General features: G+C 43.0%; 3 protein-coding genes and 1 long non-coding RNA gene across 4 annotated transcripts; all 4 read right to left on the bottom strand.

Annotated features, from left to right (window-relative positions):
- Positions 1 to 15,426: 15,426 nt before the first annotated feature.
- LOC139832301 (uncharacterized) lies at positions 15,427 to 17,778 on the bottom strand. Its single transcript, XM_071822030.1, has 3 exons — positions 16,747 to 17,778; positions 16,290 to 16,457; positions 15,427 to 15,459 (listed from the first exon to the last, which is right to left on the bottom strand). The coding sequence occupies exons 1-3, from the start codon at positions 17,776 to 17,778 to the stop codon at positions 15,427 to 15,429; spliced, it is 1,233 nt and encodes a 410-aa protein (XP_071678131.1).
- Positions 17,779 to 20,280: 2,502 nt separating this feature from the next.
- Positions 20,281 to 22,541, bottom strand: LOC127308785 (uncharacterized). Its single transcript, XR_011747604.1, has 4 exons — positions 22,106 to 22,541; positions 21,167 to 21,971; positions 20,639 to 20,748; positions 20,281 to 20,420 (listed from the first exon to the last, which is right to left on the bottom strand). It is a non-coding gene; the product is annotated as an uncharacterized lncRNA (long non-coding RNA).
- A 1,210-nt stretch (positions 22,542 to 23,751) lies between these two features.
- On the bottom strand, positions 23,752 to 36,837 carry LOC139832300 (uncharacterized). The gene is made up of 2 exons (XM_071822029.1): positions 36,494 to 36,837; positions 23,752 to 23,761 (listed from the first exon to the last, which is right to left on the bottom strand). Exons 1-2 carry the CDS (start codon positions 36,835 to 36,837, stop codon positions 23,752 to 23,754), a joined length of 354 nt encoding a protein of 117 aa, XP_071678130.1.
- A 902-nt stretch (positions 36,838 to 37,739) lies between these two features.
- On the bottom strand, positions 37,740 to 39,743 carry LOC127310744 (uncharacterized). The gene is made up of 2 exons (XM_051341388.1): positions 38,931 to 39,743; positions 37,740 to 38,669 (listed from the first exon to the last, which is right to left on the bottom strand). Exons 1-2 carry the CDS (start codon positions 39,741 to 39,743, stop codon positions 37,740 to 37,742), a joined length of 1,743 nt encoding a protein of 580 aa, XP_051197348.1.
- Between the last annotated feature and the right edge of the window lie 18,991 nt (positions 39,744 to 58,734).

Here is a 58,734-nt window from a genome sequence, read left to right as displayed (position 1 = left end):
GCATAAAAGGATTAACATCACATGCAATTCATATGTGATATGATATGGCCCTTTTGTCTTTGCGCCTTTGATCTTCATCTCCAAAGCACGGACATGATCTCCATCATCAACGGGCATGATCTCCATCATCGTCGGCGTAGCGTCAAGGTCAATGGCACCGTCTTCATTGTTGTGCTCCCATGTAGTAACTATTACAACTACTTTGAAATAATACTTCAACATGAAATTTTAAAGACAACCATAAGGCTCCTGCCGGTTGCCACAATACAATAATGATCATCTCATACATATTCATCATCATATCATGGCCATATCACATCACCAAACCCTGCAAAAACAAGTTAGATGCCTCTAAGTTGGTTTGCATATTTTACGTGGTTTAGGGTTTTCGAGTAAGATCCAATCTACCTACGAACATGAACCACAACGGTGATACTAGTGTTGTCAATAGAAAGAGTAGATTGAATCTTCACTATGGTGGGAGAGACAGACACCCGCAAAGCCACTTATGCAATCCAAGTTGCATGTCAAGCGTGGAGCAAATCTCATGAACGCGGTCATGTAAAGTTAGCCCGAGCCGCTTCAACCCACCATCCCGCAAGATGCAAAGTACATGAACTAAAGACAACAAAAGCATCAACGCCCACAAAACCATTGTGTTCTACTCGTGCAACCAATCTATGCATAGACACGGCTCTGATACCACTGTTGGGATTCGTAGCATAGAAAACAAAAAATTTCCTATCGCAAGAACGAAGAACAAGCCAAGATCCAATCAAGAAGATGGTAGCAACGAGGTGAAGATCAACATACCCTTGAAGATCACAAAGCGTTAACGAGATCAGATCTCGTGGTGGATGTAGACGATCACTTGCCGCTTGCAAAAGCGCGTAGAAGATCTTCGACGGTGCCACGAACGGGCAGCACCTCCGTACTCGGTCACACGTTCGGTGTTGATGACGACGTCCTTCTCCCCGTTCCAGCGGGCAGCGGAAGTAGTAGATCCTCCTCGGAATCCCGGCAGCACGACGGCGTGGTGGCGGTGGTGGTGGAGATCTCCGACAGAGCTTCGCCTAAGCTATGTGGGAGAGAGAGGGAGGAGGGAACCGCTAGGGTTTTCTGGGAGAGGGGGCACTTGGGGCTGCGGCCAAGGTTGTGGTGGTGTGGCCGGCCAGCCCCTCCCCTCCCCTCATTATATAGGTGGAAACCCCCAAGAGTTGTAGTCAAAGTCTTCGAATAAGACCCCAACAACAAAACCTACTATAGGTGGGAAACCTACTCAAGGAGGGAGTCCTACTCAAGGTGGGACTCCCACCTTTCCTTGATGGGGGGGTGGCCGGCCACCACAAGTGGAGTCCACCTGGGACTCCACCCCCTAGGGTTGGCCGGCCATGCAAGGTGGAGTCCCTCCGGGACTCCACTTTCCATGGTGATTTCTTCCGGACTTTTCTAGAATCTTCTAGAACCTTCCATAAATGCACCGGATCATTTCCAAACTTGGAAAGTGACTTTCTATATATGAATCTTATTCTTCGGACCATTCCGGAACTCCTCGTGATGTCCTGGATCCCATCCGAGACTCCGAACAAAACTTCGGAACTCCATTCCATATTCTATATCTACTTAAACGACATCAAACCTTAAGTGTGTCACCCTACGGTTCGCGAACTATGCAGACATGGTTGAGACCTCTCTCCGACCAATAACCAATAGCGGGATCTGGAGATCCATAATGGCTCCCACATATTCAACGATAACTTAGAGATCGATTGAACCATTTACATACGATACCGATTCCCTTTGTCTCGCGATATTTTACTTGTCCGAGGTTTGATCATCGGTATCTCCATACCTTGTTCAACCTCGTCTCCGATAAGTACTCTTTACTCGTACCGTGGCATGTCATCTCTTATGAACCATTCATATGCTTGCAAGCTAATTAGACGACATTCCACCGAGAGGGCCCAGAGTATATCTATCCGTCATCGGGATGGACAAATCCCACTCTTGATCCATATGCCTCAACTCATACTTTCCGAATACTTAATCCCATCTTTATAACCACCCATTTACGCAGTGGTGTTTGATGTAATCAAAGTTCCCTTCCGGTATAAGTGATTTACATGATCTCATGGTCGAAGGACTAGGTAACTATGTATCGAAAGCTTATAGCAATTTGAACTTAATGACGTGATCTTTATGCTACGCTTAATTGGGTGTGTCCATTATATCATTCATCTAATGACATAACCTTGTTATTAATAACATCCAATGTTCATGATCATGAAACTATGATCATCTATTAATCAACAAGCTAGTTATACAAGAGGCTTACTAGGGACTCCTTGTTGTTTACATAACACACATGTATCAATGTTTCGGTTAATACAATTATAGCATGGTATGCAAACATTTATCATAAACATAAAGATATATAATAACCACTTTATTATTGCCTCTTGGGCATATCTCCAACAGTTCGGTGTTGATGACGACATCCTTCTCCCCGTTCCAGCGTGCAGCGGAAGTAGTAGATCCTCCTCGGAATCCCGACAGCACGACGGCGTGGTGGCGGTGGTGGTGGAGATCTCCGGTAGGGCTTCGCCTAAGCCGTGCGGGAGAGAGGTGGAGGAGGGGGTGGTGCTAGGGTTTGGGAGAGAGGGAGGGGTGCGGCCAAGGACAGGCTTGAAGTGGCCAGCCAGCCCCCCTCTCCTCCTCTTTATATAGGTGGAATCCCTAGGGTTTGCCCAAAAGATCTGAATAAGACCCCAATTCAAAAACTGCCATATGGACGAAACCTAGAGGGACAGGGACTCTCCCTTTCCCCCGTTGCTTGGCCGGCCAAGGTGGTGGAGTCCACCATGGACTCCACCCTCCCACTTGGTTCGCTGGTTAGGGTTTGTGGAATCCTTCCGGGACTCCACCTTCCATGGTGATTTCTTCCGGAAAGTTCTAGAACATTCTAGCGCCTTCCATAAATGCACCGGATCATTTTCAAACTTGGAAAGTGACTTCCTATATATGAATCTTATTCTCCGGACCATTCCGGACCTCCTCGTGATGTCCTGGATCCTATCCGAGACTTCGAATAACATTCGAACTCCATTCCATATTCCATATCTACTTAAAACGACATCAAACCTTAAGTGTGTCACCCTACGGTTCGTGAACTATGCAGACATGGTTGAGACTCCTCTCCGACCAATAACCAATAGCGGGATCTGGAGATCCAAAATGGCTCCCACACATTCAACAATAACTTAGTGAGCGATTGAACCAATTACATAAAATACCGATTCCCTTTGTCACGCGATACTTTACTTGCCCGAGGTTCGATCATCGGTATCTCCATACCTTGTTCAACCTCGTTACTGACAAGTACTCTTTACTCGTACCGTGGTATGTCATCTCTTGTGATCTTAATCACATGCTTGCAAGCTAATCAGACGACATTCCACCGAGAGGGCCCAGAGTATATCTATCCGTCATCGGGATGGACAAATCCCACTTTTGATCCATATGCTTCAACTCACACTTTCCGAATACTTAATCCCATCTTTATAACCACCCATTTACGCAGTGGCGTTTGATGTAATCAAAGCATCCTTTCGGTGTAAGTGATTTACATGATCTCATGGTCGAAGGACTTAGGTAACTATGTATCGAAAGCTTATAGCAAGTTGAACTTAATGACTTGATCTTATGATATGCTTACTATGGGTGTGTGTCCATCACATCATTCACCTAATGATATGATCTTGTTATTAATAACATCCAATGTTCATGATCAGGAAACCATGATCATCTATTAATCAACAAGCTAGTTAAACGAGAGGCTTACTAGGGACTCTGGTTGTTTACACAACACACATGTATTAATGTTTCCGGTTAATACAATTATAGCATGGGGTGTAAACATTTATCATGAACACTAAGATATAACAATAACTACTTTATTATTGCCTCTCGGGCATATCTCCAATAGTCTCCCACTTGCACTAGAGTCAATAATCTAGTTTACATTTGTAAAGATATAACACCTTGGCCTTTTGGTGCTTATCATGTTTTGCTTACGGGAGAGGTTTCAGTCAACGAATCTGACACGCTCAGAAACATATGTATTTTGCAATTCATTTGCGTCTTCACACATCACTCATTTTCCAAATGAGTCGGCATTAATCGTATATGTTCGGTCTTCTGGTGGAACCTTAATTCCGTGGTCTGAAATATGTCACTAATATTGTCACACATAATATAGCTTCAAAGTTCTGACACTATCGGAACTACACCAAGTTCTCAAAGAACTTCTCGACTTTAACGTCCTCAGTCATTGTCAAAACAATGACATACTCTGCCTTCGTTTGTAGAATCCGTCACAATATTTAGAACTCATCTAAATCTAGCATTGTGCTACCTTTTAATGAACACTTAGCCTAATTGAGATTTGAAATTCATTTTTATATGTGACCAAACTAATATCGGTGCAACACCTTACAACGATTTGTTTGTCATTTCCCCATACAAAACTAATATCCTTGGTTCTTCTAAAGCACTCAGGGATATTCTTACTGTTGTTCAATGATCATCACATGAATCATTCTGGTATATGCTCCTAACTCTTTAGAGCATAGAACATCTGATTGTGTACATATTATTCGTGATCTAAAATCACTCATGTGTTTTTACTCTTTGAGTGTCAGATACACCCAAGTCTTGTTAAACCTTCACATGAAAAGAACACCTTCTTAATATTTTTATATTGAACTACTTCAATCTTCATTCTATGTACTTTAATTTAAACTTATTATGTGTTTCAATCTATCTTCATAGATCTTGACACTAAATATGTTTCAGTCCAAATCCTTTCATTGAAGTTAATTCTCAATGAAACCTTTTTAATCAAGTATATAATTACATCATTTATAATCAATGATATGTCATCCACATATAATATTATAACTATGTCTCAGCGCTCCCACTTAATTTCTTGCAAATGCAAGCTTCTCCATCGTTTCTGATGAAACCATAACTCTTTGATTATTTCATCCGGTGAAGATTCCAACTCCGTGATACTCACTTCATCCAGTGAAGTTTGTATACCTTTTTAGTATTCTACGGACTAGCAAAACTCTCAGTTGTATCTTGTATACACCTTTAATACACACTTCTGTTAAGTAATGTATTTTGCCATCCTACTAGCATATCTCATAAAAGAAATATGTAGCGATTACTAAAACAATCCGCATAGACTATAAGCATCGCTGCTGAAGATCTAATCTTATCGCAGTCAACTCTTTGAACTTTGTCATAAACAACTTTTCGACAAGTCGAGCTTCTTCAAGGATATTCCATCCAAGTCCATCAAATTTATAGATACATTTACTTTCAAAAAGTATTCACCCATCTTGGATTTTATGGCTCTTAGCAATTTAACAGAGTCAGGGCCCATCATAGCTTCTTTGTATGTAGATGGTTTATCATTGTTCAAAATCAATCCTTTGTCCACAAATCATTTATTTGATCACAAAGTAAACCATACCTACAAGGTTCAATAGGTACTTTGATCTCCATGACTATAACTCTTTGTAGACATGGGAGCTATGATCTTCGTGGCCGCTTCCGGAACCATTTTCGATGCTGCGCTACTCTGATCATCATGCTCAGGTTCATAAACCTTATCAAGTTCCATTGTCCTCCTACTCAAAATACTTCGCTAGAAACAATTTCTTGGAAATAAGTAAGAAACATCGACAAACACTTTTGTCTTTGTCTCCATAGTGGAAGGAATTCCCAATCAATTCTCTGGGATAACCAACAAAGACATTCATCCGATTTTGGTTGTAAACTTATTTACTTATGCTATGCATACCAAAATTTAAGAAAGGACTATTAGGGTTTATACCCATGCCATAACTCGTATGGTGTCATTTCAACGGATTTATGATGACGCTCTATTTAGTGTAAAAGCGGTAGTCTCTAAAGCATAATCCACAAAATATAATGGCATCAAATATATCATCATTAATCCAACAAAGTTTGGATACGTCTCTCGAACACTCCATCATAACTATGGTGTTCCGAGAAACGTGAGTTGTAGAATAATTTCATAACTCTCTTAGATGTTCGCTAAATATCGTAATTCAAATATTTCCACCATGATCAATCATAGATATTTGACTTTTCTATTACGATGATTTCCACTTCATGCTGAAATTTATTTGAATCTATTTAAATGTTTCAAACTTCTTCCTTATTGAATAAATATATCCTTATATATACACTCAATTCATTGTTGGAAGTTTTCATGAAGTAGAAGAATCTCCCGCACACAACTATGCCCAGCGAACCACATACATCATCATGTATGTTTCCACTAAGTTAGTTGCCCGTTCAACTCTTGGCCTATGAACGGTATTTCAGTCATTCTCTTTAGAAGAGATTTGCAAGCGCCAAACGATTCAAAAATCAAATGACTCCAAAAATCCATTTGCATGGAGTTTCTTCATGCGTTCCTTTCTAATATGACCTAAATGGCGGTTCCACAAATGAGTGGAATTCACATCATTTGCCTTATGGCATATTAGCGTCAGTGTTATTCATGTGTGCTTCACCATAAAGATTTATAATAACTTATCCATCGTACATGGAATACTGTCATAATTTGAACAACTCATTGTTTTCATTTGACTAGAACAAAACAACAATTATAAAGTTCTTTATTATAAATCTGAAGGGCTAGGTAGAATGCCAACGACGAACACAATAACACCTTATTTTGTTCCAGACGTGCATTCCTACCATAATCCTTGTCAATCACTTAGGCCATTGCATTCTTGTATTGCGTTATTTTGTATGACACCTCATACCAACCAATATGGTATAAATATCCAAGAATTTCATTGTGTGACCAAACAAGGAATACATTCATAACATGTGTATCATCTGTATACATCTGAGCTAGACTTTCTAGTCTTTTCTTTCTTTCTGCCAAAATCTTTTGTAGTTTCTCTTTTAGCTTTCCTCATTTTCAGAAAACACTTCACCTTCAATAACTTCTAGGTCCATTGGTCAAATACTAATAACCTTGAGGTTCTTACTTTGAAGTTGATCATCACATGACAAGTGTTCCAGATTTCACTATTAGTAACCTTTTAATGTGATGAACAATTTCACTCATAATTTTTATCCCTCAAATCATGATGACTTTCCGAGATCATGTCTGTACATGCTAGGCTCGTAAAGTTAACCTTAGTACTCGTATGTGCAAATCTGGCTTGCACCCGTTGTATACACACGTAGAATCTATAACACCCGATCATCACGTGATGCTTCGAAACGACGAGTCTTAGCAACGGTGCATACTAAGGACGATCACTTTATGGATATGTGAATATCGTTAGTGCCCAACTAGTTGGAGGATTGGGACGCCTAGCGTCTTCAACCTTCGTACATTCCCATAAAACTTATGAGTTTATGTAGTCTCACCAGATTATATTCTATCACCTTGCAATAAGGTCTTAGATATCACATATATCTCATACCTCGCTTATTTCTGAAAACAAAATTTTCAGCTCCTTACTTTTCAAACGGATTTGAACTTCAAGTTTCACGGAGACAAGATGATTTTAGGTACTAATTGAAACCATTGCTCTAATGTGAGTTTTACCAAAAGTTTGCAATAGGACTTAATCATTACTTGATTCTTTAACAATACGGCACCAGTCCGTAAAGTTACATGTCAGATTTAACAGTGTTTCTATCTCAATTACAAGACTAGTGCCTGGTAGATAACGGATGCTAATTCTACAAATTTAATTCAAAATACTATTCAGATTATGTTCATGATAATTAGTTCATGTTTTAATCTAATTACTAATGAACTCCCACTTAATACAACATCCATCATAGTTGTTTAGTGGCACACGATCCATATCCACTACACCAAAACCGATCATCACGTGAGATGATGTAGCTTCAATGGTGAACATCAACATGTTGATCATATCATCCATATGACTCGTGTTCAACCTTTCGGTTTCCTGTGTTCCGAGGCCATGTCTGTACATGCTAGGCTCATCAAGCAAACCCAAGTATTTCCGCGTGTGCAACATGGCTTACACCCGTTGTATGTGAACGTAGAATCTATCATATCCGATCATCACGAGATGCTTCAAAACGATGAACTGTAGCAACGGTGCATACGAGGGGAGAACACTTTATTATCTTGATATTAATGTGAGGGATCATCTTATAATGCTACCGTCGCGATCTAAGCAAGATAAGATGCATAAAGGATTAACATCACATGCAATCCATATGTGATATGATATGGCCCTTTAGTCTTTGCGCCTTTGATCTTCATCTCCAAAGCACGGACATGATCTCCATCATCAACGGGCATGATCTCCATCATCGTCGGCGTAGCGTCAAGGTCCATGGCGCCGTCTTCATGGTTGTCCACCACGTGTAGCAACTATTACAACTACTTTGAAAAAATACTACTACATGAAATATAAAGACAACCATAAGGCTCCTGCCGGTTGCCACAATACAATAATGATCATCTCATACATATACATCATCATATCATGGCCATATCACATCACCAAACCCTGCAAAAACAAGTTAGACGCCTCTAATTTGGTTTGCATATTTTACGTGGTTTAGGGTTTTCGAGTGAGATCCAATCTACCTACGAACATGAACCACAACGGTGATACTAGCGTTGTCAATAGAAAGAGTAAATTGAATCTTCACTATGGTGAGAGAGACAGACACCCGCAAAGCCACTTATGCAATACAAGTTGCATGTCGAGCGTGGAGCAAATCTCATGAACGCGGTCATGTAAACTTAGCCCGGGCCGCTTCATCCCACCATCCCGCAAGATGCAAAGTACACTAACTAAAGACAACAAAATCATCAACGCCCACAAAAACATTGTGTTCTACTCGTGCAACCAATCTATGCATAGACACGGCTCTGATACCACTGATGGGATTCGTAGCATAGAAAACAAAAAAATTCCTACCGCAAGAACGAATAACAAGCCAAGATCCAATCTAGTAGATGGTAGCAACGAGAAGATCATGGGACTAACCCTCGAAGATTTCCAAAGCCTACGAGATTAGATCTCGTTGTTGATGTAGTCGATCACTTGCCGCTTGCAAAAGCGCGTAGAAGATCTTGACGGTGCCACAGTCGGGCAGCACCTCCGTACTCGGTCACACGTTCGGTGTTGATGACGACGTCCTTCTCCCCGTTCCAGCGGGCAGCGAAAGTAGTAGATCCTTCTCGGAATCCCGACAGCATGACGGCGTGGTGGCGGTGGTGGTGGAGATCTCCGGCAGGGCTTCGCCTAAGCCGTGCGGGAGAGAGGTGGAGGAGGGGATGGTGCTAGGGTTTGGGAGAGAGGGAGGGGTGCGGCCAAGGACAGGCTTGAAGTGGCCGGCCAGCCTCCCTCTCCTCCTCTTTATATAGGTGGAATCCCTAGGGTTTGCCCAAAAGATCTGAATAAGACCACAATTCAAAAACTGCCATATGGACGAAACCTAGAGGGTCAGGGACTCTCCCTTTCCCCCTTTGCTTGGCCGGGCAAGGTGGTGGAGTCCACCATGGACTCCACCCTCCCACTTGGTTGGCTGGTTAGGGTTTGTGGAATCCTTCCGGGACTCCACCTTCCATGGTGATTTCTTCTGGAAAGTTCTAGAACATTCTAGCGCCTTCCATAAATGCACCAGATCATTTCCAAACTTGGAAAGTGACTTCCTATATATTAATCTTATTTTCCGGACTATTCCGGACCTCCTCGTGATGTCCTGGATCCCATCCGAGACTCCGAACAACATTCGAACTCCATTCCATATTCCATATCTACTTAAAACGACATCAAACCTTAAGTGTGTCACCCTACGGTTCGTGAACTATGCAGACATGGTTGAGACTCCTCTCCGACCAATAACCAATAGCGGGATCTGGAGATCCATAATGGCTCCCACACATTCAACGATAACTTAGTGATCGATTGAACCAATTACATAAAATACAGATTCCCTTTGTCACGCGATACTTTACTTGCCCGACGTTCGATCATCGGTATCTCCATACCTTGTTCAACCTCGTTACTGACAAGTACTCTTTACTCGTACCGTGGTATGTCATCTCTTGTGATCTTAATCACATGCTTGCAAGCTAATCAGACGACATTCCACCGAGAGGGCCCAGAGTATATCTATCCGTCATCGGGATGGACAAATCCCACTTTTGATCCATATGCTTCAACTCACACTTTCCGAATACTTAATCCCATCTTTATAACCACCCATTTACGCAGTGGCGTTTGATGTAATCAAAGCATCCTTTCGGTGTAAGTGATTTACATGATCTCATGGTCGAAGGACTTAGGTAACTATGTATCGAAAGCTTATAGCAAGTTGAACTTAATGACTTGATCTTATGCTATGCTTACTATGGGTGTGTGTCCACCACATCATTCACCTAATGATATGATCTTGTTATTAATAACATCCAATGTTCATGATCAGGAAACCATGATCATCTATTAATCAACAAGCTAGTTAAACGAGAGGCTTACTAGGGACTCTGGTTGTTTACACAACACACACGTATTAATGTTTCCGGTTAATACAATTATAGCATGGGGTGTAAACATTTATCATGAACACTAAGATATAACAATAACTACTTTATTATTGCCTCTCGGGCATATCTCCAACAGTATAAAACCCTTATTAGAGTGGGCGTTGTATGGTCGCTATGGCTATGTAGAAATGACAAGGTTTTTAATGATAAAAATTCATCTCTCATGCAGGTCATTTACCGGTCTACGACATTGCTCTGTTCATGGTCGCCACTTCAACGCTTGGAGGACCGCGACCTCTTTACGGAGGTGTCTTCACGGTTGGAGAATATGACTAAGGAGTTTATTTTCCCAACATGGGTGGCTGCATAGTCGTCGGATTGAAGCCAATGTAGTGTAGACTAATTGGCTTTTATTTTTACTGGACAACTATTTTTTTCTTTCACTTGATACTCCAACGGCTGTGTGCGTCTTAGTTATGCAGAGGCTAGGTGTAATGCTTGAAACTTTTTGAGTAGTGAAGTGCTCTTTATCGAAGAAAAAAAATGACACAATACATAAAACCATATATAATTTAGTATCCATTATGGAGATAGTAACATAAACTCTAAAGAAGAACATGCTCGACCTACTCCCCTGTTGCTCCCCACTATGATTAGCTTTATGCACTACTCTCATTGGCTGAATACAAGAGTTCTACAGGACAAATTCTAAAGTGTCAAAAGACATGATCGATGGGAATAGATGGTGGAAAACTGAATTCTCTTTTAAGATCTTAACCAGGGAACCATGACTTATTTCCTCGAACTCTCAAAGCACTTGGACCCTATACATATAAATCATCAAGTTTTTGTCTTTTTTCGAGGAGGAAAAACCCTAGCCTCTTCAACGAATTGATCCACGCAGCCACATCATGAAGCTCTACCGCCCGATGATTCAATTAAACACACACGCTTTCGTCAACTAGCTAGCTCCTCCACCTTGTGACTTTTCAGGCATCGTCATGTTGAATATAAGGGTGGTAAAAGACAACTCGTTTGAAAAACAGAGTAGTACAAGACAACCACTAGTGCTAGGATATGAATGCGTGCTACAAAGTCCAAGCTATCCTTCGTTGAAAAACTATTTAAAACTATATTTTTTCAACTAATTTATTTGATCATGGTCAATGATGTAGTCCATATATATGTGGCATATGTGCGGCATATGTACGTCCCAATTCTTTATTGAAAAAACTGTTCGTCCCAATTATTGTTGGCTGCAGCACAAAATAGCAACCTTTTCTTGATGCCTTTTGAACAAATTCAATGAGATGCCGAGATAGATTATAACGAAAGCAGCCATTGTTAGTTATCATGAAGTTCAATGGTCTGGTCAATGGACTTTGACCAACCGGGTACAGGTGCACGGCTGACGTTCAAAAACCTGTTGGCAGTGACGTATCCAGTGGCCCCCCCCCCCCCCCCCACACACACGCACACACACACACACACACACACACACACACACAAATGTTGTTGGAAATAATTGGGGAGTACATCGATCATACATATCTTTGTTCCTAGGATGATATGACAAGACCATATGAAAAATCTAAAAAGTGGGCATTTGATCTGTAAAGTGCCATCTATTGGTCTTACTGACTATGATTTGATATGATATGAACCACTAGCAAGCAAAGTGGCACAATCATGCACTACATTATTGAACACATGTTAAGTACGTAGTAAGGAAATATGATGGCCTAACCAAAGGCATGCTATGCTAGCTATCATACTCTACCTCCGTTCCAATGAATAAGCTTTATATTATTTTTGAAAATTTAAACCATATAAAGTTTGACCAAGTTTCTATAAAAATATTAACATGCAAAATCCAAAATTAATATCATTAGAAACACCACGAAACATATTTTCCTATGATATATGCATCTAAAAGTTTGGTGAAATTTTACTTAACTTGACTTTGGAAATAAATCATTGGAATGGAGGGAGCACGTGTTATATCGACGTATGAGTTGACTAATCCTGAAAACAATGAGCCACATGTGCTGGCAGCTTTTCGCAACTACAATCTGCTGGCACAGAATGCATTACAGATAAATATATGCATGCTAGTGGTACTAAGAAGATGCCAACTTCTAACTTTTTCTCTAGCTCCCCTTTTGTTCTTTTGCACTTTAGTCATTTCGATTTACCAGGAAATTGATGAAATCATGCATTGGAAGATATACATACCAAGAAATCGGAAATACCCACACCCATGCTTAGGTGTACAAAATCCACTCTCCCAAGAAATGATAGTTTTTGATGGAAGTTAAGAAAAGCTTGGCATGCTAAAAAAAGTTTTGTTTTTTTAGCTTGGTTACTCCATCTCGGAAATCAGTTTCTTTTTCTCTCTCTATAGACAGTTTGTATGTGAAGATAAACAATCATTAATACATGTTAATTGAGTTCTACTTTAAGAGATATAGATCTAAAAAATAAAATTCAATCATTGAGAAATCTTAGTACTGCATCAAAATCCAGTTACAAAATAGACCACGCAAAAGTCTAGAAGTGGGCTTGTGAAGTGCTTCATTGTTCTACATGACTAACCGACTATGATATATGATATGAGACGACAACTAGCTTTCAAGCAAAGTAGCAAGTATGCATTACACTATTCAGCAGATGTTAAGTGGGGTAATGTGATGGCCTACCACACGTGGTAGCTAGTTAATTATTGCTACTACCGTCATTCAGAAATAAATACCTTTAGTTTTATCTAAGTAGAAATATATCTAAATATATCTTAGCTGTAGATACATTTGTATCTAAAAAAGTTGAGATATTTATTTTTAAACGGAGGGAGTAGTGTCTGAGTTAACAAAAACTGAAGACGACGAGCCATATACACGCATCTACTGTCAGGTCCAGCTACACAGTCTGCTGATGCGTAACGCATTAGATAGAGATTTAAATACAGCGGTAGACTAAAGGGAAAATGCCAACGTTTGCCTTTTTCCCTCTTAGCTGACTTTTTTGGTTCTGCTTTTGCACTTTCTTGCTATTTGTATTGACCAAGAAATCATGCGTTGGAAGATACGACGTGTGGCAAGAAATGATGGTTACTGAATTAAGAAAGTCAAAAAAGCGACCATATGCATGCTAAGGAAAAATAAGGTTGTGCCTTTCATCTGAATTTCGTAGCTGCTTCGCCACCCACTGAAATCATAGTCTCTCTCGCGCGCGGTAAATCACTCGATCGATCGAATTTTTTTTGTTTCCGTGTGGAAAGGGAACATTAGAAAAAAAGAGGTGCTAGGAAATTTGCAGGGTCGAAAATTAAGCTAAGCTGCCGGCCGGCGCACTGGTCCATCAACCCATCGACGTCATGAAATCGGCTGAGAGAGATGCTGCAAAGCGTCGACCTGCTGCATAATATTATTAGTCAACACGAGACCAAATTACGTGAGTACCAAATATAAAATTACTACTTCCATGGGGCTTGCCTGCGCCCGTCTCCTGTGCCCATCGGTGCGCCCGCACCATCCGATGGCCCTTCTCTTATATGCCCCCACCTCCCTTTCCGTTGGACAAAAAAAAAATCAATAAAACATGGCCAGACGACTTGGAAACGAAGCGGTTGTAGTTGCACAATCTGCAGGCGTACGAGCTCCAGTAATTCACTGCCCTCGCCCCTACGGCCAGTCGAATCCTGTAGCCTCGCGGACTCGCGGCCATCAACGTGCAGCGCGGCTCCGCCCCGTCCGCCTAAAGTTCAACGATCTTATCGCATAGTTCACCGCTAAGTATCAGGAGACAGGCAGAAATTGTCAAGCATTTTGTCAAGGGTGTGCCTATGTCTTAATTGACTGAGATTTTCTTAAGTCTCAGTCAACTCAGAAAAGTGCAACTACAGTTTAAAGAAAAGTGTAACTCAGTTCAGTTGCACATTTCTGTCAGAAAAGTGCAATTGCACCTTTTTAACAGAAAAGTGCAACTCAAAGCACATTTTTGTAAGTGATTTAGACTTAAGAAAATCTCAGTTGACTGAGACATAGCGACACCGTTTTGTCAATCGTACCATCAGGGACTCCAAATCCATGACATAGCTACGGTACAAGACATTCAGACCAGCCGTTGAGGATTCAGTTATCCCTAGCAGGTAGTGCGTCTACCCGGACTACGCGCACAATCTCGACGGAAGCTCGCCATTCATCACATGCACGTCATGCAGCGGCGTCGCCGGCGAGGCGCAGCTCTCCAACCCTGCCAATTCCTTCCCTCTACTATTCTTCCTGATGCGGAAAGTGCGACTCGATTTGTTGAGTTTCAGTAGTGATTTAGCTTTTTCGTCCGAAGAAGGAGGGGGTAAGGAAGAAAAGAGGAGGGCCGTTGGATGGTGCGGGCGCACCGATGGGCACAAGAGACGGGCGCAGGCAAGCCCCATCCCTCGGTTTAACAGGCACGCACACAGTTTAACATAAACTTTAATCATTGACTTGGTTAGCAAAATATAAATTTTATGTGTACAAAATCTATACTATTAGATTCGTATGCAAAAAAAAAAGCTTTCCAATGATATAATTTTTGTGACATATATTTTATATTTTATTGACCAAAATAATGGTCAAAGCAATTTTTAAAACTACGTGCACGCCTGTTAAACTCAGACGGGGGAGTACTGTAAGTGAAATTTGCAGGGCTGGAAATCAAATCGAGCTGAGCTGACGGCCGGCACACTGGTTCGTCGACCGACCGACGTCATGCAGCACGCGGCGAGCCGGCGACCTGCTACTTCAGTCAAGCTACCCCAAATTGATTAACATGTAGATTAGTAGTAATTAGGAGAGCGGCAAACTTGCAAAACTGGCTACCTGAAGAATGAATGCATACAGGAAGCTAGCACATGTAACTTTCAGAGAACAAAGACGAAATTGAAGGAAACTAGGCAAGAAGGAGAGCGACGTACGAACAAACAATTCATAATTCAGTGTGCTTCGTTGACCACCATATTTGTCCAAGGCCGGTCCGAGTTGGACAATATTAACCAAATTCAGTTATGTATGTAAACATCAATTTTTTTTGGTTTTATCTACGTCCTATACTTCCCAAGCTCTAGTGTCGGATCCCTTCCTTTTGGTGCTGACAATAAATAGATTTCTGTAGCTATTTCGTACAACAAATATATTGAAAAAACAATGAGTCAAGTCGTGTTAAAATTAATCATTTATCAGTATCTAAAAAGCAGGCATCGATCGGTATCAATCTGATTACGTAGATGACGCGTGCAAACAAGATAGCTAGATGGAGTTGAGTTGTTCGTACGGGTAAGAGCATCTCTAGTGGTTCCTCTGAAGGGCCATCCAAACACATTTAGATGGTCGTGAGGCCAAAAAAGGCTTCCAGTGGTCTCTCTATCGCATCCTCTAAATTTAGAAGAGCTCCAATATCTTCGCTCCATCCTCCAAATGTAGAGGACGAAGCCACGACCATTGAAGCGAAATTGCTGCCCCGCCCTCTCCTTCCCGCGCGCATCTGGAGACCAGAAAAGGAGGTGGGAGCGTCTCCCGCGAGGTCGCCGTCGCCGTCGCTCCACTCGCCGGCCAGGTACGATTTTTTTTCCCGTGGAATTAGTGAGATTGAGCGGCGGCGCTGGGCGGGGGCTCTGGGCGGCGGCGCTGGGCGGCGGTCGAAATCGAGGTACCGCGGCGGCCGAAATCGAGGGAGGGCGGCGGCGCTGGGCAGGGCCGGCGGCGCTGCGGACGCGGTCTGCCTCCTCCATTCGCGCGTCCTTGGACGCGGACGGGGCCAGCGTCTCTGCTAGTCTCTGTACCAAACTATGTTCTGCTAGTTTTGTAGTTTGTGCTAGTTTCTGTACCAAAAAATTTAGATAAACACAGATGATTGAATTGTCTATACTGAAATATGTTCTGCTTGTTTCGTCTGTGCTATTTTCTTTAGAAATTGTTGTTTGCATAAATATTGTTGCCTTTGGAGGCTGTTGTTTGTAGACTAAATTGTTGAATGAATTTTGACATATTGTTTTGCTAGATAAATGGACAACTCACAGATGGATGACATTGGGTTTTTAGACATGTTGAATGGGGGATCAGGTGAAGTGAATTGGAGTGCCACAGAATATTCTAGCCCAATCAGTGAACGAGAGAAGATGTCAACTCCGGATGCATCTGAACTATATCATCTTGAAGCTGAAAATGATCATGTTGGTTTCTAATCTGTTGATGCATCTGAATGAAAGCACTCAGCTCTTCTGCATGAGTACGAGATACTCTGACTCTTTCTCCCATTGCCTCATAAGTGTAATTTTGGCGACCAGTGTGCCGCTCCTCTTCAACTATCATATTGTGCATTATGACACAAACTTTCATGACATCACCGATTTCTTTACGCTTCCATCCTTTCGCAGGTCCTCGAACAATGGCAAAACAGGCTTGGAGAACTCCAAAGGCTCGTTCCACATCCTTTCTAGCCGCCTCTTGCCTTTGAGCAAACAATTTCTTCTTTCTGGTTGATGGAGCTGGTATGGTCTTCACAAGTGTTGCCCACTTTGGATATATACCATCTGCAAGGTAATACCCCATTGTGTATTGATGACCATTGATGGTATAATTCACTTCTGGAGCTTTACCCTCTGCTAGCTTTGCAAACAGATGAGAACGGTCAAGAACATTTATATCATTGTTTGACCCTGGTAAACCGAAGAATGCATGCCAAATCCAAAGATCCTTTGAAGCAACTGCCTCCAAGATCATTGTGGGCTCTTTCACATGGCCTTTAAACATGCCATGCCATTTTTTTGGGCAATTTTTCCATCCCCAGTGCATGCAATCTATATTCCCTAACATACCAGGAAATCCTCTTTCCTCCCCTACTGCAAGTAATCTTGCAATATCATCTTCATTTGGAGACCTCAGGTATTCATCCCCAAAGATTTCACAAATTTTGATCACAAACTTCTTGCAAGCCTCTAGATTAGTAGCTTCTGCGGACCGGATGTACTCATCGGCACCATCAGCTGCTATTCCATAACTTAGCATCCGCATTACTGCAGTCATCTTTTGCAATGGATGCAACCCAAGAAGTCCACAAGCACTCCTTTTTTGCGTAAAATAACCATAATAATCATGTTCAAGTATAGTATCGGCTATGCGCTTAAACAAAGTACTGGACATCCTAAACCTGTGCGTAAAGAAGTAAATGAGATAGGGAGGTGAAAATGGGAAAAAACAGAGAGTAATGGAGTAATTGCAAACCTTCGCCGAAAAAAGTGTTCGGGATAGTGAGGATTTTCTCTGAAGTAGTCATTCCAGAGGAGAACAAATCCGGCATCTCTTGCTCGGTCAATTGTCTGACGCCCATGCTTGGAACCGCCATGGCGTCGAGCGTTCCTCTTCTCTTCCTCCTCACGCTCTCCAAATGCCGCAAGAATGAGTTCGTCGCCATCAGATGAAGACGACGACGAATTCATGAGCATATCCAACGAGGAAAATTCTCCATTCATCATTTTTCTGTGTGATAGAGGACAGAGGAATTCAAGAGAGAGATGAGAGAAGGCAAAGCGAGGAGTGCTGGATGAGAGGTGGGAGGGGTGGTATATATGGACCTGGGAATATAGCCGTTGGAAATATAGCCATTGAAAATATAGCCGTTTGAAATATTACTAAACTATATGAGAGAGAATTTAGACGTCCTAGATATAGACGTTCCACTGAAAAACTGAGATCATCTAAAAAGAAATCTTTATAGATGGTCATCTATATGGAGATATAGAGGACCTCATTTAGAGGAACCACTAGAGATGCTCTAAGGTAAGCGCAGCGGCGGTGGGTAGTGAACTGATTTTGATGGGCGTACTAGAACGACCAGCAGCTACAACAAGACAAACACCACTGAGCTAGGCTAACTAATTTGGACTTCGCGTTGCTGCTTAAATATGTAGTACTTGGTCAAATGTACCACACGTACTAATACAGCTGCTCAATCCACAAAAACTCTCTTTGGCCCCGAGTTCAAGGGATAGTTTCACTTAAAGAAAAGAAAAATAACATTTTTTTTATGTAGCTATAATGATGTACTATCCACTAACATAAACAGCCTCATTGTCGATTGTTCAGAAAAAAAAACACTCGGCATACACATGTGCTCGACATATGCGTTGTATGCCAAGGAAGCAAAAAAATCACAACAGCTAAATTCTTTGAATTCTGAGTTATAATTGTTTTAAAATGTATGCACGTTGACTATACTTGGATCCAAACATTTTTCATTTTTGTGTAGTGCAAGATACAAAGTATTTTAAATTGACATTTGAACGTTAGTAGGATACATCTTTGAGTATATCCAGATTTTTTTCTTTCATTTTGTTAAAACTTGTAAAAGTGATTTTTGATTTTTTTATACATAAAGGGATCAACTAGGGAAGCCAGAAATCCCCGCTCTTAGCGTGTATGACAGGTGAGTAGAGCGGTGGTGCAGTTAGTTTAGCTGATACCACGTGGTTACAATTCGAATGAAATTTCTTGTATCGTGTCAAATTCTATGAAGTTCTTCTAATTAAAAGTCAAAAAAAATATATGTTATGACGCTTATTAGCTATAAAAATGGAATTAGGCAAAATGTGTGGGACAACCGATGGAATTTTACAGAATCTAGCATAAGCATAAATGATAACCCCAACAATTATTCGTCCGAGTTGCCGTCCGAGTTGCCATTGTGACACTTCCGTACGGCTTATCAGTTCCTGCAAAAAAAACATCCATAACAGCGATCACATCAAAAGTGTATATCACATCATGGAATGTGCTCTTACAAGTTTTTAAGGCTTGTCAGTTGCGAAAGGAAAACAATAAAATAAGTTAAAAATTATCACAAATAATCAAAAATTACTAGGAAAACAGCTACGAGTGGTGCACTGCATTTTGGTGTCTGTGGCACACTGCTAGCGGGCCACTAATAGCAATTACCAGTGACACACCAGGTGGTGCGGCACTGGTAAGGCACATACCAGGTATATTTTCAAAGTGCGCTATAGGTATATTTTAGAAAAATCATTTGCGAAACTTTATTTGCTCATTTTTTTCTTTTTTTTTGCTCGTTTTTGTTTCGGATTATTTGTCCCGTTCATGCTCCTAACCCTAGCCGGCGGACGAAGAGGAGAGAAGGGTCGGCGACCGGGAACTTAGGAGAGAGGAGAAGAGAGGAAGGAGCAGAGGAAGGAGCAGAGGAGGGAGGAGAGGAGGCGCCGGAGAGGACACTACAACAGGAACCCCCCTTCAGCAACACATCGATGCGTTGCCTAATGTCTATATAAGCGTTGGTAGTGCCTACACCAACGGATTTGCTATGTGTTGCCGTTGGTGGCGTTGCAAGGGTCTACAACAACACATACACATGCGTTGGTAAACGACATGAAGATACGTTGTAAGATAGCAACGTATATAGATAGAGCCGAACAACACTTCATATGCGTTGGTGGCTACCCTGTATGAAAGGATTTTGAAATGACAGAACAAATCATAGCAAAATCTTAGAAGAGTTACTAGATAGCTCAAACAATTAATGGTAGATTATATGTTGCCAACAATGATTATTTGCTCAACGGAAGGAGTGCACAAGATCCGCAACATTGTAAGCAGAACGGCCTCATATATTAAATTTACTTTGTAGCTTTACAAAGAACACGATCCAATAGATACAACATGTGTACATGTGAAAATATAATGCTAAACAATAATTTCTAACTATCTGGTAGTAGCACTATTCTCGAACTTGCTACTAGCACCTCAGCCATGCATCATCCATTTATATTGGGAATCTACAACAACAAAACAAACTGAGGTAAGTAACGCGCCATTAGCAAGACGAACCATAAGTTAAGAAAATAGTTTGTAATAGCTGCAAATACAAAGGACAAATGCCATGAGGTAATTGATATTCCAACATTAGAAGGAATCTATAACGCTTGTCATCTGTTTTGAAGAAAAAGGTCAAACGTAACAAGAAGAAAATGATAATTTTTCCTATCATACGCACATTATTATCTCTTGGTTGCAGCAGATTCTTGCATGTCCTCTTTTTCCAGGTCCTATTAATCTTCGCAGGCTACCGCAGTCGTCGAGGAGAGCTTTACTCGGGAGTGCAATCTGATTTACACGAAGTACTTAGAGCCTTCAATCTTTCTACAAATCCTTTTGTAGTTCATAGAGTAAAAGATTAAATGAATATAGCAGACAGAATAAAAGATGTAGCATTCTAATTGGATAAGAATTTTCTTTTGACTAAACCAGTTCACAGAGTAAAAGATTTTTAAAAATATAGTAGGCAGAATAAAAGATGTAGCATCCTAATTCGATAAGCATTTATGTACTTTGCTGACTCAACGTGCATCTTGCTGGAAGTAAACCTGATAGTAAATATCCAGAGAATATATCATTATTCATAAGTAGCTAAATTCGGACATGTCTTCATACTTAAGTATTATGCTAGTATTTGATATGCCTAGACAGATTATATCTACCTCAAGACGAAAGACGGCACCAGGATGTACCATACTGTGATTACCTTATGAACCTTTCTTCTGTACAATTGGCTTTTTGTTTCTCATATTTGCAGTGCACAAATACTGAAGATATGACATTTGTCTGAAACTGCAAAAGCACAAAGCACGCTATCGTAAGAAACCAACATAAGTTTGAACACTATTGTGTATAGCTCCATCTAATGATTACCTGAAAACCAAAACTGCATAAGACATAGTCTAGGAAGTCAAAGAATTTTAGATCTCAGCGGTCTCCCTCCTCCTTGAGTACTAGTAAGGTTTATTTAAATATATGATTAGAAGAAGCGGAATCCTGAAAATTGCATATGATGAATGTAAGAAGAATTTGAGCTAATAAATTACTTTGTCTCCACATCACCACATGTATATCCAACAGACTCGAACTGGTCTGTAAGATAATTTTTCAAGTGTATATACAGGAAAGAGCGGATATGTGTTCTGTACATAGAAAATCACAAGATTAATGGGCATGGTATGTCTAATATTTATGGACCAGCAAACCAAAACGATATAGACTTAGTAATCAACCATACGAGTCTCAAATTAAACAAACCAGAAACACAAGGTGATGTTTAGACACAACACAACTTACATATCGCAGTAACTCCGTCAGGAACGCAGAACCTACCATAATATAAAATTTTAGGGAAACAAATCATGTACTGAAATTTGTAGAAGGGAGCGATGACCTGTAGGACCTAGCTAGTCACCTGATGAAGGGAGGCGAAGCTGGGTGAGGGCAGGGCAGTTGATACTCGTGGTACGGGAACTGCGGACGGGCGAACATCTGTGAATCAAGGGCAGGAACTGCAGGCGGAGCATCACAGATCCACTAAGCACACGACATAGATAATGACGGAAAGATCAATCCAATCAAAGACCGCAACAATTGGATGGGGAGAGAAATAAATTGAATGATCTCCAGTTTAGAATAGGATTACCGGATCTCCAGAGGTGCCGCTGCACCTAGCCGTGCTCGTCATGGTTGGTGATGCAGTGATGTTCCTCTCGCCGCCGCAAATTATATCCTAGTCCTCTGCATCTCAATACGAGAACGAATCACGAGGGGCAGAAACCATGGACGGGGATGCTCACACGGGATTGCGGGGTGGGTGCCAGCAGAGGCCGGTGCATAATACTAGTTGGATGAGAGGATCGGGATTACGGGCAGTTATAGATCACGTCTTATCTATTCGCTCGCTCGCGAAGTGGGGAAGTTTTTCCCTAGCAGCGCATATCTAATTCGTTGGAGTATATACGTAGCCATATGTAGGGTCCCGTTGTAGTGGGAGGGAGCAGAGGGGGGAGGGACGAGGGATGAGAGGCGGCCAAAAAGGAGGGAGGAACAGGAGAGTAGCTCGAAGGAGTTGCGGATGGGCTGAGGGTCATGTGAGAGAGAGAGAGAGAGAGAGAGAGGGTCGAGAGAGAGAGAGAGAGAGAGAGAGAGATAAGGGAGGTGTGGATGAAATGATGGTTGGATAATGGTTGGATATATGGTGAAGGTAGTGGGGATAGGTGGCCGTTTTAAAATTACCAGTGACGCACCACATCTTTGTGCCACATGTAAGTTCTTCCCTTCTAAATTGTGTTTTGAGCGGAATCTAAAAACCGTAGAAAGCTCTATTTTACCTTTTGAATTTCAGTATTCTAAAAAAATTGGTAAATGGCCATAGGCCGTTGAAATCGGATGTAACTTTTTCTATAGATATTTTTTATATAAAAACTTTTTCATCTGATGTCGTATGCAAAATTCAGAGCTGTTTTACTGAAATATGACATGTTTTTGCAAACTATGTCGAAATTCATGTTTGCTAGTTTTTCTAACATAACTACATCTCAAAGAATTTTAAAATATGAAATTTCTATCATTTTTTTCAAAGCCGAAAAGACGATCCATGGGGGGTTGAGGATTTTGGTCCCCACTTACCAGTGGCGCGCCACATCCTGGTGTGCCATCAACCCCCACAGATCGTCTTTTCAGTTTTTTAAAAAATAAAATAAAATGATAGAAATTTCACAACGCCATTGGTAAGTGTGGCACCCCAACTAACCTGGTCCAGACATACCATTGGCACATTGTTTGAAGTGGTCCGCCGGTGGTAAGTTCTACCTGTGACACAGATGTTTGTAGTGCGCTACTAGTACATAGTAGTGGCACACGACTATTATGGTGCGCCATTGGTAGCAAACCCACGAATAGCTGTTTTCTAGTAGTGCATCCAAAGGGTAAATTATGGAATGGACTCTTGGAAATTGAAAAAAAAATCATATCAAAAGAAACAATTGGTGGGATTTTTTGTTGTGAACGAAGCAATTGATTTGATATATAACTAAACAGAGTAAAGTTCTCGAATTTTTAGATAATATTTACTACCTCCGTCTGAAATTGCTGACTCCAATTTATCCAGTTTCATACATATTTAAATACATTTTAGTGTGTTGATATGTGCGACTTTAAACAAATCTGAGTCACTTATTTGCGGATGGAGGAAGTACATTGTATCAAATGAAGCAATAGAGGGAGTTCGACCGTGTCGCAATGCCGTACACTATATATGTAAGCATGCATCTACATGTCACCGGCCGCTCAACGGTCACTGCAAAAGAATTAGGTATCGTTCAATAAGTATATAGTCCCAAAAAAAGAAGCTAAACGATCTTATATTAATGAACAAAAGGAGTAGTTTCTTCTAAAAAAAAGTACCAATATAAATTTTCATGGTAGCCATGTCCCCGTATATGTCGCCAGAGAAGCACGTGCGTGACTAATGGACTAGTGGTGAATTCGGCAACACGGTTTGGTTTGTGCCGTTGACTTGCACCATCGATCGGGATCGGCGTCATGCTCAACAAGGACTTAATCTGGAATCGACTCATGCTGTCATGCATGTATGGGCTCCGTCGACGGATCAGTGATATGCCTGTGTTGCTGTACACGCACATGCACACCCACACCTTGGCCAACTCGGAGAGTCAATTTTCCAAAGAATTTTTGGCCATTGACTCAACTTTCTGTATGGGCATAAGTACTGTCGAATCGATCCCCGTTTACATATATACTCCCTCGTTAAAATAGAATGGTTTTTGTCAAGAAACATACCAGCAAAAGCCAGGTTAGCAGCACGCTCGTGTGGATACGCAAAGTTTAGCTTTAACCAAACATTATATACTCCCTAAATCTAAAATAGCTGTCTCACTTTTTTCTAGATACGGATATATGTAGATACATTTTAGTTAGAAATACATCCGTACCTAGATAAAATTGAAACACATATTTTTAGACGGAGCGAGTACATCATATTTCGAAAATAACTTAATTTGTAAAGTGCTAAATTGATCCGATTATGATACAATATGAAATGACCACTAGCAAACAAAGAAGTAAAGCATATACTTCATCCGTCTATACAAGCATAACGGAGATTTGTTCAAGCTTAGATGTATATATACACTAAAGAGTATCTTAGATACATCTGAATTTAGATAACATTTTCAAATCTTTTAAAAACAGAGGTAATGCTAGTCTTTTTTTAAGTAAAGGGAATCATACATTATCGACCACGTCTTAACTGATGGTCCGTCTATGCAGTGTCTGGGTTGACAAAACCTGAAAACAAGGAGCCATATAGGCATCTCCCGGCAGGTCCAACTGCAGTCTGCTGCCGCGTAACGCATTGCGTATTGCGTACAAAGATAAACATATATTAGTGCAAGGAAAATGACAACTTTTCCCTTTTGAATTCCCTAGCTTCCTTTTCCTGCTCTCCTTTTGCACTTTTTTGCAGTTTCGATTGACCACGATATTCTTGATTGAGATCATGGGTTGGAAGATGCGATGTGTGCGCCAGGAAATGATGGTTTCTGATGGAGGAATGTCAAAAGGTGACCATGCATGCTATAGAAAAAATTATGGTTGTGCCTTTTTCTGAACTTCTTAGTTGCTTCATCACGCACTAGATCATAATCTCTCTCTATCCTCTCGTTAGACTTCTTTGTTCCGTGTAGGATGGAAATTAAGCCAAACTGCCGGCTGGCAAACTTATCCATCAACCCATCGATGTCATGAAATCGGATGGGAGATGCTGCAAGACTGGCCATACCTGAAGAATGAATGTACTGGAGAACAAAACATGTAACTTCAGAGAACAGAAGACGAAATTGCAGGAAGGAGAGAGAGAGAGAGGGAGAGGGAGAGGGGGAGGGAGGGAGGGAGGGAGGGAGGGAGGGAGGGAGAGTGAGTGAGGGAGAGGGAGCGAGGGCGCGGGAGGGAGCGAGGGAGAGAGAGAGAGAGAGAGAGAGAGAGAGAGAGAGAGAGAGAGAGAGAGAGAGAGAGAGAGAGAGAGAGAGAGAGAGAGAGAGAGAGAGAGAGAGAGAGAGAGAGAGAGAGAGAGAGAGAGAGAGAGAGAGAGAGAGAGAGAGAGAGAGAGAGAGAGAGAGAGAGAGAGAGAGAGAGAGAGAGAGAGAGAGAGAGAGAGAGAGAGAGAGAGAGAGAGAGAGAGAGAGAGAGAGAGAGAGAGAGAGAGAGAGAGAGAGAGAGAGAGAGAGAGAGAGAGAGAGAGAGAGAGAGAGAGAGAGAGAGAGAGAGAGAGAGAGAGAGAGAGAGAGAGAGAGAGAGAGAGAGAGAGAGAGAGAGAGAGAGAGAGAGAGAGAGAGAGAGAGAGAGAGAGAGAGAGAGAGAGAGAGAGAGAGAGAGAGAGAGAGAGAGAGAGAGAGAGAGAGAGAGAGAGAGAGAGAGAGAGAGAGAGAGAGAGAGAGAGAGAGAGAGAGAGAGAGAGAGAGAGAGAGAGAGAGAGAGAGAGAGAGAGAGAGAGAGAGAGAGAGGGAGAGGGAGAGAGCGAGAGGGAGAGGGAGAGGGAGAGGGAGAGGGAGAGGGAGAGGGAGAGGGAGAGGGAGAGGGAGAGGGAGAGGGAGAGGGAGAGGGAGAGGGAGAGGGAGTGAGCGAGGGAGGGAGAGGGAGGGAGGGAGAGAGAGAGAGAGAGAGAGAGAGAGAGAGAGAGAGAGAGAGAGAGAGAGAGAGAGAGAGAGAGAGAGAGAGAGAGAGAGAGAGAGAGAGAGAGAGAGAGAGAGAGAGAGAGAGAGAGAGAGAGAGAGAGAGAGAGAGAGAGAGAGGTGCATAGGTGAAAAACAGAACAGGCCCCCGCGTCGCCCCTCGTGTTGGGCGGCTCGGGCGGAACCCTTGCGCCGCCACCATTTCCTCCCCCTCCTCCCTACAGCGGCCGACGCGCGCGTGCGGCCAAACCTCGTGCAGCTCTCGGCTGCGGCATGTCCCCCTCTCGCGTCGCGCGCGCGGAGGCGGCGCTGGATCTGCGGCGGTGATGACCGGCCGGTGGCGGGGCTGGTCGGTGGCCAGCGTGGTGGGATCCATCCGGGGCGGTGGCCTCGGGCGGCTGTTCTGCGGCGCGTCGCGCCGGCTGCCTTGGCAAGGGCTGCGGTGGCCGGGTGATGGCTCGGCGATGCGGCCGGCGGCGGGGGTGACCCCGATGGCTGCGGATCCGGCTTCTACGGTGGCGTGGCCGTGCCTGGTGGTGGCTGGTGAGTCCTCTGCGCCCCTCCTTCCGGCGGCTCACGTTGGTGGCCTTCTTCGGTTTTGGGGGTGGCGGCGGACGACTCGTCGACGGGGCTGTGGTCGGTGGCGGCCTCCTCTTCCGCCGATGAGGTTGACCGGCGGGCGGCGGCGAGGGGGCCTGCCGTTCTGCCTAATAAAGGTGGCTGTCCTAGGGTTTCTCTCGTGCCAAGTGAAGATCGGTCGGATGCTTCTTCCCACCGGGCTGGCTGAATTGTCGTGTTCCGGAAGGTCCTGCCGGCGAAATTCATTGTGCGATCAATGCCTCCAGATTGCTGGATTGGGTGTTTTCGGTCGGGCGCACCCATGTTTTTTATCTGACCGTTTGGTTTCAGAGGGAGCGCTTCGAAGCTCTGCTGGCTGTTAATATCATGGAGCTTGTTTTCTTTCCATGGTGCTGGCGGAGAAGGTCATGAAAGCCGAGATCGGTGGAAGTGCAATGGTGGTCGGATCTTGGTGGTGAGGTGGAATTGGCTTGGAGTTTCATGACTTCAAACAGCGACTTGTATGTGGGAGCAACTGCACTGGAGAAGTTCAAAGTTCTATCTTTCAGGGTGAAAATCCAAGATCCGGCCTTAATTGGTTGTGCTAGCAATGTTCTTGTTGAAGGCATTGTTTTGAGAGGGAAGACTTTCATCAGGGTGAAAACCTAAGATCTATGATCGGGCGATGACAGCGCTTGTGCACTGTTTCCTTCTTGGAGGCGTCGCTTATGGAGAAGCTGATCTTCTGGTGTTGTCTTCGTGGTGTCAGTGTTGTTGTTTCAAGTTTTCGATCTCTGTAGCAGGACTTTTCTTTTCTGTAATTCTTTTTTTTTGGTTGTGTGCATCATTTATGTCATTAGGGCATGATGTTGTTGCAGAGGCTGGGTGTAATTGGTATCTCCGCGATATTAATATATGCTCTTTATCGAAAAAGGTGTATAGGTAAGAACGAACAATTAACTGTTCAGTGTGTTTTGTTGAGCATCCTATGTGTCTATGGTCCAATGAGTAGTACAGTATATATTGCACCAATTAATGTTCAAAATGGGTCAAATTCGTTATACGGCACTCCCTCCATTTCTAATTTTATGTTTTGGGGGTTTTATTTGAACTCCTAAAACGCCTTATATGTAGGAAGATAGGTAGTACTAGTATACAACATCGGCCGACTGTTTGGTTTTCTTTGCCGCCTCATTTTAGGCATGCGCATATATACTACTCATCAAGTCATCAACTGGTATATATCTAAAAAGCCATGCGTATGCTGATTATAGCGATGACGCAACGTGCTACAACAAGACAAATCATGATATCACTAAGATACAATTGTGTTGATCGTAAGGTAGGTAGCTAGTGAACTGATTTTGATGGGCATAGTAGACCAGATCCAGCTGCAACAAGACAAACACCTAAGCTAATCGATTCGGACTTAGCAGCTTCTGCGTGCTTAAATTAATTGTGTTCGTTAGCACTTTATCAAACATGTCACTACTCGAATCATCGGTGCCACAATGCTCGCGAAAGGAGCTTATCATATTCGTTATTAATTCATGTTTCGAAAAGGTTACAACAGTTTACTCCTGATTTATGACATTCTGAAGATTTTTAACCTACCTTTTGTTTCACGGAAGTAAAAAATTGGTGCCACATGCCGACATGACAGGAAATCAGGATGGCATGGCAACCGATTAATTGGACAGACAACTAATTCAACACATTTGATCAAATTCCCAGATTGTGAGACATAAATACAAAATAGCATTTCCGAGGAGGTCACAGGCTCATCCGAGGTGGTTTGGTCGACTGTCACCCACAAGGCGATGGTTTGGTAGGGTAGGTAGTTTCACCACCGTTGAGGTTCCATGCTTTCAGACGTGGTTTGCATGAAAAGCTCCTACGCTGCTGCTCGGTTAGCAAAGGCCTTTACAATGAGTTTTGGGTGACTCAAATCAATTCACATGATGGCCTTAATTACCGTGGATCACATTTTGCATTTCTCCAAGCTTTGGAAAATGCTTCAATGGGTGCAATTAGATCACAACACTCCGGACTCGATTGGGTGGAAGCTCACCAACGATGGTTGCTATTCTTCCAATATAACGTATAACATGCAATTTTTAGGCCACGCCAAATCTTTCATGGCATCATGATACGGAAGCCACGGGCCCCTAAAAAATGCAAGATTTTCGCATGGTTGGTGCTACAATATAGAGCTTAGAGCATCTCCAACAGGCGCGCTATATCAAGCGCTATATATTTGGGTTTACAGCGCGTGCGCACGCGAGAGGTTCATCGGGTGCTATAAACCGCCGCGCCAAAATGGAACGCTGGATTGGTCCTTTTGTAGATGCGCTAAAATGCAGTCCAAAAACAACTTTTTTCACACAATTGCATACGTAAATAGATCAAACAAAATATTAAAATAGACTGGAAATATAAATATATTGCAAAGTTCAACCCACATTTGTTACAACCAACTTTATTAAAACTAGACTACACTACTCGGAATCCCAGTCGAAGTCGGAGGAGTTCGGTGTTGTCGATGACACCGGAGTCGACGTCCACTCGAAGGAGGAGGAGGAAGAGTCGACGGTGATGGTCGACGGACCGGCGCCATTCTTCTTCTCCTCCTTCTTCCTCGCGGCCTTCTCCTCCTTCTCTTTCTTCTTCTTCTTCTTCTTCTTCTGCTTAGCCCTGATGACCCACAAGTATAGGGGATCGCAACAGTCTTCGAGGGAAGTAAAACCCAATTTATTGATTCGACACAAGGGGGGTAAAGAATACTTATAAGCCTTAACAACTGAGTTGTCAATTCAGCTGCACCTGGAAAAGCACTAGTAACAGGGGTGATGTGAAGGCAGCAGTAATATGAGAGCAATAGTAACAGTAACACAGCAGCAGTAGTAGTAACACAGTGGCAATGGCACCAGAAAATAGTTGATACTACTTCCAATGTCATATAGAAACAAGTATATGATGGTGAGAGATGGACCGGGGTTCCCAGCTATCTACACTAGTGGTAACTCTCCAATAACAAGTGTTGGGTGAACAAATTACAGTTGGGCAATTGATAGGATTGAAAGCATTAGGACAGAACATCAAGATTATTAATTATGTAGGCATGCTTTCCATATATAGTTATACGTGCTCGCAATGAGAAACTTGCATAACATCTTTTGTCCTACCAGCCGGTGGCAGCCGGGCCTCAAGGGAATCTACTGGCAATTAAGGTACTCCTTTTAATAGAGCACCGGAGCAAAGCATTAACACTTGGTGAAAACATGTGATCCTCATACCTACGCCTTCCCCTCCAGTTATCCCGATTGCTTTGTCACTGGGGCCTCGGGTTCCGGACATAGACATGTGCAAACAACTTGTAGATACAATCTAAGCAATAATTATAGAGCTTAAATCTAAGATCATGCCACTCGGGCCCTAGTGACAAGCATTAAACACAACAAGATTGCAGCAACAATAACTTCACAAACTTTATAGATAGACTGATCATAATGTAACAATTCATCGGATCCCAACAAACACAACACCGATTACATCAGATGAATCTCAATCATGTAAGGCAGCTCATGAGATCATTGTATTGAAGTACATGGGAGAGAGAGTACCAACTAGCTACAGCTAGAACCCGTAGTCCATGGGGGAACTACTCACGGAGCATGATGGAGGCGGTGGCGTTGATGGAGATGGCTTCCGGGGGCACTTCCCCGTCCCGGCGGCGTGCCGGAACAGAGATTCTGTCCCCCGAATTGGAGTTTCGCGATGGCGGCGGCGCCCCTGGAGTCTTTCTGGAGTTTCGTCAATTCGTCTCGGGTTTTTAGGTCGCGAGGGATTTTATAGGCGAAGAGGCGGCGCAAGGGGGTGCCTGGGGGGCCCACACCATAGGCTGGCGTGCCCCCCTCTAAGCCGCGCCGCCCTGTGGTCTGGGGGCCCTGGGCCTCCTCTCCGTCTCCCCTTCGGTGTTCTGGTCCATCTCGGTGAAATAAGATGTTTGGCTTTTGTTTCGTCGAATTCCGAGAATATTGCCCGAACAGCCTTTCTGGAACCAAAAACAGCAGAAAACAGGAACTGGCACTTCGGCATCTTGTTAATAGGTTAGTTCCGGAAAATGCATAAAATCATCATAAAGTGTGAGCAAAACATGTAGGTATTGTCATAAAACTAGCATGGAACATCAGAAATTATAGATACGTTGGAGACGTATCAAGCATCCCCAAGCTTAGTTCCTACTCGCCCTTGAGTAGGTAAACGATAAAAAGAATAATTTCTGTAGTGACATGCTACTTACATAACCTTGATCATACTATTGTAAAGCATATGAGATGAATGAAGTGACTCAAGGCAATGATCTATAGTTTGCTAATCAAATAGATAACATATAGCAAAACTTTTCATGAATAGTACTTTCAAAACAAGCATCAAAAAGTCTTGCATAAGAGTTAACTCATAAAGCAATAAATTCTTAATAAGAGGTTTTGAAGCAACACAAAGGAAGATTTAAGTTTCAGCAATTGCTTTCAACTTTCAACATGCATATCTCATGGATAATTGTCAACACAAAGTAAAATAATAAGTGCAATAAGCAAGCATGTAAGAATCAATGCACAGTTGACACAAGTGTTTGCTTCTAAGATAGAAGGAAGTAGGTAAACTGACTCAACATAAAGTAAAAGAAAGGCCCTTCGCAGAGGGAAGCAGGGATTAAATCATGTGCTAGAGCTTTTCAAGTTTTGAAATCATATAGAGAGCATAAAAGTGAAGTTTTGAGAGGTGTTTGTTGTTGTCAACGAATGGTAGTGGGCACTCTAACCCCCTTGCCAAACAGACTTTCGAAGAGCGGCTCCCATGAAGGACGTTATCTCTACCAGCAAGGTAGATCATCCCTCTTCTCTTTTGTTTACACATGTACTTTAGTTTTTATTTATGGATGACACTCCTCCCAACCTTTTGCTTACACAAGCCATGGCTAACCGAGTCCTCGGGTGCCTTCCAACATTCACATACCATGAAGGAGTGTCTATTTGCAAAATTAAGTTGCTTACTGATGAATCAGGGCAAAACATGTGAAGAGAATTATTAATGAAGGTTAATTAATTGGGGCTGGGAACCCCGCTGCCAGCTCTTTTTGCAAAATTATTGGATAAGCGGATGAAGCCACTAGTCCATTAGTGAAAGTTGCCCAACAAGATTGAAAGATAAAACACCACATACTTCCTCATGAGCTATAAAACATTGACACAAATAAGAGATAATAACTTTTGAATTGTTTAAAGGTAGCACATGAAGTATTTACTTGGAATGGCAGAAAAATACCACATAGTAGGTAGTTATGGTGGACACAAATGGCATAAGTTTTGGCTTAAGGTTTTGGATGCACGAGAAGCATTTCCTCTCAGTACAAGGCTTTGGCTAGCAAGGTTGTTTGAAGCAAACACAAGTATGAACCGGTACAGCAAAACTTGCATAAGAACATATTGCAAGCATTATAAGACTCTACACTGTCTTCCTTGTTGCTCAAACACTTTTACTAGAAAATATCTAGACCTTAGAGAGACCAATCATGCAAACCAATTTCAACAAGCTCTACAGTAGTTCTCCACTAATAGGTTTAAACTACATGGTGCAAGAGCTTAATCATGATCTACTTGAGAGCTAAAAACAATTGCCAAGTATCAAATTATTCAAGACAATATGAAGCATTTTCTGTTTCCAACCAAATAGCAATAAATGCAGCAGCTTTTAACATTTTGCCATGAACATGAAAAACGAAGAACACAAGTGTTCATACAAAAAAGCGGAGCGTGTCTCTCTCCAACACAAGGATTGCTAGGATCCGAATTTATTCAAACACAAACAAAAATAAAAAACACACAGACGCTCCAAGTAAAGCACATAAGATGTGACCGAATAAAAATATAGTTTCAATAGAAGTGACCTGATAAGTTGTTGATGAAGAAGGGGATGCCTTGGGCATCCCCAAGCTTAGATGCTTGAGTCTTCTTGAAATATGCAGGGATGAACCACGGGGGCATCCCCAAGCTTAGACTTTTCACTCTTCTTGATCATATATCATCCTCCTCTCTTGACCCTTGAAAACTTCCTTCACACCAAACTTCTCATAAACTTCATTAGAGGGGTTAGTACTCAAAAAAACTTTAATCCACTTTAGTCCTGTAGTGACACATTGCAAGAACTCAATAAAACATTAGCTACAGCCCTCCATGTCTAGAAAGCCTTGCTTAAAGTCCACAAGAGACAATGCAAAAAAACAGAGACAGAATCTGCCAAAACAGAACAGCCAGTAAAGACGAATTTTTAAGAGGTACTTCCGTTGCTCAAATCAGAAAACTCAAAACTAATGAAAGTTGCGTACATATCTGAGGATCATTCACGTAAATTGGCAGATTTTTCTGAGTTACCTACAGAAGGGGCTACTCAAATTCGTGACAGACAGAAATCTGTTTCTGCGCAGAAATCCAAATCTAGTATCAACCTTCTATTAGAGACTTCACTTGGCACAACAATGCAATAAAATAAAGATAAGGAGAGGTTGCTACAGTAGTAACAAGTTCCAAGACACAACAAAACAGTAGCAAAATAAATACATGGGTTATCTCCCAAGAAGTGCTTTCTTTATAGCCATTAAGATGGGCTCAGCAATTTTAATGATGCTCACATGGAAAATAAGAGTTGAAGCAAAAGAGAGCATCAAGAAGCAAATTCAAAACACATTTAAGTCTAACCCACTTCCTATGCATAGGAATCTTGTACACAAATAAATTCATGAAGAACAAAGTGACAAGCATAGGAAGATAAAACAAGAGTAACTTCAAGAGTTTCAGCATATAGAGAGGTGTTTTAGTACCATGCAAATTTCTACAACCATATTTTCCTCTCTCATAATAATTTTCAGTAGCATTATGATCAAACTCAACAATATAACTATTACATGCAGCATGCTTTTCATGATCCACAAACACATAATTTTTATCAAGCTCAAAAATAGTGGGATTAAAACTTTCAAACCCACTTTTATCAATAATATAACAAGATGATTGATCATTCTCAAAAGATATGTGACTCCTAGATAAAGTCAAGACTTCTCCAATCCCATTTTCATTAGTAGTACAATTAATAATATCAAGTAACATAGGACCATCATCTAGAGATTTATCATAAACATTTGCTACGCAAAACTCTTTAGTACCATGCATTTCGACATCAGGCACAAACAAAGCATTATCATAAGATTTATCAAAGTAGCATGGATTATCATAGATAACAGTAGCATAATTATTCTCACAAGTTTTACTCATAGGTAATATTTCAAGAGAATCCACAAGAACATAACATCCATCCTCCTTTGGTAAGCATGGAGGACAATCAAATAGTGTAAGAGATAAAGAGTTACTCTCATTAGAAGGTTGGCATGGGTAGCTAATCCATTTTTCCTCCTTTTGTTCATCACTCTCCTCTTCTTTTTCATCCAATGAGCTTTCAGGTTCATCAATTTCTTCTTCCACTGGTTCCTGCAAATTGTGAGTGCATTCTTGTGCATTAATGAGTCTCTCTTTATAATCAATGATATAAGGATTATCGCTGTAACTTTCTATGCAAAAATTAAGGATAGAAGAGACATAATCTTTAAGGTCCTTACAAACAACACAAGTTTCATAATTTTTAGCCATGAAGGATTCTATCTCAGAGGCTCCCATAAATAAGACAAATTGTTCTACCTCTTCGAACCCAAGATGAATATAGCTATTCCAATTATAGTTCTTAATTAAAATTTCCTCACTAAAGCCACATTGAAATTTAAGATGTTTAGTATCCTGTTTAGAGCAACAGTTTATATCATGGCGTTTAAGCAAGATTTTAGCAATTGTATTCAATTTTTCTATCACAGCACTCATAACTTTACCCGTTCTTGATTCTCTATAATTATTATATAATTCTATAAGCTCCAAATAGGTTGTGGGTTCTCCCATAACAACAGTTTTTAATTTTTCGGTTTTTCAAATTTTTATGGATTTTTGGGTATATAATAAAACAAGGCAAAAACAAACTAGACAAAAGTAAACTAAGCAAAATAATACTAGACAGAAATGAACTAAGCACAAATAAACTAGACAAAAGTAAACTAAGCAAAACAAAATAAAATAAAACAAAAACAGAGAGAGAGGTAGAGTGTACTCCCCAGGTGAACTTATGAGTAGAGCTATGCTTCCCCGGCAACGGCGCCAGAAAATAGTCTTGATGACCCACAAGTATAGGGGATCGCAACAGTCTTCGAGGGAAGTAAAACCCAATTTATTGATTCGACACAAGGGGAGGTAAAGAATACTTATAAGCCTTAACAACTGAGTTGTCAATTCAGCTGCACCTGGAAAAGCACTAGTAACAGGGGTGATGTGAAGGCAGCAATAATATGAGAGCAATAGTAACAGTAACACAGCAGCAGTAGTAGTAACACAGTGGCAATGGCACCAGAAAATAGTTGATACTACTTCCAATGTCATATAGAAACAAGTATATGATGATGAGAGATGGACCGGGGTTCCCAGCTATCTACACTAGTGGTAACTCTCCAATAACAAGTGTTGGGTGAACAAATTACAGTTGGGCAATTGATAGGATTGAAAGCATTAGGACAGAACATCAAGATTATTAATTATGTAGGCATGTTTTCCATATATAGTTATACGTGCTCGCAATGAGAAACTTGCATAACATCTTTTGTCCTACCAGCCGGTGGCAGCCGGGCCTCAAGGGAATCTACTGGCAATTAAGGTACTCCTTTTAATAGAGCACCGGAGCAAAGCATTAACACTTGGTGAAAACATGTGATCCTCATACCTATGCCTTCCCCTCCAGTTATCCCAGTTGCTGTCACTCTGGGGCCTCGGGTTCCGGACATAGACATGTGCAAACAACTTGTAGATACAATCTAAGCAATAATTATAGAGCTTAAATCTAAGATCATGCCACTCGGGCCCTAGTGACAAGCATTAAACACAACAAGATTGCAGCAACAATAACTTCACAAACTTTATAGATAGACTGATCATAATGTAACAATTCATCGGATCCCAACAAACACAACACCGATTACATCAGATGAATCTCAATCATGTAAGGCAGCTCATGAGATCATTGTATTGAAGTACATGGGAGAGAGAGTACCAACTAGCTACAGCTAGAACCCGTAGTCCATGGGGGAACTACTCACGGAGCATGATGGAGGCGGTGACGTTGATGGAGATGGCTTCCGGGGGCACTTCCCCGTCCCGGCGGCGTGCCGGAACAGAGATTCTGTCCCCCGAATTAGAGTTTCGCGATGGCGGTGGCGCCCCTGGAGTCTTTCTGGAGTTTCGTCAATTCGTCTCGGGTTTTTAGGTCGCGAGGGATTTTATAGGCGAAGAGGCGGCGCAAGGGGGTGCCTGGGGGGCCCACACCATAGGCTGGCGCGCCCCCCCTCTAGGCCGCGCCGCCCTGTGGTCTGGGGGCCCTGGGCCTCCTCTCCGTCACCCCTTCGGTGTTCTGGTCCGTCTCGGTGAAATAAGATGTTTGGCTTTTATTTCGTCGAATTCCGAGAATATTGCCCGAACAACCTTTCTGGAACCAAAAACAGCAGAAAACAGGAACTGGCACTTCGGCATCTTGTTAATAGGTTAGTTCCGGAAAATGCATAAAATCATTATAAAGTGTGAGCAAAACATGTAGGTATTATCATAAAACTAGCATGGAACATCAGAAATTATAGATACGTTGGAGACGTATCAAGCCCTCTCGCCTCCCGATCCACCTTCTTCGCCGCCTTCTGCGCCGCCTTCTCCTCTTCCTTCTCGGCGAAGAAGGCGACCTCCGCGGCCATGTCCTCCGGGAAGCGCCGTGCCCACTCGAGGCGCATGCGCTCGTCCCGCTCGGCGATGACGAGGCGCTGCTCGAGCTCGCGCTGGCGCTGCCTCGCCTCGCGCGTGATGGCCGGCGGCGGCGGCGAGAGGGATTCCGCCTGCTGCCGCGTCAAAACGTCATCGAAGTTCATGGACCGTCGAGAGCGGCCGAGGCGCCAGGCGACCGCGTCGTACGCGCGCGCCGCCTCGTGCGCCATCTCGAACGCCCCAATCCCGATGCCCTCCTCGCCGCTCCGGACCTCGGCGTAAAACGTCCCGTTCGGATGAGTTTTTAACCTATTTTCTGTTTCCAGAAGTAAGGAATTGAGGCCGCATGCTAGGAAATCAGGATGGCACAGCAACCGATTGGACAAACAACTAATTCAACAAATTTGATCAAATTCACATATTGTGGGAGATAAGCACATAATAGCATTTTTTATTATGTCACAGACTCATCCGAGGTGGTTTGGTCAACTGTCACCCAAAAGACTATAACTGTCATGGCTTGGTAGGGTAGGTAGTTTCTTCACCGTTGAGGTTCCATACTTTTGGATGCAGTCTGTATGAAAACTCGAATGCAATTCAACACATTTTGATCAAATTTCACCGAATGTGGGATATAAGTACATAATAGCATTTTCGAGGAGGTCGTCACAAACTCATCCGAGGTGGTTTGTCGACTGCCACCCACAAGGCCATAACTGGCATGGATTGGTAGGGTAGGTAGTTTCACCACCTTCGAGGTTCCACACTTTCGGACACGGTTTGCATGAAAACTCGGACGCTGCTCGGTTAGCAAAACCTTTCGCAATTAATGAGTTTTGGGGTGACTCAAATCAATTCATATTGATGGCCTTACCATGGTCGGTCCAAGGATCATATTTTGCAGTTCTCCGAACTTTGGAAAATTCTTCAAAGGGTGCAATGAAATCACAACACTTCGGACTCGGTTGGGTGGAAGCTCACCAACAATGGGTGCTATTTTTTTCGAGAACGACGGGGGGGGGGGGGGGATTTGTCCCCACCGCTTATTTATATTACTCGAAACGACTTGGCAGTCAGTCAGATACAAGATCTCGGATAAGAGAGAGGGGGGTACAGGGGGTACACATGAGGATCACATAACAGAAAGGAAAAGAGAACGGAGCGAATCCACGGCCTCACGGTCTCCAATCGCAAAGCGCCATCTCCAAACGAGAAGATCATCCGCGGCCCGGCGAAGAACAACCTGCGGAGTGGAGGTGTTGTTGTTGAAGACCAGATCATTCCGTGCTTTCCAAATATGCCAGAGCAGCACCACACTCCCAGCCTGCCAAACATTCGCCGCAGCCGCCGGGGGTCGGGGCAGCTTCCAGATGGAGAAGCTACCAGCAGGGATGGTCACCCCCAACGCGGCCCAGATCGAAGAAGAAAGCATGCAGTCGAAGAAGAGGTGGCGGCCAGTCTCCACCACCGGGCATGCCGCGCAAGTCGAAGAAGGAGCACAACTCTTCTTGAAGAGGTTGGCGCGGGTGCTCAACCTGTCGATGTCGGCGAGGTAGGCGAAAATCTTCACCTTGGTGGGGAGCTTGGATGCCCAAGCTGTGCATGAGGACCCATCGCGAGGCTGAGCCGGCGAAAGCATACGGTACGCCACGCGAGAGGAGAAGGGGGGCGCAGTCGGGGAGTCGATGGAGTGTCGATCCTCGCCATCATGGAGGGAGACGGAGGCGATGAGCAGGGTGACCGCGCCTAGGTCGATGGAGGCAGCGCGGGTCAGTCGATCCTGAAGGGGCAGGCCGTCGCGGACGACAGTCGCAACCGTCGCATGCGGGGCAGTGCAGTGCGTGAAGAGGGCGGGGTAGCGGTCGGCCAAGCACTCCCCAGGGAGCCACTTGTCCAACCAGAAGGCGGTCTGCCTCCCGCTGACAACGGAGCTCCTGGTAATCCTCCGGTACAGGGGGAGGCACTCAGCAACAATCATGTCGAGGAAGGAGGTCAAAGAAGACGAGCCGGCGCGGTCCAGGCTGGAGTGGTGGAGAAACCAATCCTTCCACGGGAGCCTCTCCTGTTGGTGAAGTTTGTGGATGAAGTGTAGGAGTAAGCACCTATTTTGTCGATGGAGGTCCCTGATGCCGAAACCGCCCTCCTGTTTAGACAACAAAACCTTGTCCCAAGCAATTAGACAATGGGAACCCGAACATGAGTCCTTACCGGTCCAAAAGAAAGCACGGCGCCTTTTATCAATACTTTCAATAACTCCACTCGGTAGCATGTATGAGCACATAAAGTAAGTAGCGATATTGTTAAGCACAACATTACACAACACCAAGCGCCCACCAGAAGAAAGAAGCGCAGCTTTCCAGCCGGCAAGCCTACGATCGAAGGAGAGGAGGAGGGGGGAGAAAGCAGAAGCCAGGAGCTTAGAGGGTGAAAGGGGAAGCCCCAGATATGGTTGGGGGAAGGAGGAGATAGGACAACCGAGAGTGGAGGCCATAAGCTGAGCATCATCCGCCGACACATTCATAAGGATGAAGCAAGACTTGTGGAAATTTATCGTGAGGCCAGTGGCATTCGCGAAGGTGTCAAGGACGGCTTTGAGGCGGCCAACGGCGGCAAGGTCAGCTTTACAGAGGATGAGAGTGTCATCCGCACACTGCAGGACGGGGCAAGGAAGTTCGGGGGATAGGGGGTGAGACAGAGACCCATCCATCCAAGCTTCCCGGATAAGTCGCTGAAGCACGTCCGCGACGATAATAAAGAGAGACGGGGAGAGCGGGTCACCCTGGCGGAGCCTGTTGCGGCAACGGATCCAATCCCCGGGAATCCCATTAAGGAGGACAGCCGTGTGGCTAGTGTGGAAGATTTGCGACATCCACCCGCACCAACGATCATCGAACCCACGGGCCCGAAGGATGAGAATCAGGCTGTCCCAATTCACTGAGTCGAAAGCTTTCTTGAAGTCGACCTTAAACACAACCGAGGGAGCCTTAGCATTATGGCAGCACCTGAGAAGGTCTGCGGCGTAGACAATGTTTTCCGAGATGCGCCTCCCTGATAAAAACCCCGTTTGGTCTGCATCAACAAGGGAGTGAATGTACGCTTGCATCCTAGAGGTGAGCACTTTGGTGATGGCCTTCATGATGCAGTTTTGGAGAGAATTGGGCCTGAACAAGGAGGGGTGGTTAGCGGCCTCAGTTTTTGGGAGGAGGACAAGGAAAGCCCTGTTGATCCTTGTGAGATCGATAGAGCCATCGTAGAAAGAAGCGAAGACCTCGAAAATGTCGGGAGAAACCAGTTCCCAAAAGGTGGTGAAGAAAGAGGGGCCAAACCTGTCGGGGCCCGGGCTAGAGAGTTTGTTCATAGAGAAGAAGGCACGCTTGATCTCATCGCTTGAGAAAGGGGCACAGAGAGTCTGGGGGAGGGGGGTTCTAGGGAGTAGAGAGAGGTGATGTCGAACCCCCAGGAGCAGGGGCTGACGGTGCCGAGCAGGGCTAGGAAGAAGGAGTGGAGGGTCGCGGCTTTGGCGTTGTGCTCCCGAACCACGGAACCATCCACCTCCAGAGAGGGAATAGTGTTACGTCTAAGCTTACAGGTGGCCGACGCGTGGAAGAACTTGGTATTTTCATCCCCTGCAAGGGCGAATTTGATTTTGGCACGAGTTCGCCAATAAGAGGCCCTCTCCTTAATGGCGTCGTGAAGCCCCTGCATGGTGAGAGAGCACAGCTTGTTTTCTAACACAGAGAGGGGCCGATCCTCTTCAACAAGGTCAAGGATGTTGATCAGGATATGGCAGTCCCTCTCTCTTTGCACGAAAGGGGAAGACCGACGAGCCCATTGTTTACACTTAGAGCGACAAAGGCGAAGGCGGGCAACCAGCCTACCAGTGGGGTCAGAGCGGTAGGTGGAACCCCAGGTAACGGAGACGGAGTTGCAGAAGGGGGCGTGGAGACCCCAGGCAGCTTCGTAGCGAAAAATGTTGCGACGAGGGATAGAGGTGGAGATAGAGGCAAGGAGGGGGACATGGTCGGAGGTATCTCTAGTAAGCGAACTAAGCGAGGAGGAGGGGTACCGACAATTCCAAGCCTGGTTGATAAACACCCTATCAAGCCTAATGAGAGTGGGGACAACCCTTTTATTTGACTAGGTAAATTTCCGGTCCGAGAGGGGGAGCTCAATGAGACAGAGCGAGTTGATCGAGTCATTGAACATAGAGGCCTCAGCAGCAGAGAAGTTATCATTATTCCTGTCAGCGGGATCACGGGTGAGGTTGAAATCACCTGCGATAATCCAGGGACGAGAGTCACCGGGATCATGAGAGGCGAGGTCGATGAGGAAATCAGCTTTAGCAGAGCGGTCACACGGGGCGTAGACGTTGGTGAACCGGAAGGACGAGTTAACAACGGTGAGGGAGAGGTCGAGGGAAAGGAGGTGTCGAGAGGAGGTAGAGGCCGAGCAGACGAACAGGTTCGCATCCCAAGCAGTAAGAAGGCCTCCCGAGGAGCCATCAGCATCAACGGCATGGAAATCCCTAAGAGAGGAAGGCAAGAAGGAAGAGGCTTTGGAGCTCGCAATATGGTCAAGCTTAGTTTCTTGAAGAGCAAGAATATTGGGTTTGGCAGAAGAAATATCCGCGGAGATGGAGACACACTTGTCATGGTCGCCAAGACCCCTGACATTCCAGGACTCAAGCAAGAAGGACAAATTATCCATAAGCATCACAGAAAGCACCGACAAAGACAAGCCAAAAAAGGGCAGCCTGGTTACTAACATGGCATAAGGACATTACAAACAACGATGGATGGGAAAGGAAAACATAAGGGGGAGTACACAGAGCCCTTGCAGACAAGCCTGCTAAGAAGGGACTCAACCAGCTGCAGATACAGAAGATGCTCGCAGAGCAAGCATGAAGGGGCGGGCGACAAGAGCTGGGGGCAGCGCCAATCAAGGCCTGCACCCGGTCACCGGCCGATGGCCGATATATCATGTAGACGAAGAGGGCACCGGCGCATCCGCCACGACGTCAGGGTCGACGCCACACGCAGCCGCAAGAGCCTAAAGCCGGGGAAGCGGGATGGGCCCAGGGACACCGTCGGTGAGCCCAGCAGCCACCACAGCAGCGCGCAGACGCGGGGAGTCGCCGGAGAGGTCGAAGCGGGAGGCTTTGATAGCCTTGGCCTTGGACAGCATGGAGATGAAGTTGTCAGGCTCCTTCGAGGCGAGACAGGAGCTGCGTCGGGCCTTGAAGGCGGAGTCGACCGCCCTCTTGCGGCGGACGCGCTGCTTCCTCGCCGCATCCTCATGCACCTCAGAGGCAAACGCTAGGGAGGAAAACTCCGAGGGACTGTCGCCAAGGGCAGGCTCCATGCCTCCCTCATCCGCAGCACCACCAAGGGCTGGACAAGCAGTGTCGCAGGAATTGCCAGGGTGTCGTACCACTGTAACAAGAGCAGAGGAGGCTGATAAGGGATGTCCAAGAGAGGTTCAGGCGAGGTCAGAGAAGCGGGGATAGGGCTCACCTGATGCTCATCGAGCCCGGACTCAGGGAACTGAGCCGCGAGCCAGCGAGAGAGGACACGGTCCCAGAGCACCGTAGGCGTGGCGGTCGCGGCAACCGGCGCGGGAGCGTCAGCGAGACCCGCGTCGCGGTGAGCCACCACACACCTCCAAAGCGCCAAAGCAGGGTCGGGCGAGGCAGGTGGCGGAGGAGAGGCCCACGGACGCTCCCCTCATCAATGTCGCTGAGGCGGGGCCGGTGCTGGTCACCGCGCGGAGAAGAGTGGCCAGAGGCAGGCCCGCTGCTGCCCAAAGTGTCGAAGTGGCCAGGGTGGAACAAGCCACCGTCCTCGACCCACCCCGTGACCTCGCGCAGGCGCACCTCGGCGGAGGAGCCGTTGTAGGCGTCGTTGCTGACGTGCGACGGGGATTGCAACGGCGCCAGAAAGTAGCTTCCTTGTGACGGTAAAGCACTCGTCCGTTGGGAACCCCAAGAGGAAGGTGTGATGCGTACAGCAGCAAGTTTTCCCTCAGTAAGAAACCAAGGTTTATCGAACCAGTAGGAGATGAAGGCCACGTGAAGGTTGTTGGTGAAGGAGTGTAGTGCGGCGCAACACCAGGGATTCCGGCGCCAACGTGGAACCTGCACAACACAATCAAGATACTTTGCCCCAACTTAACAGTGAGGTTGTCAATCTCACCGGCTTGCTGTAAACAAAGGATTAAACGTATGGTGTGGAGAATGATGTTTGCTTGCAAAGAACAACAAAGAACAATGATTGCAGTAGGTTGTATTTCAGATGTAAAAGAATGGACCGGGGTCCACAGTTCACTAGTGGTGTCTCTCCAATAAGATAAATAACATGTTGGGTGAACAAATTACAGTTGGGCAATTGACAAATAGAGAGGGCATAACAATGCACATACATATCATGATGACTACTATGAGATTTACTTAGGGCATTACGACGAAGAACATAGACCGCTATCCAGCATGCATCTATGCCTAAAAAGTCCACCTTCGGGTTAGCATCCGCACCCCTTCCAGTATTAAGTTGCAAACAACAGACAATTGCATTAAGTACTGTGCGTAATGTAAACAATACAAATATCCTTAGACAAAGCATTGATGTTTTATCCCTAGTGGCAACAGCACATCCATAACCTTAGAACTTTCTCGTCACATCGTCCTGCATTCAATGGAGGCATGAACCCACTATCTAGCATAAATACCCCCTCTTGGAGTTACAAGTATCAACTTGGCCAGAGCCTCTACTAGCAACGGAGAGCATGCAAGATCATAAACAACACATATATGATAGATCGATAATCAACTTGACATAGTATTCCATATTCATCGGATCCCAACAAACACAACATGTAGCATTACAAATAGATGATCTTGATCATGATAGGCAGCTCACAAGATCTAAACATGATAGCACAAGAGGAGAAGACAACCATCTAGCTACTGCTATGGACCCATAGTCCAAGGATGAACTACTCACGCATCAGTCCGGAGGCGGGCATGGTGATGTAGAGCCCTCCGGTGATGATTCCCCTCTCCGGCAGGGTGCCGGAGGCGATCTTCAGAATCCCCCGAGATGGGATTGACGGCGGCGGCGTCTCCGTAACTTTTCTCGTATCGTGGCTCTCGGTACTAGGGTTTTCGCGACGGAAGGATTATATAGGCGAAGAGGCAGAGTCGGGGGAGCCAGGGGGTGGGCTCCCCACACCTGGGCGCGCCAGGAGGTGGGGCCGTGATACGTCTCAAACGTATCTATAATTTCTTATGTTCCATGCTAGTTTTATGACAATACTCACATGTTTTATATACACTTTATATCATTTTTATGCATTTTCCGGTACTAACTGATACGTCTCCGACGTATCGATAATTTCTTATGATCCATGCCACATTATTGATGTTATCTACATGTTTTATGCACACTTTATGTCATATTCGTGCATTTTCTGGAACTAACCTATTAACAAGATGCCGAAGTGCCAGTTGCTGTTTTCTGCTGTTTTTGGTTTCAGAAATCCTAGTAAGGAAATCTTCTCGGAATTGGACGAAATCAAAGCCCAGGGGCCTATTTTTCCACGAAGCTTCCAGAAGTCCGAAGACGAAACGAAGTGGGGCCACAGGGTGGCCAAACCCTAGGGCGGCGCGGCCCCCCCTGGCCGCGCCGGCCTGTGGTTTGGGCCCCCTGTGCCCCCTCTTGACTTGCCCTTCCGCCTACTTAAAGCCTCCGTGACGAAACCCCCAGTACCGAGAGCCACGATACGGAAAACCTTCCAGAGACGCCGCCAACGCCGATCCCATCTCGGGGTTCCAGGAGATCGCCTCCGGCACCCTGCCGGAGAGGGGAATCATCTCCCGGAGGACTCTACGCCGCCATGGTCGCCTCCGGTGTGATGTGTGAGTAGTCTACCCCTGGATTATGGGTCCATAGCAGTAGCTAGATGGTTGTCTTCTCCCCATTGTGCTATCATTGTCGGATCTTGTGAGCTGCCTAACATGATCAAGATCATCTATCTGTAATTCTATATGTTGCATTTGTTGGGATCCGATTAATAGAGAATACTTGTTATGTTGATTATCAAAGTTATATCTACGTGTTGTTTATGATCTTGCATGCTCTCCGTTACTAGTAGATGCTCTGGCCAAGTAGATGCTTGTAACTCCAAGAGGGAGTACTTATGTGCACTCGTATAGTGGGTTCATGCCTCGCATTGACACCGGGATGTGACAGAAAGTTCTAAGGTTGTGTTGTGCTGTTGCCACTAGGGATAAAACATTGATGCTATGTCTAAGGATGTAGTTGTTGATTACATTACGCACCATACTTAATTCAATTGTCTGTTGCTTTGCAACTTAATACTGGAGGGGGTTCGGATGATAACCTGAAGGTGGACTTTTTAGGCATAGATGCAGTTGGATGGCGGTCTATGTACTTTGTCGTAATGCCCAATTAAATCTCACTATAATCATCATGATATGTATGTGCATTGTCATGCTCTCTTTATTTGTCAATTGCCCAACTGTAATTTGTTCACCCAACATGCTGTTTGTCTTATGGGAGAGACACCTCTAGTGAACTGTGGACCCCGGTCCAATTCTCTTTACTGAAATACAATCTACTGCACTACTTGTTCTACTGTTTTCTGCAAACAATCATCTTCCACACAATACGGTTAACTCTTTGTTACAGCAAGCCGGTGAGATTGACAACCTCACTGTTTCGTTGGGGCAAAGTACTTTGGTTGTGTTGTGCAGGTTCCACGTTGGCGCCGGAATCCCTGGTGTTGCGCCGCACTACATCCCGCCGCCATCAACCTTCAACGTGCTTCTTGACTCCTACTGGTCCGATTAAACCTTGGTTTCTTACTGAGGGAAACTTGCCGCTGTGCGCATCACACCTTCCTCTTGGGGTTCCCAACGGACGTGCCAACCACACGCATCAAGCAAATTTCTGGCGCCGTTGCCGGGGACGAATCAAGACACTTCATCAAGCCCGTCAACCGCCATTAAACCTCCCACGTCAACTACGCGCCAGTTGTGGACAGCAAGCAAATTTCTGGCGCCGTTGCCGGGGAGATCAAGACACGCTGCAAGGGGAGTCTCCACTTCTCAATCTCTTTACTTTGTTTTTGTCTTGCTTAGTTTTATTTACTACTTTGTTTGCTGCACTAAATCAAAATACAAAAAAATTAGTTGCTAGTTTTACTTTGTTTGCTATCTTGTTTGCTATATCAAAAACACAAAAAAATTAGTTTACTTGCATTTACTTTATCTAGTTTGCTTTATTTACTGTTGCTAAAATGGCCAACCCTGAAAATACTAAGTTGTGTGACTTCACAACCACAAATAATAATGATTTCTTATGCACACCTATTGCTCCACATGCTACTACAGCAGAATTCTTTGAAATTAAACCTGCTTTACTGAATCTTGTTATGCGAGAGCAATTTTCTGGTGTTAGTTCTGATGATGCTGCTGCCCATCTTAATAATTTTGTTGAACTATGTGAAATGCAAAATATAAAGATGTAGATGGTGATATTATTAAACTAAAATTGTTCCCTTTCTCATTAAGAGGAAGAGCTAAAGATTGGTTGCTATCTCTGCCTAAGAATAGTATTGATTCATGGACTAAATGCAAGGATGCTTTTATTGGTAGATATTATCCCCCTGCTAAAATTATATCTTTGAGGAGTAGCATAATGAATTTTAAACAATTAGATACTGAACATGTTGCTCAAGCTTGGGAAAGAATGAAATCTCTGGTTAAAAATTGCCCAACCCATGGACTGACTACTTGGATGATCATCCAAACCTTCTATGCAGGACTAAATTTTTCTTCACGGAATTTATTGGATTCAGCTGCTGGAGGTACCTTTATGCCCATCACTCTTGGTGAAGCAACAAAGATTCTTGATAATATGATGATCAACTACTCTGAATGGCACACGGAAAGAGCTCCACAAGGTAAGAAGGTAAATTCTGTCGAAGAAACCTCTTCCTTGAGTGATAAGATTGATGCTATTATGTCTATGCTTGTGAATGATAGGACTAATATTGATCCTAATAATGTTCCGTTAGCTTCATTGGTTGCACAAGAAGAACATGTTGATGTAAACTTCATTAAAAATAATAATTTCAACAACAATGCTTACCGGAACAATTCTAGTAACAACTATAGGCCATATCCTTATAATAATGGCAACGGCTATGGTAATTCTTATGGGAATTCTTACAACAATAATAGGAGTTCACCCCCTGGACTTGAAGCCATGCTTAAAGAATTTATTAGTACACAAACTGCTTTTAACAAATCTGTTGAAGAAAAGCTTGGGAAAATTGATATACTTGCTTCTAAAGTCGATAGTCTAGCTGCTGATGTTGATCTTTTGAAATCGAAAGTTTTGCCTAATGAAAATCATCATAATAAAATTGTTACTACAGCAAATGCCATCCAAGTTAGAATTAATGAGAATATAAGATTAATGGCTGAACTGCGTGCTAGGTGGGATAGAGAAGAAAATGAAAAACTAGCTAAAGAGAAGAATGTAGCTAAAGTTTGGACTATTACCACCACTAGTAATGCTAATGCTACACATGTTGCTGCACCTCCTACTAATACTAATAAAAGAATTGGTGTTAGCAATGTTTCCACTTCTAATGCAAAGCGCGAAAAACTGCCTGAAACTGCTAAAACTGCTGAAATTGCCTGTGATAAAGCTGCTGAAATTTTTTCCAACATTGGGGATGATGATCCCATTGCTTTAGATTATAATGGTTTGAATTTTGATGATTGCCACATCTCTGAAGTTATAAAGTTCTTGCAAAAACTTGCTAAAAGTCCTAATGCTAGTGCTATAAATTTGGCTTTCACGCATCATATTACAAATGCTCTCATTAAAGCTAGAGAAGAGAAACTAGAGCGTGAAGCCTCTATTCCTAAAAAGCTAGAGGATGGTTGGGAGCCCATCATTAAGATGAAGATTAAAGATTTTGATTGTAATGCCTTATGTGATCTTGGTGCAAGTATTTCTGTTATGCCTAAGAAAATTTATAATATGCTTGACTTGCCACCACTGAAAAATTGTTATTTGGATGTTAATCTTGCTGATCATTCTACAAAGAAACCTTTGGGTAAAGTTGATAATGTTCGCATTACCGTTAACAATAACCTTGTCCCCGTTGATTTTGTTGTCTTGGATATTGAATGCAATGCATCTTGTCCCATTATATTGGGAAGGCCTTTTCTTCGAACTGTTGGTGCTATCATTGATATGAAGGAAGGTAATATAAAATATCAATTTCCTCTCAAGAAAGGTATGGAACACTTCCCTAGAAAGAGAATGAAGTTACCTTTTGATTCTATTATGAGAACAAATTATGATGTTGACACTTCGTCTCTTGATAATACTTGATGCACACTTTCTGCGCCTAGCTGAAAGGCGTTAAAGAAAAGCGCTTATGGGAGACAACCCATGTTTTTACCTACAGTACTTTGTTTTTATTTTGTGTCTTGGAAGTTGTTTACTACTGTAGCAACCTCTCCTTATCTTAGTTTTGTGTTTTGTTGTGCCAAGTTAAGCCGTTGATAGAAAAGTAAGTACTAGATTTGGATTACTGCACAGTTCCAGATTTCTTTGCTGTCACGAATCTGGGTCCACCTCCCTGTAGGTAGCTCAGAAAATTAAGCCAATTTACGTGCATGATCCTCAGATATGTACGCAACTTTCATTCAATTTGAGCATTTTCATCTGAGCAAGTCTGGTGCCATTTTAAAATTCGTCAATACGAACTGTTCTGTTTTGACAGATTCTGCCTTTTATTTCGCATTGCCTCTTTTGCTATGTTGGATTAATTTCTTTGATCCACTAATGTCCAGTAGCATTATGCAATGTCCAGAAGTGTTAAGAATGATTGTGTCACCTCTGAATATGTTAATTTATATTGTGCACTAACCCTCTAATGAGTTGTTTCGAGTTTGGTGTGGAGGAAGTTTTCAAGGATCAAGAGAGGAGTATGATGCAACATGATCAAGGAGAGTGAAAGCTCTAAGCTTGGGGATGCCCCGGTGGTTCACCCCTGCATATATTAAGAAGACTCAAGCGTCTAAGCTTGGGGATGCCCAAGGCATCCCCTTCTTCATCGACAACATTATCAGGTTCCTCCCCTGAAACTATATTTTTATTCCATCACATCTTATGTGCTTTTTCTTGGAGCGTCGGTTTGTTTTTGTTTTTTGTTTTGTTTGAATAAAATGGATCCTAGCATTCACTTTATGGGAGAGAGACACGCTCCGCTGTAGCATATGGACAAGTATGTCCTTGGTTTCTACTCATAGTATTCATGGCGAAGTTTCTCCTTCGTTAAATTGTTATATGGTTGGAATTGGAAAATGATACATGTAGTAATTGCTATAAATGTCTTGGGTAATGTGATACTTGGCAATTGTTGTGCTCATGATTAAGCTCTTGCATCATATGCTTTGCACCCATTAATGAAGAAATACATAGAGCATGCTAAAATTTGGTTTGCATATTTGGTTTCTCTAAGGTCTAGATAATTTCTAGTATTGGGTTTGAACAACAAGGAAGACGGTGTAGAGTCTTATAATGTTTACAATATGTCTTTTATGTGAGTTTTGCTGCACCGGTTCATCCTTGTGTTTGTTTCAAATAAGCCTTGCTAGCCTAAACCTTGTATCGAGAGGGAATACTTCTCATGCATCCAAAATACTTGAGCCAACCACTATGCCATTTGTGTCCACCATACCTACCTACTACATGGTATTTTCCGCCATTCCAAAGTAAATTGCTTGAGTGCTACCCTTAAAATTCCATCATTCGCCTTACAATATATAGCTCATGGGACAAATAGCTTAAAAACTATTGTGGTATTGAATATGTAATTATGCACTTTATCTCTTATTAAGTTGCTTGTTGTGCGATAACCATGTTCACTGGGGACGCCATCAACTACTCTTTGTTGAATTTCATGTGAGTTGCTATGCATGTCCGTCTTGTCTGAAGTAAGAGAGATCTACCACCTTATGGTTAAGCATGCATATGTTAGAGAAGAACATTGGGCCGCTAACTAAAGCCATGATCCATGGTGGAAGTTTCAGTTTTGGACATATATCCTCAATCTCAAATGAGAAAATTATTAATTGTTGTTACATGCTTATGCATAAAAGAGGAGTCCATTATCTGTTGTCTATGTTGTCCCGGTATGGATGTCTAAGTTGAAGAATAATCAATAGCGAGAAATCCAATGCGAGCTTTCTCCTTAGACCTTTGTACAGGCGGCATAGAGGTACCCCTTTGTGACACTTGGTTAAAACAGTGCATTGTGATGATCCGGTAGTCCAAGCTAATTAGGACAAGGTGCGGGCACTATTAGTACACTATGCATGAGGCTTGCAACTTATAAGATATAATTTACATGATGCATATGCTTTATTACTACCGTTGACAAAATTGTTTCATGTTTTCAAAATCAAAGCTCTAGCACAAATATAGCAATCGATGCTTTTCCTCTATGGAGGACCATTCTTTTACTTTCAATGTTGAGTCAGTTCACCTATTTCTCTCCACCTCAAGAAGCAAACACTTGTGTGAACTGTGCATTGATTCCTACATACTTGCTTATTGCACTAATTATATTACTCTATGTTGACAATATCCATGAGATATACATGTTACAAGTTGAAAGCAACCGCTGAAACTTAATCTTCCTTTGTGTTGCTTCAATGCCTTTACTTTGAATTATTGCTTTATGAGTTAACTCTTATGCAAGACTTATTGATGCTTGTCTTGAAGTGCTATTCATGAAAAGTCTTTGCTTTATGATTCACTTGTTTACTCATGTCATATACATTGTTTTGATCGCTGCATTCACTACATATGCTTTACAAATAGTATGATCAAGATTATGATGGCATGTCACTCCAGAAATTATCTGTGTTATCGTTTTACCTGCTCGGGACGAGCAGAACTAAGCTTGGGGATGCTGATACGTCTCCGACGTATCGATAATTTCTTATGATCCATGCCACATTATTGATGTTATCTACATGTTTTATGCACACTTTATGTCATATTCGTGCATTTTCTGGAACTAACCTATTAACAAGATGCCGAAGTGCCAGTTGCTGTTTTCTGCTGTTTTTGGTTTCAGAAATCCTAGTAAGGAAATATTCTCGGAATTGGACGAAATCAAAGCCCAGGGGCCTATTTTTCCACGAAGCTTCCAGAAGTCCGAAGACGAAACGAAGTGGGGCCACAGGGTGGCCAAACCCTAGGGCGGCGCGGCCCCCCCTGGCCGCGCCGGCCTGTGGTTTGGGCCCCCTGTGCCCCCTCCTGACTTGCCCTTCCGCCTACTTAAAGCCTCCGTGACGAAACCCCCAGTACCGAGAGCCACGATACGGAAAACCTTCCAGAGACGCCGCCAACGCCGATCCCATCTCGGGGGATCCAGGAGATCGCCTCCGGCACCCTGCCGGAGAGGGGAATCATCTCCCGGAGGACTCTACGCCGCCATGGTCGCCTCCGGTGTGATGTGTGAGTAGTCTACCCCTGGACTATGGGTCCATAGCAGTAGCTAGATGGTTGTCTTCTCCCCATTGTGCTATCATTGTCGGATCTTGTGAGCTGCCTAACATGATCAAGATCATCTATCTGTAATTCTATATGTTGCGTTTGTTGGGATCCGATGAATAGAGAATACTTGTTATGTTGATTATCAAAGTTATATCTACGTGTTGTTTATGATCTTGCATGCTCTCCGTTACTAGTAGATGCTCTGGCCAAGTAGATGCTTGTAACTCCAAGAGGGAGTACTTATGCTCGATAGTGGGTTCATGCCTGCATTGACACCTGGGACAAAGGATGAAAGTTCTAAGGTTGTGTTGTGCTGTTGCCACTAGGGATAAAACATTGATGCTATGTCTAAGGATGTAGTTGTTGATTACATTACGCACCATACTTAATGCAATTGTCTGTTGCTTTGCAACTTAATACTGGAGGGGGTTCGGATGATAACCTGAAGGTGGACTTTTTAGGCATAGATGCAGTTGGATGGCGGTCTATGTACTTTGTCGTAATGCCCAATTAAATCTCACTATAATCATCATGATATGTATGTGCATTGTCATGCTCTCTTTATTTGTCAATTGCCCAACTGTAATTTGTTCACCCAACATGCTGTTTGTCTTATGGGAGAGACACCTCTAGTGAACTGTGGACCCCGGTCCAATTCTCTTTACTGAAATACAATCTACTGCAATACTTGTTCTACTGTTTTCTGCAAACAATCATCTTCCACACAATACGGTTAACTCTTTGTTACAGCAAGCCGGTGAGATTGACAACCTCACTGTTTCGTTGGGGCAAAGTACTTTGGTTGTGTTGTGCAGGTTCCACGTTGGCGCCGGAATCCCTGGTGTTGCGCCGCACTACATCCCGCCGCCATCAACCTTCAACGTGCTTCTTGACTCCTACTGGTCCGATTAAACCTTGGTTTCTTACTGAGTGAAACTTGCCGCTGTGCGCATCACACCTTCCTCTTGGGGTTCCCAACGGACGTGCCAACCACACGCATCAAGCAAATTTCTGGCGCCGTTGCCGGGGACGAATCAAGACACTTCATCAAGCCCGTCAACCGCCATTAAACCTCCCACGTCAACTACGCGCCAGTTGTGGACAGCACTAACCTATTAACAAGATGCCGAAGCGCCAGTTCCTGTTATCTGCTGTTTTTGGTTTCAGAAATCCTACACAGGAAATATTCTCGGAATTGGACGAAACAAAAGCCCAGGGTCTTATTTTTCCACGAAGCTTCCAGAAGACCGAAGAGGATACGAAGTGGGGCCACGAGGGGCCGACACCACAGGGCGGCGCGGCCAAGGAGGGGCCCGCGCCGGCCTGTGGGGTGGGGCCCCCGTGCCTCCTCCGACTCTGCCCTTCCGCCTACTTAAAGCCTTCGTCGCGAAAACCCTAGTACCGAGAGCCACGATACGAGAAAAGTTCCAGAGACGCCGTCGCCGCCAATCCCATCTCGGGGGATTCAGGAGATCACCTCCGGCACCCTGCCGGAGAGGGGAATCATCACCGGAGGACTCTACATCATCATGCCCGCCTCCGGATTGATGCGTGAGTAGTTCATCCTTGGACTATGGGTCCATAGCAGTAGCTAGATGGTTGTCTTCTCCTCTTGTGCTATCATGTTTAGATCTTGTGAGCTGCCTATCATGATTAAGATCATCTATTTGTAATGCTACATGTTGTGTTTGGTGGGATCCGATGAATATGGAATACTATGTCAAGTTGATTATCAATCTATCATATATGTGTTGTTTATGATCTTGCATGCTCTCCGTTGCTAGTAGAGGCTCTGGCCAAGTTGATACTTGTAACTCCAAGAGGGAGTATTTATGCTCGATAGTGGGTTCATGCCTCCATTGAATCTGGGACAGTGACAGAAAGTTCTAAGGTTGTGGATGTGCTGTTGCCACTAGGGATAAAACATTGATGCTTTGTCTAAGGATATTTGTGTTGATTACATTACGCACCATACTTAATGCAATTGTCTGTTGTTTGCAACTTAATACTGGAAGGGGTGCGGATGCTAACCCGAAGGTGGACTTTTTAGGCATAGATGCATGCTGGATAGCGGTCTATGTACTTTGTCGTAATGCCCTAAGTAAATCTCATAGTAATCATCATGATATGTATGTGCATTGTTATGCCCTCTCTATTTATCAATTGCCCACCTGTAATTTGTTCACCCAACATGCTATTTATCTTATTGGAGAGACACCACTAGTGAACTGTGGACCCCGGTCCATTCTTTTACATCTGAAATACAATCTACTGCAATCATTGTTCTCTGCTGTTCTTTGCAAACAAACATCATTCTCCACACCATACGATTAATCCTTTGTTTTCAGCAAGCCGGTGAGATTGACAACCTCACTGTTAAGTTGGGGCAAAGTATCTTGATTGTGTTGTGCAGGTTCCACGTTGGCGCCGGAATCCCTGGTGTTGCGCCGCACTACACTCCTTCACCAACAACCTTCACGTGTTCTTTGACTCCTACTGGTTCGATAAACCTTGGTTTCTTACTGAGGGAAAACTTGCTGCTGTACGCATCACACCTTCCTCTTGGGGTTCCCAACGGACGAGTACTTTACCATCACAAGGAAGCTACTTTCTGGCGCCGTTGCAATCCCTGTAGCACGCCAGCAGCAACTACTTTTCTGGCGCCGTTGCCGGGGAGATCAAGACACGCTGCAAGGGGAGTCTCTCACATCCAATCTCTTTACTTTGTTATTGTCTTGCTTTACTTTATTTTATTTTCTGTCTTGTTTGCTTTCTTTATATCAAAAACACACAAAAAATTAGTTACTTGCTTTACTTTATTTACTGTCTTGTTTGCGTTCTTTATATCAAAAACACAAAAAAATTAGTTACTTGCATTTACTTTACTTAATTCAGTTTTGCTTTACTTATTTACTACTGTTAAAATGAATACTCCTGAGAACACTAAGTTGTGTGATTTCACTAGCACCAATAATAATGATTTTATATGCACTCCTATTGCTCCACCTGCTACTACAGCAGAATTTTATGAAATTAAACCTGCTTTACTAAATCTTGTTATGAGAGAGCAATTTTCTGGTGTTAGTACTGATGATGCTGCTGCCCATCTTAATAATTTTGTTGAACTTTGTGAAATGCAAAAGTATAAGGATGTAGATGGGGATATTATAAAACTGAAATTGTTTCCTTTCTCCTTAAGAGGAAGAGCTAAAGATTGGTTGCTATCTTTGCCTAAGAATAGTATTGATTCATGGACTAAATGTAAAGATGCTTTCATTGGTAGATATTATCCTCCTGCTAAAATTATATCTTTGAGAAGTAGCATTATGAATTTTAAGCAATTGGATAATGAACATGTTGCCCAAGCATGGGAAAGAATGAAATCTTTGGTAAAGAATTGCCCTACCCATGGACTAACTACTTGGATGATCATCCAAACCTTTTATGCAGGATTGGATTTTTCTTCAAGGAACCTATTGGATTCAGCTGCTGGAGGTACTTTTATGTCCATCACTTTGGGTGCCGCGACAAAGCTTCTCGATGATATGATGATCAACTACTCTGAATGGCACACTGAAAGGACTCCACAAGGTAAGAAGGTAAATTCTGTTGAAGAAACCTCTTCCTTGAGTGATAAGATTGATGTTATTATATCTATGCTTGTTAATGGTAGATCTAATGTTGATCCTAATAATGTTCCTTTAGCTTCATTGGTTGCTCAAGAAGAGCATGTTGATGTGAACTTCATTAAAAATAATAATTTCAACAACAATGCTTATAGGAATAATTTTGGTAACAACTATAGGCCATATCCTTCTAATAATGGTAATGGTTATGGTAATTCTTATGGTAATTCTTACAACAATAATAGGAGTGTACCCCCTGGTCTTGAAGCCATGCTTAAAGAATTTATTAGTACACAAACTGCTTTTAACAAATCTGTTGAAGAAAAGCTTGGTAAAATTGATGCTCTTACTTCTAAGGTTGATAGTCTTGCTGCTGATGTTGATCTTTTAAAATTGAAAGTTATGCCTAATGAAGATAAAGATATTAAGTCATTTGCTACAGCAAACGCTATCCAAGTTCGAATTAATGAAAATATTAGATTGATGGCTGAATTGCATGCTAGGTGGGAAAGAGAAGAAAAACTAGCTAAAGAGAATAATGTAGCTAAAGTTTGGACTATCACCACCACTAGTAATGTTAATGCTTCACATGTTGCTAAACCTCCTACTATCAATGGTAAAATAATTGGTGTTAGCAATGTTTCTACTCCTAATGCAAAGCGTGCAAAACTGCCTGAAACTGCTAAAACTGCTGAAATTTTTCAGAGTATTGGGGACAACGATCCCATTGCTTTAGATCATAATGGTTTAGATTTTGATGATTGTCACATCTCTGAAGTTATAAAGTTCTTGCAAAAACTTGCTAGAAGTCCTAATGCTAGTGCTATAAATTTGGCCTTTACAAAACATATTACAAATGCTCTCATTAAAGCTAGAGAAGAAAAATTAAAACTTGAAACTTCTATTCCTAGGAAGTTAGGAGATGGTTGGGAGCCCATCATTAAGATGAAGGTCAATGATTTTGATTGTAATGCTTTATGTGATCTTGGTGCAAGTATTTCTGTTATGCCTAAGAAAATCTATAATATGCTTGACTTGCCACCATTGAAAAACTGTTATTTGGATGTTAATCTTGCTGATAATTCTATAAAGAAACCTTTGGGGAGGATTGATAATATTCACATTACGGTTAACAATAACCTTGCTCCCGTTGATTTTGTTGTTTTGGATATTGAATGCAATGCATCTTGTCCTATTATTTTGGGAAGACCATTTCTTCGAACTGTTGGTGCTATTATTGATATGAAATAAGGAAATATTAAATATCAATTCCCTCTTAAGGAAGGTATGGAACACTTCCCTAGAAAGAGAATGAAGTTGCCTTTTGATTCAATTATTAGGAAAATTATGATGTTGATGCTTCTTCTCTTGATATTACTTGATTTACACTTTCTGCGCCTAGTTGAAAGGCGTTAAAGAAAAGCGCTTATGGGAGACAACCCATTATTTTACTTCTGCACTTTTGTTTTATATTTGAGTCTTGGAAGTTGTTACTACTGTAGCAACCTCTCCTTATCTTTACTTTATTGCATTGTTGTACCAAGTAAAGTCTTTGATAGTAGAGTTGATACTAGATTTGGATTACTGCCCAGAAACAGATTTCTTGCTGTCACGAATTTGAGTAGCCCCTTCTGTAGGTAACTCAGAAAAATCTTCCAATTTACGTGAATGATCCTCAGATATGTACGCAACTTTCATTCGATTTGAGCTTCTTCATCTGAGCCTGTTAAGTGCCGCTAAAAAATTCGTCTTTACGGACTGTTCTGTTTTGACAGATTCTGCCTTTTATTTCACATTGCCTCTTTTGCTATGTTGGATGGATTTCTTTGTTCCATTAACTTTCAGTAGCTTTGTGCAATGTCCAGAAGTGTTAAGAATGATTATGTCACCTCTGAATATGTGAATTTTTGATTATGCACTAACCCTCTAATGAGATTGTTTTGAGTTTGGTGTGGAGGAAGTTTTCAAGGGTCAAGAGAGGAGGATGATATAATACGATCAAGAAGAGTGAAAAGTCTAAGCTTGGGGATGCCCCCGTGGTTCATCCCTGCATATTTCAAGAAGACTCAAGCATCTAAGCTTGGGGATGCCCAAGGCATCCCCTTCTTCATCAACAACTTATCAGGTCACCTTTAGTGAAACTATATTTTTATTCCGTCACATCTTATGTGCTTTACTTGGAGCGTCTGTGTGTTTTTATTTTTGTTTTTGTTTGAATAATTCGGATCCTAGCATTCTTTGTGTGGGAGAAAGACACGCTCCGCTATTACATATGAACACATGTGTTCTTAGCTTTACTTTTAATGTTCATGGCGAAAGTTGAAACTGCTTCGTTCATTGCTATTTGGTTGGAAACAGAAAATGCTTCATGTGGTAATTGGTATATTGTCTTGAATAATTTGATACTTGGCAATTGTTGTGCTCAAGTAGATCATGTTTAAGCTCTTGTATCATGTACTTTGCACCCATTAATGAAGAACTACCATAGAGCTTGTTGAAATTTGGTTTGCATGATTGGTCTCTCTAAAGTTTAGATATTTTCTGGTTGAGGTGTTTGAACAACAAGGAAGACAGTGTAGAGTCTTATAATGCTTGCAATATGTTCTTATGTAAGTTTTGTTGTACCGGTTCATACTTGTGTTTGCTTCAAACAACCTTGCTAGCCAAAGCCTTGTACTGAGAGGGAATGCTTCTCATGCATCCAAAACCTTGAGCCAAAAACTATGCCATTTGTGTCCACCATATCTACCTACTACATGGTATTTCTCTGCCATTCCAAAGTAAATTGCTTGAGTGCTACCTTTAAAATTCCATTCCTTGTCTTTGCAATATATAGCTCATGGGAAAGTAGTTTAAAAACTATTGTGGTAAAGAATATGTCGCTATGTATCTTATTTCTTATAAGTTGCTTGTTGAGCGGTAACCATGTTTCTGGGGACGCCATCAACTTTTGTTGAATATCATGTGGGTTGCTATGCATGTTCGTCTTGTCTGAAGTAAGGGTGATTTGCCATGAGTTGTATGGTTTGAGTATGCATATTGTTAGAGAAGAACATTGGGCCGCTAACCAAAGCCATGTATCATGGTGGAAGTTTCAGTTTGGACACTAATCCTCAATCTCTTATGAGAATATTATCTGTTGTTGAATGCTTAAGCATTAAAGAGGCGTCCATTATCTGTTGTCTATGTTGTCCCGGTATGGATGTCTAAGTTGAGAATAATCAAAAGTGAGAAATCCAATGCGAACTTTTTCCTTAGACCTTTGTACAGGCGGCATAGAGGTACCCCTTTGTGACACTTGGTTGAAACATATGTTATGCAATGAGAATCCATGGAAATCCAAGCTAATTAGGACAAGGTGCGAGCACTATTGGTGTACTATGCATGAGGCTTGCAACTTATAAGATGTCTTATGCATAACACATATGATTTATTACTACCGTTGACAAAATTGTTTCCATGTTTTCAAAATAAAAGCTCTAGCACAAATATAGTAATCCATGCTTCCCTCTGTGAAGGGCCTTTCTTTTACTTTATGTTGAGTCAGTTTACCTACTTCTTTCTATCTTAGAAGCAAACACTTGTGTCAACTGTGTGCATTGATTCTTACATGTTTACCTATTGCACTTGTTATACTGCTTTGTGTTGACAATTATCCATGAGATATACATGTTGAAGTTGAAAGCAACTGCTGAAACTCATATCTTCCTTTGTGTTGCTTCAAAACTTTCTACTAAGAATTTATTGCTTTATGAGTTAACTCTTATGCAAGACTTATTGATACTTGTCTTGAAAGTACTATTCATGAAAAGTCTTTGCTATATGATTCAGTTGTTTAGTCATTATCTTTACCATTGCTTTGAATCACTTCATTCATCTCACATGCTTTACA

The sequence above is a fragment of the Lolium perenne genome, chromosome 6, assembly GCF_019359855.2.
Source record: "Lolium perenne isolate Kyuss_39 chromosome 6, Kyuss_2.0, whole genome shotgun sequence".
Classification (NCBI taxonomy): Eukaryota; Viridiplantae; Streptophyta; class Magnoliopsida; order Poales; family Poaceae; genus Lolium; species Lolium perenne.
This window is presented reverse-complemented; position numbering and strand designations above follow the sequence as displayed.

Coding starts and splice junctions, on each gene's coding strand:
- LOC139832301 (XM_071822030.1), bottom strand. CDS start 17,778: ATGTCCAGTACTTTGTTTAAGCGCATAGCCGATACTATACTTGAACAT. Junction 16,458..16,746: donor CGGAGTTGACATCTTCTCTC/GTTCACTGATTG, acceptor TTTTTGGTACAG/AAACTAGCACAAACTACAAA. Junction 15,460..16,289: donor CCTCGATTTCGGCCGCCGCG/GTACCTCGATTT, acceptor TTCATTCTTCAG/GTAGCCAGTTTTGCAAGTTT.
- LOC139832300 (XM_071822029.1), bottom strand. CDS start 36,837: ATGGCGCACGAGGCGGCGCGCGCGTACGACGCGGTCGCCTGGCGCCTC.
- LOC127310744 (XM_051341388.1), bottom strand. CDS start 39,743: ATGAAGGCCATCACCAAAGTGCTCACCTCTAGGATGCAAGCGTACATT. Junction 38,670..38,930: donor TTTCTTCTGGTGGGCGCTTG/GTGTTGTGTAAT, acceptor CTTCACCAACAG/GAGAGGCTCCCGTGGAAGGA.